At 37.4% G+C, this 72,089-nt stretch overlaps 3 protein-coding genes across 4 annotated transcripts in view; 1 reads left to right on the forward strand and 2 right to left on the reverse strand.

Moving 5' to 3' along the window:
* LOC110155960 (cilia- and flagella-associated protein 251-like) overlaps positions 1–11,569 on the forward strand; it is a 15,532-nt gene extending 3,963 nt beyond the window's left edge. For both annotated transcript variants that reach the window (XM_055157908.1, XM_055157909.1), the window contains exons 6-8: positions 146–458; positions 9,583–9,757; positions 11,428–11,569. In XM_055157908.1, the coding sequence (XP_055013883.1) occupies positions 146–458; positions 9,583–9,695 (426 nt within the window). In that variant the 3' untranslated portion in view covers positions 9,696–9,757; positions 11,428–11,569. The remainder of the gene's footprint in view (positions 1–145; positions 459–9,582; positions 9,758–11,427) is intronic.
* Positions 11,570–33,696: 22,127 nt separating this feature from the next.
* On the reverse strand, positions 33,697–42,286 carry fam161a (FAM161 centrosomal protein A). Its single transcript, XM_055158594.1, has 8 exons — positions 42,146–42,286; positions 40,079–40,341; positions 38,669–39,605; positions 37,987–38,231; positions 37,090–37,257; positions 36,169–36,268; positions 35,154–35,299; positions 33,697–34,209 (listed from the first exon to the last, which is right to left on the reverse strand). The coding sequence occupies exons 1-8, from the start codon at positions 42,284–42,286 to the stop codon at positions 33,915–33,917; spliced, it is 2,295 nt and encodes a 764-aa protein (XP_055014569.1). The 3' UTR covers positions 33,697–33,914.
* Positions 42,287–42,932: 646 nt separating this feature from the next.
* cct4 (chaperonin containing TCP1, subunit 4 (delta)) lies at positions 42,933–49,195 on the reverse strand. Its single transcript, XM_020920125.2, has 13 exons — positions 48,880–49,195; positions 48,170–48,222; positions 48,008–48,097; positions 47,223–47,331; positions 46,713–46,977; positions 46,152–46,284; positions 45,911–46,050; positions 45,433–45,529; positions 45,251–45,361; positions 44,758–44,888; positions 43,758–43,992; positions 43,185–43,298; positions 42,933–43,059 (listed from the first exon to the last, which is right to left on the reverse strand). Exons 1-13 carry the CDS (start codon positions 48,983–48,985, stop codon positions 43,045–43,047), a joined length of 1,599 nt encoding a protein of 532 aa, XP_020775784.1. The 5' UTR covers positions 48,986–49,195; the 3' UTR covers positions 42,933–43,044.
* Positions 49,196–72,089: the final 22,894 nt, after the last annotated feature.

Genomic DNA, 72,089 nt, shown 5'->3' on the forward strand with positions numbered 1-72,089 from the left:
AACAAAAAAAGGCACAAAAAAACAAACTCTTACAATTTCTAGTCTACTTTAGCCTTATTATAGGAGAAGCTTAAAATTGTTTAAGGAAAAATAAGTTTAAGTGTAAATTATTACTCTGAGCTGTTTCCATTTATTCACTTTTTAGGAGAGAATGGGACAGGAGCAGCTGGTCCGATCCGTGGAGGTCTATCAAGTGGCACAGGAGGAGGAACTGACTTTGGAGCACAATTATTCGTTAAGCCAAGGAGGAGATGGAGAGATGGGGGCCAGCCTGGAGGAGGTGCCCCCTGAAGAGAGGAGAGGAGAGGAGGGGACTGAAACAGAGGAGATGGACAGGAGAGAGACAGAGACAGAGGAGGAGAGAAGGGAGGAAGAGGAGGAAGAAGAGGAGGAAGAGGAGGGAGGAGAGGAGACTGCAGCAGAGGCAGAACTGACCAGCTCGTCTGAGAGTGAATGTGGTGAGTGTATTACGCACTGATTAATTTGAACTAGTGTTGCCACTATACATTATTACATTTCAAACTCAATTTCAATAATGACAAATAGGCGTTATACTCAGTACAGATTCTGATACTATGATGATAATAAAAAAAATAAAAAATTGTTTATTTAGACAATAGAATGTAATTTTCATTAATAAATCATAATATTAAATCATAAATCATTATATTACCATGTGGTGTTATATCTGTTATATCTGTTATATCGGTGTCTAGATTCCATAGTGGTCCATGGGCGTATAGTAGTCTATGTGCTCTTATAGTTGTTATGACACAGCTCAAGATCATTCTAAACCTATTCAGGAAAAGAAAGACATTTCTGTCTGGTTGGTGTGTGCCTTGTTTGTATCAATACTTGTGTCATTGTGAAACTTTGAGAGTCTGCACTGCTGATTGGATTTGGACTCACGGTTTGTTTATGCTGAATGATCTCACATGCTCATTAAATGTGTCCTTCTGCAACCCAGGGGTTAGATGAGTGTCTCAACTGAAGGCAGTGCTCGGATGTGAATGGTCCACTGTGACCTTATGATTGACAGGGTGAGCAGCAGCGGTTTGTATTGGACACAAGAAACAGGCTTAAATGTTTAATGGACTACAGTTTATTCAATACCATATGTGTAGGGTTACTTACACTTTGCTAATCAAGTGGTATGGCATAAAATATGCAGGATAATTTTATTGATTTATAGACTTATGTCAAGATGAATGTGCAAAACACTCAGGCTATTTCTACAGCTTTGTCACTGAAGTTAAAGTGCTGTTCATCTCTTATTTAATGTTTTACAATATGTATAAATTGATAATTTGGTGCATTTTAATTAAGAAAATAATGTGGAAAAACCAAATGCGTTCATTTTAATAATAGAAGAGATCAAGAGGCTGAGGCTGCTTTTACTTTTTCTGCTGCGGTGGAGATGGGGCTGAGGAGGGTATTTACCGAAATGGCTGGATGATGGAGAATATAAAGAATGCTTTATTTCCTTTATACGAATGACTTGATTGGTTGTGAGGCTGACAGTATGGATGGGTCATTGGTGATATTGGAGGGTTTTAGTATCTGCCCAGTATTGAAAACTTTGCCTTTATTTGGCACCAATTTTTTTTTTGCACTGTTCAAGTCTGTGTGTGCCCATGTGTTATACTCAGTTGGTCTCAGTGCATCAGATTTGTCTTTTTGAACAGACTAATGAGTAAAAATATGGCTGTATGTAAACAATTATGTAACAAATTATTTTATAGTCCAGATCAATACATTTTGTTTTGAACTTCACTATAACATAATATAAATTTACTATGGATTTTAAAATCCTTAATTACGCTAATGGCACAATGGCCACAACAGCAAGACAAATATCTTTATCGGCTCGAAAAATCTTAAGGAAATGCAGTCTGTATGATAATTTCTGACACCAAAATGTAAAGAAACTCCATACAGAATAATGAGACCCAGATTTTCTTTCTTCATACCATAAATAGACTCCAATCTGTTGTTAAATACACATATTACTCTCAGATGAAATACCTGTGTTTATTGAATTGTTGACGTATAATAATAATCATTTCTTTGTTCTTTGCGATTTTATGGATTTTTAATGCGGTGCGTCTCATTCTTTCCACTGCAGAATGAGATCAGCATGATGAAGTATAGGCCTAATATCAGAGCAGTTAAAACCCTGTTATTATCCCCAATGGTAATGTACTTTGTGTGGGTTATAGACATCATCAATATCCGGCGGCAGTGGTACCATTGTTCTAAAGATTTCCACGTCTACACAGAAAGGAAGAACAATATTTCAGCCAAAAACGATGAAATGGCAACAAGAAGAGATAAATAAAAAGGAGAGGAGATGTCAACAATTTTATAAACACTGGTATTTCTTATAGTAACATGTATAGGGCCACTCAATTAGGCAAAAAACATGATGATTATTTGGTTCATAATTGAAATAACTGTTATTTCAAATAGTTACTTCTAATTAAAGGCCCCATATGATGCTATTTTCTGATTTATGTTAGAATGTTGTTTCCTCATCAAAACATACCTGGAGTTGTGTTTTGTTTTATTCACACAGGTTTAACACACAAAGCCTGCATATTTAGGCTTCTCTCAAAATGAAGATACTCTGTTCAGTTCCATCTTGTGATGTCAGGTGGTAATGCAGGAAGTGCTCCACTGTGTTTTTAAACTCCATACACCTTCACTAGAACTGCATACTAACATGGCTTAAAGCTCACAAGAGTCAGTTTGGTGTAATGTAGCACCTTTAATCTGTAGAGAAAATGTAGAGATAATATATTAATTAGTAATAATTTGTACGCTTTTGTGACATTTTCATTTATTAGATGAGCAGCTTTCTTCCAGGTTTAGCAGGGTAGAACAGGGACACATTTCATTCTCAACAGGAGGTAATGATTATATTTTTGATTGCAATATTTTTTGTTATTGAATAGAGCAATAATTGAAATCAAAATTGTAATCTGATTCACTGTGCAGCACTAGTTTCGAGTCTACACAGAAAAGAAGTTCTCTTTCAGAATACAATAATTAAAACGTGTAGAAATTGTCTGGATCATTATTTATTCAATGAAAGCATCAAGGGCCACTGTTTCTATTGAATTTATTATAAACTACACGTGAGCAAAACAAATCAACTGATACTACCTCCATACTACTACTATATATATATATATTACAGCAACTGCTGCTGCTGGTACTAATACTATTGCTACTACTATCACTACTACTACTACTACTACTACTACTACTTGTATAACTGCTTCTAAAAAGTTATTTTAGTTGAATTTAGGGTTGATTAATTACAATTGCAATTTGAGTTAGCACAATTATCAACTCACAAAGGCTCCAATTATTTAGACAGTATAATATATGGTTCTGTCTGTTTTATAGATAAAAGCTTAAGCCTTTAGTTTAGACCTCCACAAAAATGTTCAGAAATTCATGTGGTTCTTGTATTAGTTTATCAGTTTTCACATTTCAGTCTTCTCTCAAGTGTTAATCCTCCCCAAGCTGTTTACAATGTGCGCTCAGACACAGAATCCTTAAAAAAATAAGTTACAAAGTGTAATTATTATACTTCAGTAACTGTCCTAAAATGGTGCAGCCCTGTAGTTGAATTCTGGTGGCAGTCTTAAGTTTGTTTATAAAGAGGACATGTGCCTAATTGTTCTCAAACCACCACACATCAGCTCTGTCTGCCCACACGGAAACCATCAGGCCGGTCTCTCGTCCAGACATGACCTAAGACTTGGACTTGGAATAAACCAGGACCCTGATGGGCTCATGTTAAACAGACCAGGGTTGAGGGTGTGATTCCCATGACATATGCTTTAAGTAATTTGTGGATTCATATGTGTATATAAATGTAGAATAAACTGATGAGCAGATTGGTTAGCGGCAAGTAAAGTAAATTTGTGTAATGTCAGTGCAAGTTGAGTGAGTTTGACCATTTGCTATAGACCTGGTTTAGTTCTGCTTTAGATATAATTTTAGTGTAGCTCTTGTGGGGTATTCCCGTTGTGTGTAGTTTAGTCCTGGTTCAGTGCAGGGTTAGTCCTAATTTTAGTCTTGTTTAAGATCTGGTTTAGTCCTGTGTAGGTTTAGTCATGGGTTAGACTAGCTTGATTCAATAGGTTTCCACAAAATGATTCTGGCTGATCTGACCTCGCAGCATTAGGATTCATGCACTCCCCGGTAGGTGGGTACTTTTTTTAATTTAACCAATCACTGCTATTTTGTCATGATGTATGTAATGCGCCACTAACAGGGCTAACTGGTATATTAAGCTTTTCCCAAATCCTGCAGGAAGAAGGGCAATAACGTCTTTCCTCTTGATAAAACTCACCAAACATTCTCTTTCTTCCGACTTTAAATCCTTGATCTCTGGAATTTTTACCAACACAGAATGTATGGCTTTGTCTACATCCATCTTGACTGCTTTGTTTACTGTTGTGCTGTACCACAAAAATGACCCAGTCATGACTTCACAGCTCTTCACTGACTGGCCTTTGCGTAGTTTACAACCCTCGGGGGTTCTTGCAAACTGTCTAGTGTATTCCGATTCCTGACATAGTCGCTGGAGAGAAATTAAATTGAGCAGAGTCACTTGGTGGCGCGAGCCTGGCTAGGGTTAGACCTGGTTTAGTCCTGGTTAGTCTGATTTAATTCTGTTTAGATCTGTTTAGGTTTCATCCTGGGTTACACCTGATTTAGTCAATAGTGTTAAATAAAGGCGCATTAGAGGTGTTTTTAAAATAGACCTGGTTTAGACTCGGTTTAGTTCCATGTTTCGCTTTTGCAGCTTGTATGGGATATTCCTTTTAACACTGTTCAAAGAATGGTGGTGCACCGTCCACCATATCTCGCTCTGACCCCATTACAATCTATATTTGTTTTGGCCCTTGCCAGTAAAAGAATGTTTAGATTGGAAGAAAACTTGGCATTGTAAGTATTTTCCTAGAAAGATTCTGTTGTGTCCATTGCTTATATTATGGTAAATCAGAAAAAAAACACACTAGCATATTTTGCATCTGGTTTCCCCTGAGTCATTCTGGGGCCACTTACGTATTCAGGAAATGAGCAAAAATAGTGCACCGCCAACAAATAAGGTCTCAAGGGTGTCTGGACGGTCCACAAAAGTCTATTAAATTCACATTTCAGTTTAATGTTAATCAATCTACTGTAGAAGTGGGCGGCAGTGGAAATGTATCGTAATGATTTAATGATTTTTTGTTTGTTGTTTTGTTAGTTGTCAATAAGTGGTGGATATTGGAAGAGTGTAGCATGTGTTACCTGCATTGGTGACTATCCAGCAGCGAATGATAGGAACGTGAATGGTTGCCAATGGTACTTCTAAAACTGCTGTTAATTATTTCATGTTTTATTGTATTGTATTTTCTCTTCACTGCATTTGGCACAGTGAGGCTTTTCTGTTCCAGTATTGCTTGAGACTACTGCTACTAGAACTTCTACTACTTAGGGGTGTGCAAAAATACTGAAATATCGATATGTCATGTTAGTACATTTGGTGATACCGTATTGTTATCATGGGCTGCTGTATCGATATAATTGTGTTGCTTATTTACTAGAAGGGAACTTATTTATGCAATACACTTGACATATTCACTGTTTTGATGATTAAAATTGATTAAAATATTAACTTTACACATGTTGTGTAACAAAGTGATATTATTGCTAAAATGTATTTGGTTCTTAAAAACAGCAATATATCAGAGTATCATGTGCAGTATATGATTTATCACACCCTGTTGGCATAACGTGAGCCATGTATTGTGTATCCTATCGAATCGTGAGGGACCCTGTGATTCTCAGCCCTACTACCACTACTACCTTTGCTACACTATTTACTACTTCTGTTACAGCTGCTACTATGCAACTACTACTAACATTATCACTACTACTACTAGAGGTGTAACAATATCCAAATCTCATGATACAATATTGTAACGGTATGTACCTCACAGTACGATATTTATTGCAATATCGTGGAGAAGCTCACGATATGGTGGGGAGACTCACGCAGGTAACAATATCCAAATCTCTCGATACAATATTTTCACGATATACATCCCACAGTATGATATTTATTGCGATATTTTGTGGAGGCAAACAAAACTGTGAATATGCTACTTTCTTAATCCGAAGAACTAAGACTTAAAAGTGCTTAGAACAGTTATTTCTATTATTTGTTATAATCTACACTGAAATGGAGCAAAGCGTCATGGTCTATGTAGTTCCCTCTGTCTTTTTTTTAGCTAAGCTGCACCATACCTCTTAATTTAAACAACGAGACTTGTAATTTGATATGTGGTGAGGGTCCACGATATTATTGTGAGAACTTTGATGATACAATATCATGATATTTCGGTTATTGTTATCCCTAACTACTAGGGCTCCAAAGATCACAATCAAATTGAAATAGCAATTTTAATGGATACAGTTGGCAAATCCTGCAATTTATGTAGCTTCATATTTTTGTTTTTTCATGAATTCTTCTGGACATGTTTAATAAAAAATGTGACATTTTAACAGTAATCGCAGATATAACTGCAATTGCAATGTTTGTCAGAAAAATTGCAATTCATTATTTTTCTGCCATAACTACTGCTGCTGCGACTGCTACTACAATCACTTCAGGTGGTTCTTCACACAATCACAATTTTACTCTTATATATTCCTTTAATCTCAAATAAATAGCTGCATATTATACATTAAAATAGCCCTTGCTCTTTTACTCTTTGAAGCCCCTTGTTGCCCCGGAAACTTAGCCCTCTCCTCTGATAATGATCTTTCCCATGAATCGTGTCTGAGGCGCTTGTTCAGTCCGAGGTAACAGAGAGGTCCCTGGACCCAAGTCAAACTCATGTTTGGTTTAAGTTACATCCGCTGCAAAACTCCACTGTCCCCCTGCTTTTAAACTGAGACAATGAGAGAGGGACAGGCGTTGGGCCATACACCAGAGTTAAAAAATCTGAACTTTCGGCAAAATTCACCACGTGTCAGTGAGTTTCAAGCATCTCTCAAATGCAAAAGTGTCCAACTAGAGGCATTTGGTACCATTCTGATGCCAAGAAGTGAACTAAGAGATTGTGATGTCACCTGTAAAGTTTGGCTCCAGTAAAATGAAGCTCACATGGTTAGCAGTTATAGGAGTAAATTTGGAGCAAGTTCCATATTAGGAATAGGAATTTATTCATGGACCAATTGTGAACACCAGGATCACATAGAACAGATTAATACAAGCATATTAAGATCAAAAAGATGAGGATTACTGCAGCAGTTACAGAGGGAGAGGTCAATTGGAAACAGGGTTGATGGAGCTGGAAGCACCCCCATGTTGATTTCCTAACTGGAACATGGCAGCTAGCAGGTTAGTTATGTCCATTTATATGTACAGTCTATGGTCTGAACCCAGCATAACTCCAAAAATATAATTTGGAGACTTTTGGTGCTGCAAAATCACATTTGTTATTAATTACTATATGTTTATTGTTAGAATAAATAAATAAATAGTATGCTATAAATGTATACTCAATTATATATGGTAAATCGTCACGTTTTTATATAACTCTTTTCCACCTTCAAGGCACTCAAAGCTCTTTAACAACAACAAAAGTTAAAGTTAGCCCGAATTAAGTGTTTTAGCTTCAGTTCTTGTTCCCAAAAGCAGCAGACAATATGGTGTCAGTGGACCAGTCTAAACCTGTTACATAAGGCTTAAAGCTTTGACGTCTCTGTGTATTTCGCACTGATGTAACTGCTGCTGATAGAGTCTGCATTATTTATTATCATGCTATTATTTCGGATTATGCACACCACGACCTAATCTCACCCTGGTCTATGGGGGTTTCATATGGTTACTGCTTTACACTCATACCATTATGTCATTTGAGTTCATACTTTTCATGCAACAAAATCTGATTAAAATTTGATCTTTTACACTTTTTAGTGTCTGACCTATCACAATTGAGTGTGTATGCATATTTTAGATATATACCCACCTGTGCATACGCACACACAAAAAATAATGAACATGGTACACTGTTAGAGGTTTGCCGTAAAACAGGTATATCGTAGATAATTATAGATAGTATAGATATAATTTTACTTATTATACTTCCAAAATGTGTTTTGTGTTGGCCTGAAAATATCAACAGACCTTATTCTGCATTAGAACTAGATATTTGTATATAATTCAATTGTTATAATGCTGTTACCTCCTCAAAAACAAATTTAGTTTAGTTTCATTTACACATGTTTGTGTAATCCTTTTATTATTAGTCTATCTAAATTTCCAAAGCTCAAAAAGCTCTGTTAAACCTTGTTATGTCATGAACAGGTAGTTTTCAAGTCAAGAGCTACCTTTACCTTTATCAGCAATTTCAGGACTGAAATCATCTACATGATTCTAATGAAGGTGTCTGGAGTGTTTTCTGTTCTGATCAAAGATCTCTGTCTAAACATGCAGGATTTGTGTGTTAAACAAGTGTGAACGAAACAAAACACAACTCCAGGTATGTTTCTAATGAGGAAACAGAGTTATATTTGTATATAACACATTTTATAACGGCTGTAGACACTTAGTTGTAGAAACAAAAATCATCCTCACTCTCCTCAACGTCACTCAGAGATGAGAATCTAGGACATTTGTGATGGTGATTAAAAATTTAAAACAAACGCGATATCTTTTGAATGGGAAAAAGTCATCAAAATATTGCACATAACAGGAAGCTGAAACCCATGAATTAATTTTTGTCGCCCACTCGTAAACCGAGTACATGTACCTCTCCCAAATCTCCTCAGACATTTTGTGGTCCCTCTGCGTTCTCCATCCCTCCGTTCAGAGTTAGTTGCACATTTGTTGACACCTCATCCTCGTCTCCTCCCATCTGTGCTGCTCAGTCTGAAACACGTGATTTCTGCGTTAATTAAGTTTCACGACCAAATCCACACTCACGCGGTTCAACAGTTCAAGCTGTCACCAAATCTAGTGCCTCTATATCTCTGGATAAACTTCCTAAAACTGAAATAATCTTTTTTGGTTTGGTGAGGTCTTTATTGTAAAACATCTCTCGAAATGTACAAGTTGTGGACTGCAGCCAAATTGCACCAATTTGTATCTATAAAATCAGTTAGCTTCATAAACCTGATCCAATGTGCAGTCATTTCATTAGTGGATGCACGCTGATTGTGTTGTGATAGCGCTCTGAAAGGGGAGTAACTAAGCTCAGGAAGTAAAGGGAGGGGGGTATTCAGGGTGACAAAAACAAAACTAAAACTAATTAAACATGAAAAGATGTTTTATAATTGGTACAAAAATGTATTTTATTATGTTTTAATTACACAAAATAAAAACAAAACAATAAATAAATACATTTGATCAAAAGATCTGTACTGGAGCAAAAAAAAAAAAAAAATCTTTCTTAAAAAAAACATTAAATGTAATTCAAATAATGAAATGAGGCAGGATCAGAATCTCCCACATAATGAATTATAGTTTTTTTTTCTCATCTCAATGTTTGTGTTCTATTTTTCTTGTAGAGGTGGAGACCGAGCCTGTGCGTCCGACCTGGAGAGCGTCCCTCAAAGCGCCGCTGCTTCTGGGAGTACAGACGATCGCGAGACTCCTCCTCCAAAAAGAAACCAGGATCTGAGGGTCACTGGTCTCTGTCCTGGAGCTCCAGCACTCTGCCCAGCACATTGTACCGACCGGAGGGTAAGAGCTGCCCGCAATGCCCCCTGTGCTACTTTTACAAAAACATTATGGTCTGGAATCATATCTTGTCCCACCGCTTTCCAATGATCGTGACTTATAGGCAGATTAGCCAATAAGAAAACAGGAGCCTCTAATGGATATGTGAAGGTGCCCCTGAGAAAAACACCCTTTGGGCAGTCCGCATTCTCTGTCCAGGGTGCTAATCTCTGGAACTCTTTAAGCTAGAGTGGTTTTAAACATGAACTTAAATGGGTCTTAAAGAGTTGTCAGATGTGTAATTAGTGATAAACCATCAATGAGGAACTCCATTTGCCTTTATATAGTGGCAAATTATAATGTGAAGCCTGTGTGTTTTTTGCTTTTCTGTAAATGCCCTTCTAAGGATGGATATTGCAATTTAGCCTTGGCTATAAATGTTGTAGGATGTTACACGACTAATCTAACATACTACATACTACTTGTCCCTATTAAATAAATTAAAAATAAAGAAACACATGGTCCATTCGTGTCAAAACAAACATGTGGTTTATTAGTAAAAAAAGTAAAAAATAAAAAAAACACACACACAGAGGACTGAGAAACAGATCTTCTTCATTTCAGGTGAAAGTAGTTATATTTTGTTGTGAATGATGTGAGAATACTGGAGAGGAGATGACTTCACCATTTGAGAGACAAGTGCCAATAGCAAAGTAGTGGCTATAATTGGCATGTCCCAAAATTAGACTGCTGTTTGACCCGCTTCATGGTGCAGTAGGAGGGACTGACTCTGCAGGCAATGTGTTATATATGAAAGCCCACAACATTTTATGATAGATTTGTTTGGTGCAGCAGAGGAGATAAGAAGCTGTTGTTTCTACTACTGCGGTGGAGTTGGTCCGAGAATAGTGACATAGTGCACCGTTAAGTGAAGAATTAAATAAAACACGTTGTCACTGTGTCATTGTGAGATACTTCGCTCACATTTCCCACTTTAGCCACAGTATAAATGTGTCTATTAGTTCAGAAAGGCATCTGCCATAAAACTATGATTCACTGACAACCCTGATTTCAGTATAGAAATAAGCAAAAAGAAAAATGTACTCCCGCCCACTCTCTTCTCACACGCACATGTATAAGGCTAATTGTAGGGTCTCCCCGTCCCCCGGCCCTGGATTAAATCTGAGTAATTGTGTATAATTTGGTGTGAGAGCCCTCCACTCCTCAGCACCAGTGATTATGTCCTACTCACTGACAGCAGATGTCTTTGGCCCAGATCTGGCCTGTGTCACAGGCAGCTGACCCTCAGGCGTTGCCCTACATTCAGCCATACATCAAATCTCAATCAAATCCAGACTGGATCCTATTTTGGAGAAGCTGTAGCTGAGAGACAAAGAAATGGTGCCCTATATAGGCTATGGGAAATAGACAAGATATTTTTTTGGCAGTTTGCAAGCATAGAATTTAGTTTTTTCGTATAGAATTTTTGGGTTAATACTTGGATAAGCGACCACTGGGAATACCAGGTGTCACATTGGGGCACCAGTGTCAAAATTGTCATTGTGTCCTTAGACAAGATACTTCACCAACATTACAAAGTATGATTGTGGTGTGAGTGTTGGTGAAGGGAGAGCGGTGGGGTACAATAGAAGATTAGGAATGAATAATGAGTACTGTATTATTTATCATCCCAGGTAAGAAAGGCCGCCGTAAAGCCCGTAAAACCGATGCTAGTGACCTGACTCCAAACCCTCAGAAGCTGCATAACATCGGGGAGCAGCTCCAGAAACTGAACGCTGCAATTGACGGGATGGGCCCCGTGAATGATCTGCCCGCCGTGGCCCGGGCACGCTCCAGGAAGGAGAAGAACAAACTCGCATCCAGGTAATACATTCATTATTTACTTATATTGTTTCATTGTGACGTATTGGGCTACACCGGAGACAAGCTCTAATGTGAGGTTGTGCATTTCTGTGTCTGTCAAGTAAAGACATATCCTGTCCAGTCAATTAGTCAGCTAAAGAGAGGGTGTGGCAAAAGCTCTCAATACTATTATGTATCTCTGTGTATCTGACTCAAGCTGTGCTCACAAGACTTTCACATTTGTTCTAGAAAAAGTACTAGGAACAAATGTATTTATATAAAGACCAATTCAGCTTGCAAATCTTGAGTGCAAACTGCCTATATATATATATAAAAAATATATACATATATATATATATTATATTTTTTTTTTTTTATTGGTTGAGTAAAACATGACTACAGGACTACAGCCCAAGTGGACACAGATAGGGCAAGTTTAAAATGTAAAGCTTTTAATTCAAATAGTACATTTACAGCTTGAACCAGTTTGTACAGTTACTGTGTTTTTGGCAAAACACTTTAGTTGTTGTATCTCTGGCAAAACACTTCATCTTCTTTTTCATTCCAGGCTCCTTTGTCTCTGTCCCAGAATATATTGAAAGACTTCAGTAAGAAGCAATTGTTACATTTAAGTTCTCTATGTTTACTAAACCTTTTAGTGTCTAAATGTCATACAAAGTTTAGTTACCTCCAAAGGTTCATGAGACAAACTTCTGTATTTTTCCTTTTGCAATAAACAGCTTTGAGTTTACATAATGTTAGAATGAAAAATCTACACTGCCATCCGTGGGGATTTGGGCTTCATTTTTAAAAGTGAGTGAATGCTATGGAGGATTCGCATGTTTAAAATATGCATACATACTTGTCACGCTTGTCAAGTTGTTTTTCTGCAGTAAATTTAGTGGCTGATTTGTTCCCATGGGAAAAACACAGAGCTTAATGCATGCAGGAAAACATACATTTTAGTGTAATGGTTAAAACATGGGGAGTGAGTCTAAACACATCCATAAATAAGATCCTATAGACGTTGTTGACTCTTTAGGCTTATTATGTAGGGCTGTATTTCTTTTTGGCCTGGGGAGAATTTATAATATGAATGAAATATTGTTAGAAACCGCAATGTCTATTTTTGTAAACCATACTCAACCTTTGTCTTAAGCTGGTTTATACTGTGCAGCTGTTTGTATCTTGTTCTCAGGGTATACTTTATGCTTTAGGAGTTGCACAAAAAATCTGTAGTAACAGTTAAGTAGTAATAGTTTCTGTAAATGTACCAAGTTGTCTGATACTCATGTGTTATAGACCCAGATCATTAAAATACATATTCAAATAATTCAACTTTTTTTTTTTTATCTGGTCAAATTAGTATCTAGTTTTTATATTATTTTAGTATCTACATTTCTTCTTCTTTTTTTTTTTTTGACAACTGTAGCTGGTACTGCCATTGCAATTTGTTGTGTCCATGGGCAAGACACTTAACTGTATACATATGCTTGTGTGTCTGTTATTGGTGGTGGTTAGAGATTGCAAAATTGGCATTTGTGCTTCTGGCAACAGACTTGACTATTAACGAATGAGGAGTGAATGAATAATGCAACACGCTGTACACCGTGTGTCAGGACGTATTAAAGTAATGTATATGTATTATTAATCCAGTAAGAGATTCATGTGTGGGAGCATTTTTTAAAATAAGTTTAATTTGCTCTGCACTATAATGATAAAAAGACACCCTTTTAGACAATAGAATTACATTTTGAACAACAAATAATGGTAGATTTATTAGTGTTTTCTTTTAGTCTCACTTCTAGTTCTGGTCAGTCAGTATCTTATTTCAAATCAGTATCGATTCCAGGTTTAGTATCGATTAGTAGATTTTTTGACAACTCTATGAACCCTATAAACCCTCTCCCTCTCCTGGTGCTGTACTAAAATATAGTTATAATTTCATTAAAGGTGTAACTTATAAATATCTATTCCAAATATGTCTATAGGGTTTTGTCTTTGGATGCTGAGAGAGAGATAGCTGCTCTGAATCTTATAGCGGGGGACAGGAGGGACATTTTAATTTCCCTGTGTTTTGAACTGACTGACCTTTTCAAACCCATCTCTAAGGAGCCAGAGCGAGACTGATTTTATGTGGCAGGTTTTTTATATCAGCATCAAGCATCTGCAGAGGACGACTCCGGGGAGAGCACACTGTTTAACAAAAGGAAAGATAGCATCAGAGTGGGTAGCAATGAATCACATTTACTTTAATATATTTTTGTATAAATTTAGTACAGTTTCCATATTATGTATTCTCTCTGCATTACCTCTCTGCATAGCATCCTGGAAGAGCTAGCTATTTATAATGGCTGGTATCAGTGATTTTTGTTCTGATCCAAAAACTATGGCAAGTATCATGATATCAATTCAATATGAACTCCTTTAGTATAAAGAATTTTCCCTTTGCACAATGCTTGCTCCACCCCATCTTTAATTGATGGTGCAGACAAACTAGTAATATTGTATTTTTAAAATGTATACAAATAATTATAGAAAAACAACTGTGAGAAATTTTAAGTGTCAATATTTTTGCTTGGGAATCAATACTTTCCAATACCTGAGAGAAGATTTTTGACATTATATTTTTGTTAGTCTAAAACTAAATATGACAAAATATGACAACATATTTGATAGTATAGTAGTAATAGTATTCATTATAGCAATTGGAGTATTTTTAATACAAAATACTTGCTTGAGTAAATTTTCAGATGGCAGTGTTATTTCACTAATTATTTGTCTGTATTTTTAAAGGTGAATTATGCACCTTTTTTGATGGGGATCTCTACTTACTTGTCTCCATGGAGATGTTACAGCTTTACATGGAAAGTTCCAGAGAAGGGCATTACACTTATTTGTCTTGTCTTATCGTGTCTTGTCTTGTCTTATCGTGAAATGCATGCATTCTTACTGCTATTGGGCTTGTCTCTCTATACATATGACCTGTAACTTATCTTGGACATCTCCATGGAGACAAGCAGGCGGCAGACCCATGACTAAAAAAGTTACACAGTGCACCTTTATGTTAGAAAATAAAAGAGTGAAAAATATGTAAGGCACGGAAAGGTGGTCTAAAAATTCTAAATAATGTATAATGGAAAATGGAAATAAATATTGTATGACTATTTGTGAGTACAGGTAGCTTCTTTTTTTGTTGTTTTTTAACACAAAAATTAAGACAGAAAACAGATAGATGCTGATGGAGAGAACCAGGATGGAAAAATGAAAGGCAGGAAATAGCATCACACAGCGAGGTCATGTAAAGTTCATCTGAGAGAGGGAGAAAGAGAGGGAGGCTAGAGAGAGAGGAGAGTAAGAGAGAGTGGGATAGAGAGGAGAGAGGGAGGGATGACAGAGAGCGAGAGAGACAGAGAGAGGAAAGAGTGAGAGTGAGGAAAAAGAGAGAGATAGAGAGAGGGCAGGATGGGGAGGGAGAGAGAAAGAGGGGGGAGAGGCAGACAGAGAGAGAGGAAAGGGAGAGTGAGAAAGAAAAGAGAGATAGAGGGAGGGCAGGAGAGAAAGAGAGAGAAAGAAAGGGTGAGAGAGAGACAGAGAGCAAGAGAGAGAATAAGGAGGGAGAGGGAGAAAGAAGAGGAAGATAGAGAGAGGACAGGAGAGACAGAGAAAGAGGGGGCGAGAGGCAGACAGACAGAGAGAGCAGAAAATGAAGAATGAAAAAGAAGAGAGAGATAGAGGACGGGAGGGAGAGAGCACGAGAGAGGGGGAGATAGAATGTGATTACATGCCTCTATAATGATAGGTTCCTCTGGGAGTGACTTATTACAAACAGTTATTAAACACAAACACAACAGCACAAGGGCAATAAGGAAATATGAGATCCAGTCAAAAAGGCCTCGTAAAAGCCACAGAGTCACAAAACAGCTGTAATTGAAATAATGTAATATATGTTAATTCCCATACAGTGGAGCGCGCCAGGAAAAGCAACAAAATCTCCATGGAGACAAGTAGGTGGCAGATCCCCCACAAAAAAGTTACATCTTTAAAGGCCCATCGTCGGATTTTTACTGTCTTAAAAATGTGAAAAACAGGACTAGTTCATTTTAAACGATCCAAAGTTATTCCTCACATATGCATTCTGGGCATTCTAATTAATCTCCACAATGAGTTTATAAGTGCATTCCACAACTTTCAGAGACCAGTGCAGAGGTTTGTCATCAAGGTAATCCTAACAACAAAACCGCACACTTCCTGATTCTTACACAAACATTTTATAATTAGACACAGACACAGCAGACTTATTTTTAGCTTTTAGCTGTTTGTACAATACTACTGGGGCAAGACAAATACATGGAAGAACAAAGGTACAGGCCATTTAACAACTTGTGGATCAAAAATTTGTCAAAATATACAATCAGTACAAATTTAGAAAGTCATAGCAAATTACAAAAAATGACAAATTTCTGGGCACATTTTTTTCAGTACCAGTTCCAGTCAGTGGAAAATGTAAGAACACACAAATTCTTCAATATAATTATGATTTCCTGTCTTAAAAGTGTACTGTGGAACTTTATGGTGCAGGGTGTGTTACCTGCTTGTCTCCATGGAAATGATAATGTTTGCCTTAAATGTTCCACAATATGACGTTAAACTTATCTCCCTCCATGGAAACAAACAGGTAAAGTCACCAGGCAACCAAGTTACAGGTCAGATCTGTACGCCAAACCATTATTCAAGGAATCTGGGTTTTCAAACTTGTTCTCCTTATGGACTTCTTAGGGCTTCGCAAGAGTTTTTCCACAAACTTTCTCGACCTTTCCTTCTGATGTTGATGATTGTCTACCATATCTTTTAGCCCTACATAAAAATCCTATTTAAATTTTTGGCACCAAGTTCAAATTTGTTTGCCAGTTGGTGAAGTTTTTCAAAATTTTGCATTGAAGGCTGCACAGTCTTGGACGACTGTGCGAGTACATTGAAAGACGCAAAATGACTTCTCTTTGGGAGTGAATGGCATGGCTCAACCTGAAAGTTCTGTGAAAATTTGAAGTTATTTCAACATAAATTGCCAAAATTGTTGGCCTGTGAAATGATGTGAATTTTTTGGGGGACACCCTGTATTACAATAACAAACAGCAAAAATATGGTAATAATAAAATCTAAATAAGTAGCAAAAATAGCAAGAGACTGGTGTCAAAGTAAGGCATAATTGTATATGTACAAGAAAAATAAAAATAGAGAAATATAGCAAATATATCTCTATATAGCTATATACTGTACAAGATGTCATAAGGGAGAAACAGTGCAAAGATTAAATAGTGATTGACATGACATAAGGTTATCTGTTACATAAGAGAAAATTGTTGTGGAGTATGGTATGAATGTAGTCTGGTATCTTTCACTAACTGAACAAATACATGATATACAGGCTTAATGCCATATGGTGTAACATTTAAATCAAAGTACAACTAAGAATACAAACCTTTTCCAAAAAGTTATATACTGCACCTTTAAGTATATGCCTAGAAATTCACAGATGTAAAACCCATTACATTCCTTCCATCGCTGTAAAGATATTGTATAAATGAATCAATGCGTTTTTGAATGTCATCCAATTTGCAGCCGTGAGGTTATGCAAAACATCCCTCCTCACCAGTATATTAATTTGCTACCATCCCTGGCCACGGTCCAATGTTTTTAGAGATGAAAAATGGAGAGTGGTTTCCTTTCCGATCCTTTTGACCCTAGAGTATAATTCATTTGTATTGAGCTGATTCACTGCTTTGAGAAAATGGTTCATAGCATAAATATTTCACCAGCATATACTGATTCATTTCTTCTGACCTCGAAAACACCAAAAAACGAAAGTGAAGTCGGAGTGTCAAACGGTACCGTGCTAAAGAAGAAGTGTGGGAGGACAGTCAATCAAATTTCGCCACAAATTTGTAAAGTGTAGTAGAGGAAATATTAGCGAGAGGTCAGAGTGAAAAATAAACAGGTCTTTTTCAAATAAAAGAGGTATTTTTCTCATGTTTCTCGTGTTTTGTTTTGTTTTTTTCCCCAGAGCGTGCAGACTGAAGAAGAAGGCGCAACACGAAGCCAACAAAATTAAACTGTGGGGACTCAATCAGGAATATGGTCAGTGCTTTTCATTTGCTGTTGAACATAATGGTGAAATGTTTCTTGCTTAAAATATTTGTAGAATTAAAACGTGGATTTGGTGTAATTTAAAGCAAAACCTTCAGCACGGGTTTAATACATATTGGTTTAGATCAAAGAAAGCAGGAATGCAAACAGGCTCAAACGAAGCTCTGATTTAACTCGTACATCGCACAGGAGCTTTTTGTCTGAGGGCATCTTCTCTCTGCGTCTGTGAAAATTTCCTTCAGCTATGCAAGTTTTGGCACCCTCAGAAAACATTAGGGCAGGTACTGACTAAAGAATTCTTTGGTAAAAAAAAAAAAAATCTATTATGCAGCCACATATTTGGCACACATGCATTGACAGAAAAATAATCATTATAAAATGAGTTCACTAATAAAAAGTTTGATCATCTTGCTGTAGTGATGTTGCACATTGTTGCAAAAGCTTAGCACTAAAACATAACTGAATCTAGGCAATTTATAATATGATCTATGACACCCATGGATCATTCATTTGAATTTCATTTTAACTTGCAATATTGATCTAAAATGACACAATAAAAGCAACAAATCTTCAGCGTTTGAAAATATTATCAGAGTCATGCAGCTGTTGGCACCTCCTATAGATAGCTACAGATTTGCCAAATAAATTATAATTTATATATTACAATTTATATTTATTATATTTTTTCTTACAATATTGTGATTACAATAACATTTGGTTAAAAAAAGGGATTCTGTTCAGAGTGCACATTGTAAATACATCCAGGAGCATAACATTTGAGAGAAGACTGAAATATGAGCTGTAAACCAATCCAAGAATCCCAGGAATTTGAGAACATATTCCTAGAGGTCAAATCTATGTTTACAAGATTTTTCCATTAAAAAATATTTATTTTGTTTTTTGCAGAGGACATCCTGTTATGTAAATGACAGCAGCTCAAATTGTGATTGCATTTGCGATATATTGTGCAGCAATAGGAGGAGCTGGTCTAAAGTGTACAGTGCTCTGCAGTGTCACTTCAGTTTATGTGCGTTTGACCCAGTGCAGCTTTGGCCTCTGTCCTGCTTTAGCCTCTGGTCTGCTCCACTCGTGTGCATTCCTGGCGTTCCTGGTCATTTCATTGTTGATTCAAGTTCAGGAATTTCGAATCTGATTCCAACACACACACACTGGGTTTTCAATTCTAACCTTAGACATTGTGAATTGGCCTTGTGAAAAAAAAGCCTAATATTTTTAATAAAAATTACATGTATTTGTAATTACTTATTACTCATAAATAATTAGTTTTAATTGTCTTTGTTGTATATCCTTAGTATTTATTGTAGATGTGTAATTTATAAAAACTTTTTTTTGAGATTTCATTCTGTGTAAATTACTTTGAGTTGTGTGTGTGAAATGTACATGCTCTACAAATAAAATGCACCCAATATGACCTAAACCCTAATCGTAAAGGTTCGCAATGTAACTTTTCTGGTAGAGGGTCCACTGTCCCTTTCTCTTCATGGAGATGTTATTGGCATTATTAAAGATAAAGCAAGTGAAGCCACCAGGTCAGATTTGTAAAAAAGTCAGAAAAGTCAGAGTGCACTTAACCTTTTTAACACGTATCTAAACTTTAAACCATTTTACTGATCTAATAAAAAGGATAACGTCATGATGTTAGTGTGTGTACAGATTTTAGTCGCCACAATGTGATAAAAACCCGTCTACTCCCCCTCACAGTGCTTGACCTTGTACACCAAAAACTTCCTTGTTTCCTCCTCATGACTCCATATATGGGTAATTTCCTGCAGGTTGAAAGTTAAACTGACTAAGCAAAACATTATGACTACATTGCAATTGTGCAGTCAAGATTAAGGGAAGTAGAGATATTTTTCTTAGCTTAGTTTTTCCTTCTCTTCTTTTTTCTTCCAGGATGTAAGCATGTTTATCTATTCAATATATGTAGCTAATTAGTCCGATTAACATTACAGGCTACATTTTAATTCCACAGCCCATAATTTTATATTGAAGGGGAGAGCTGATCAAAGCCAAGACAGACATAGATATATAGGTATACGTATAAATTAGAGTACTATGTATTTGAATTCAGTCTCTATGGTACTTCAAACTTGCATGCATACCTCTTCAAAATCGGGTTAACAGGACTAGAAAAGGGCCAAATCAGGTCTACATCAATACTCAAGTGGGTTCAAACAAGGACCTGATGCACCCTGAAATAACATGAATCAAACATAGATTTCTTTCAAATAAGTAAATCACCCTAGATAGCTCCAACTGAAATAAGAATATAATCAAATTCTTGAACCTGCATGCAACCCATAAAAGGGACTATATTCTTGGGTGGAGCTCCAACCAGTAACCCTGTAGCTGATGGGCAAACGCTTAACCGCTGCACCACAATTGGTTTATAAAGTTTTTCAGTAACATTTCTACTAGTATGAGCCTAATATTTATCCTGGTTTGGTCCTGGTTTGATCATTGTTTAGTCATGATGTAGATTTGGTATGGTCCTGTTTTAGTCTTGGTTTAGTTGTACTTTAGTTTGGTTAAATTTCTGGTTTAGTCATGTTTCAGTCCTAGTCTCGTCCTGGTTTAGTCGTAGTTTTGTCCTGGTTTAACTCATGGTCCAGTCCTGTCCTAGTTTAATGACAATTTTGGTGTTACGTGTGTCCAAGTGTAAACGTAGCCTTGACCTGATATAATATCCTTATAAAACACAACACACAACACTTACATAATCCTATTGATTTCAGTGTGTGCGTTTAGCCCCGTTGTTGACTGTAAGTGCATGTCTAGACTTAATACTGTTGTATCATTGCTCTATAATATCCTTGTGTAATGTGTTTGAATGCACAGAGCTCCTGCTGAGCGCGCTGCTGCGGATTAAAGAAGTGATACGAAGGAGAGTGGAGAGCAGCGAGGAGGACGAGAGCGACCAGAGGGGCATGACGCAGAGACTGGAAGACATCCTCAGACAGTCCAGCGGTAAATAACACCATAATGGAGGCGTTCAGACATAAATGTACAGTGTTAAGGGACAGAGACACTTATGTGGCCATCACTACTTTCTACTGTGGTTGAAGTCACGAAAGGGAATAAAGAGTAAGTAGTGCTTGAAATTGAGCACTATAGTCTGGTAAATCTGTGCTGCAGGGGGGGTTAGGTCACAGCATGCACGCTAGGCTACACAGAGCAGAGGATTTCGCTTCAGTCTAAACCCCTTTGTCATCGTTTTTTAGGTCATAGTTCTATGTGAAATGTTTGTATCAATGGTAAATGGTCACATTTTTATATAGAGCTTTTCCAACTTCAAGGCACTCAAAGCGCTTTACATCAAGGAACCACTTCACACATTAACACACACTTTCACACATCAATGTACACAGACATTGAGGGCAAGATGGGTGCCCAAAGACACAACAGCAGCATTCATCTGTGGGAGCTGGAATCGCACTCCCAACCTGCAGGTCAGATGACAAATAGTCTACCAACTGAGCTACTGTCACTCCTATGTTTCTATTAAGTTTAGACTGAAGAAAATAAAATACTACTACTAAATTACTACTATTTGCCTTAAATGTTGCACAATACAGGATTAAATGTATCAATCAGGTGACGACGCCAACTGACCAAGCTACAAGTTCAAGGTTCTTCTAGCCACAAAACACCAGCAGTTGAAATACAAGATTAAATGTAATGCCATATTGCTCCATATTGCTCCATGGAGCCATGCCAGTAGTGAGCCCTTCATCAGAAAAGATGGATTTCGTTTGATGTTTTTAAATATTATTCATTGCAAAGCCAATCATAATAGACCATGCTGTTTCATTCACTTTCATCACTGCACCCTTTACAGGCCCGCTAGTCGCCGGTCGGACCAAAGACTTTGTTCAGAGGATCCTGGCTGCCAGCGCAGGAGGCCAGGTCCAACAGAAAGATCCTGCCCAGGGAGAGGACTCTTCAGCTGGATAAACCTTGGCCTTCTCCCCCCTCCTCTGAACCAGACCGGTAAAAACTCCTGGTTCATTCAAGAGGCATCCATCTTTTCACAGCAAAACGGGAGGAAAAATCTCTGGCTTATTTTCTCTCGGCCCCAAACACGACGAGGCCAGAGCTGCTGCTAACGCTAACATCTTTGTATTTTGTCGTTATGCGTGTTTTATGTGTGCGCCTGGGTGTAACATAGTTGTACTCTACTCCTTTAACGTCTGTGCTGTACCCCATTGTGCCTAATATGAGAATAGACATTGCACTGTTTTGTAAAGATTGGTCGTAGTTGCTGGCCAGGGGAGAGAAAGTAGGTACAGGGATGTCAGGATTTAACATTGTTGCTAAAAAATACTGTTATAAATGTCAAAGTTAGACTGTAATTGCATACTTATAGAGAACCAAGCATAATAGGTTCTTATATATTCTTATGTATACCATTTATATTTAAGCCCAGTTGTGTATGTAACATTGGAGTACCTGACTGAGATCTATGCACAAAAAGTGATTCAAAAGTGGAAACTTCTAACATGCTTTGGTTAAAATGACAAAAATATTATGAAGTTATCACACTTTTTTCCACTTTAAGATTACTGTAGTGTTTATCTAATCATTAACATTACATTATATGCATATTTATAGAACTTGGTCAAATAGCTTGTCAACTGACAAAATAAATAAATCAAATGTAGTCATATTGATATACTTGACAGTGCATGACGGTAACTCAGAAAATGTTTGACAAAAATGTGACATCTTGACATCCCTGCGTAGGTTGTTGTAGTGAGAAAAGAGCAGAGGGCAGCGGTGAGTGCATTTGAGGATAAAAAGGAACAAAAACTCAAATAAGGAAGTAAGAAGGAGAGTGGTCCAATGGGAAACAAAGGCTCCAGTGTTCCCTATCCGGCGCCTATAGACTCGCTGAATACCATACGGGTCACATAGACATCTGAAATGACATGAAGTGACATGAAACATAGCTCCAGCTGTTACTGTGCAGAGGGCTTGTGAAATTATTAGAATTTACGATATTCATTTTGATATTGAAACTAAAACTCATTTGAACAATTATCAAAAAATTTTGTATTATGACTACGAGAATAGTTGTTCTTCAAAGATTATTACTAGATTTTGTTATATGGCCAATTTAATGAGACTTTTTGAAAATATTTACATTATTGGGTGATGATGGAAACATTGATTCAAACTGAAATTTTAAATGAATGAATCAAACTATTGAGAGCTACTCAATGAAAATTAAAAATGTATATTTGATCTTTATTTTATTATTTGTCTTTATACATGCAATCAAGTCAGTCAAGACAAAATTCTGGATACAAGTCATTTTCAGATTTTCAGACATTTTTACAGTGTATATTATTCCCATGGGGTTTCTACTTTTCATCATCACATATAAACAAAAGTCCAAATGCACCTTAATTCAGAATGACCAAAGAAAATCAACACTGCTGAACCACGCAAAGACCAAAAAGTCAATGCTTCTATGCTGCCAAACATTTAGATTTTATTTAGTTTAAAAAAATCTAAGAATTGTGAGTTCAATTTGTTATATTCTTTGTGTTTACGTTATCATTTATAATTATAGCACTTACAAGCGGGTCCAAACTGAAGTTGTAATGATCAGATTGAAAATTGTGTTTTTTTGTTTATTTCTATCATCAAATTTCTAAAGCTTTAACCACGTTGTAGACATGAACTTAAATCAGCCTAAATAGAAATTATAACTGCATAGGATTTTTCTTTCCAATACTTTATAATTTTACAAATCCACTTGACTTTGCACATATCTTTTAATATTACTATACTGCTCTTTATTTATTTATTGATGCACCTTATATTTGAAATACTAAATGCAACTTTATTTCTGTAGCCTATTCATTTAAACGTTAGCTTAAACCAAGCACAGACTGTTTTAATACGGAGTTGTGGGCTAGATTATTTAGATGTAGCCTATCAATTTTTCAAAAAAAACCTTCATGTTGCAATTGGTTCCTCTGCACGATGTTATTAAATGTTATTTAATTCAAATGTAATTCCAGTATAGCATAGACAATCCAGTCAAAACTAGATTTGAGCAGGTAAAATTGGGCCTTTCGTGAACAGTTAGCAATATAATAATAAAATAATATAATAATAGTAATATCCAAATCTACTGTATGTAAGAACTAGTATGAAACAACTATTATTATTTATTTTGTATTAAAAACCACTATGTATTCATTGTAGTATAGAATCTGGTATTGAGTACCAAGTTTTTCTCAGTATCAAAATTTACTTAAAATTTTTTGTATCATGGCAACACTTGTACTGCATATACTAGTAAAACGACTCCACAGACATTTTTGATACCAATTATATTGATATCACACAATAAAAACATAAAAAAGAAGTAACACCATAAATCACCAACGCATAACGTGTGAATTCACTTATTTATAAATAGCTTTTTTCCACTTTTTTACTCCGTCTACATTTCAGTTTGGACCCACTAATACTATTTAACCTGTCAAATGCACATGCTTTTTTGGCTTTATTTTTATTTACAAATATCCTTAATGCTTTAGCTGCTCTCTGCTCTGCCCCTGGTCTTAATATGTAGCGCACCTTCCTAACTTTTTGCAGATATAGAGAAAAACATATTTGTAGAGCTAGACAAAGCAAATAAGTTCATATTTTGTCATGGCCACAGCTCACATAATGGGCATCACGTTTTTGGAAAATTTGCCTTTTTTGTCAGTGGTGTTTTAGCTGGAGTCGTAGACCAAAATGTCCATGGTCTCTAAATATATTCGGACAAGAGAAATAGTTCCCTTTGATTTTGCACTGTGGTAAAGAGCAACCAAGCACCTTCAAAACAAAATGGCACCTTTGAAACTAAAGATGTGGTTGTCTCTTCTCTGATAGCTCTGGTGCTAATGTATGTGGAAAAATAACAATGCAAATGAATTACAAGGAAAACACTGCAAAACATAATGTCTCTATGGTAAGAATGACTTGAATTTCAAATGCTAATCTTGATAGGGAGTAATTTTATTAAGTAAAATATATCTATTCTATGCAGTTCAGTTCTGTAGTATGGCCCAGACCAGACTCTATACTTAAAGGAAAAATATGTAAGATCTGGATTTCTAAATTTCAAATTGTGTCCCCCAGATATAGACATCTCCTAATCAAATTTAGCCTTTAATAGTGGATTTTCTTCATGGAGATGTTATTGCTCTGTCTGGAACGTTTCACAGTTCAGTATTAAACCTTTCTATCTTCATGGACACCAAACCAGACCAAGTTACAAGTCAGATCTGTGGAGAGGCGACCCTGCTCAAAGAATGAATGTCTGTTTTTTTAGGGTTTTTTGAGCTATAAAACCACCTGTGATGTAATAAATGTAAGGTAAACCTGTTTAATGTCACACTGTGGAACATTCCAGACAGAACAATAACATATCCATAGAAACAAGACGGTGATGGACCCCAACCAAAAAGTTACATAATGCACCTTTAATGATAGCATTGTAGTGCTGAATTATTCTTAATTATTACAACACTGAACAAGATGTTCCATTTATTCACATATAATTTGGTGTTTTGGGCTTCACATGCGTTTCTCATTTGCGTTGCCAGTTTCAGTGTTGAAATCCAGCTGGTTTAAACCTAAAAGGACTTTCTCTGATTTGAATCCTCACTACTCCAGCACCCACATCATTAATCCGTGTTAGTGCAGACTCTGAAGTTCTGTGAGTGAATTCTGGAGGTTTGAGCTTTCACATGAGGGATAAACTGTCCATTTACTGAGACTTAGAAAAACTATATAAAACTACTATCAAACTATATGCAGGCTAAAATACTGGCAACCCAAGTTCAGTTGTGACTGTAAAACCTGCAGGCATACATATAGTAGTTCCTTTAAGCCCAGATCAGTATTCAGACTCGGTCCAGGGAGAGAAAAACTTGAAACCAGACCTAAAAAGATAAGAACTAGAAAAAATACTTGTGGTATCAAGATTATTATTCTGAATTCCAGTCATTTTTACAGTGTAGGCAGTGACTTCTGACTGGGTTTTGTTCTAAATGTCTATATCCGATGGTAATGGGCAGTTTGTGGTGAAATGACACGTTTTTGAAGTGCCTGCATCTCAGCGCTGGAGGGACTGTGTAATTATGGGACATCTTAAAGGGATAGTCCACACAGGATGAGGTAATTTTGTGTACAGATATAAACTTTGGTTGGTGAAACAGACAGGAGCAATGGCTATATGGTGCTCAATGGTCACAACCTTGAGGTTCTGGAAGACAAATTTTCATTTTCCTACAGACTTCAACAAGACATGAGAGAGGCTAACCAACTGTGATCTAACTATGTCCATATTGCAATCATATTTCATTAAGAAAATGTATAATTTCTATATATAACTTTACAGAAATAGTTTGAAACAGTATGCATTCAGGCGAGACAAGAATTATAGCATAGATATACAGCTAATTGCTGTAGTTTCAATCTGGCCACAGGGGATGCACGATTACAACAGTGGAGTTTAGTTTACTCATAAATCAGATCTAGGACTTGTTTTAGTTGTTTTTCATACATATAAGTCTTTTAATGGGCTCATATTATGCTATTTTCTGATCCATGTTATAAAGTTTCCTCATCAAAACATACCTGGAGCTGTGTTTTGTTTCATTCACACATGTTTAATACACAAGCCATGCATATTTAAGATGAGTTCTTCTCTCAAATTGAAAACACTTCAACTTGTGATGTCATGTGGCAATACAGGAAGTTCTCCACTGTGTTTTTAGACTCCATACACCTTCACTAGAATCATGTGGATATTTTTAGCTCTGGAATTTCCAATGTCTACTGAACTAAAGGTAAGAGGCAGTGGTTAACTTGAAATCTACCGCTTTATGAGGTGGAACAAAACATTTTGAGCTTTAGAGATGTGGACAGACTAATAATAAAGGATTACACAAACATGTGACTGAAACAAAACACAACTCTGAGTATGTTTTTGAGAAGGCAACAAGATTATAACATGGTTTAAATGTCTATGGTCCTCAGTACATTTCATCAGTTTTTTGTTCTCCATTGTAAATCAAACCTAAACTTTGTCTCTAAATTACTTTTGTAATTTTTATCTTATCTTTAAGTTAACTTCTTATTTCCTTTTAGTCAGACAACTTATCAGAGAGATGGGTGACCATCCTGAAGATAGCTTGCAGCTATCAGCCCAAACGTGTCAAGGTAAATACATCTCACTAATAAAATTGCCTGGCTCAAAGAAATAAGAACATTGCCTTTAACTGTTTAGCACAGACAAATATGTATATGTCCACTGCCCCGATTGCCCTCCTTTGAGTGATTCTGTCCAGGAAATAAGACTCCATTTGTCACATACTAAAAGTCAACCCAAATATTTTCCTTCAGGCTTAAACTTGATGTGGAAACAGTAGCCAGGGGAGCTCAGTGGGACTTTAAGCGCTTGTCGGCAGCTGATTTCTCATTTTTCAGTTCCTCAATGATCCGTTCTAGGCTCTGCTCCAAGACATTGCTAGAAACACTTTTTTTAAGCTATTTCTCTGGAAAGCCCATTTCACTAGCCCAAATGTATAAGACCACAACATGTATCTATGTGAGTTATAATGAGTTGGAGGTCCTATGTCATACAATCTAAAAGGTTTTTAAAATATATTTGACACCTTGGTTTCAGTATTTTTAAGGATATGGCAAAAATAATGATTCGCAGTTGTTTTCCTTAATAATAGATCAAATTGTAATACTATTTGTATTTATATAATAATATATGTATTTTTTTTCTTATTATAAAACATCTGGTGGTGGCCTTCAGATGTTATTACTTTGTCTGGAATGTTCCTCAGTATGGCATTAACCTTATCTACACACAGAAAAGCCAGTGACGCTCAGAGACCACATTATAGGTCAGATCTGCGAAGAGGCATCCCTGCCCATAGAAATGATGCTGTTTTTTGAACAATTCAGTTGAATGCCATACCTTGGGACATTACAGGCAATGTAATAACATCTCTAGAGAAGTCGCATAGAGCATTTTCATATCTCCTTTTTAGCTAAGAGAGCCAGTTCAGTCTTCACTGAGGTTAAGTTGTAATGTTTATAATGGAGACATTATGGGACAAAGCACAACTTGAGTTTTTACAATGTTCCTCTATGGGGCACTTATCTACAGTGTGTTTATGAGGCAAAAGTGCACAGTGCAGTCTCCAGTCTCTCAAATCAAAAGGTAATTATGGCCTGACATTTTTGCATAGACTTAGGTTTATATGGTACAGGCACATACAGAGAAATAGTGAAATAGCAGAGAAATTAAGTTGTTTTAAAGATGAATTCAAATGATAAAATACATGTGATTTTTTTTAAGGACATAATATTTACGTAACATTCTGTCATCCACATCCACTGACTAGTCATTCAACTACATCTTTACAGTACAGCATTAAATTTAACTCCATGGGAACAAACAGATGACACCACAGTGCCTCGTTACAGGTCAGATCTGTGGAGGTGTGATGCACACACACAAACACAACCTGTTAGAAAAGTTATGTGTATCTGTAGGAAAACAAAGATTACACCTTTTATCAAAATTTTCTTAAATATGCAAACAGTTTATCAATCATGTAGACAAGAATTAGCCCCTTTCCATATGTATGTCATGATTTAATGATCATTAAAAACAAAACGGTTTGTTTCAGTCTCAAAAAATAACATTTTCTTATATTGCCTCAGTCCCCTTTTAAAATGGACCACACTATATGTTTCCAGATGTGATTAACTTTGACGCTGTAAAATGTGAAAATTTTACAATGGAACATGTCACAGATGTGGTTAGTGAGGAGAGCTCTCTGGCTTTCCTCAAAGTGAAATGCTTAAAAAAAGTTACTTACTTACTGGTAGTCCGCGCTCTAAAACCCCAGTTACATGGAAAGAAAAAAAAAACATCTCTCTTGGCAATTTAACGTTTATTGTGGAGCTTCTGGGGAAATGCCAGTTTCAAATACAGAAGTTCACCATGAAATTCTGTTCCTCCACAGCTTTTTATAGTTCTCAAAATACCATCTGGTCCTTAAAGCAGCCAACACACTAAAGACCCCTATTATGTAAAGTTGACTTCTTGAATTACTTGTACTGTATTTGATTTTAGTTCGATGAGTGAAGTGAACCGTTTGTCCTGCCATGACGGAGAAACTGTTTGAAATGGTCAGGCAGTTGTTCCCCAATGGTTCTCATCACCGTCACCTCTGATTGGAAACAATTGTCTGTCCCTGGCAATCGCTTCCTTGGGGTTCTCCTCCAGCAAAACCCCTTTAAATATACGGGCAAAATTATTCCGCCTCAAAAATGTCATACAAATACATTGGGATCTGACATGTAGGCCGAGTTGTATGTCAGATCTGTGGAGAGGCAAGCTGAGTGAGGCGTTAAAATTAAAATTTTTTAGAGCAAATGCAAGAACTGTGGAACATTCCAGGCAAAGTAATAAGATCTCCATGAACACAAGCAGGTAGTTCATGGATACCCCACCAGATCCACTCCATCGTGCATTTTTAACTATGAGCAAATTGTTGTCATGTATCCCATAAAGAAGTCATTGTTCGGTGTCTTTCCCTTTAATAGAGAGGGGTGGGCTTTTTCGGAACTGCAGTAATGTCTTTCTTTCTCTCTTTTTTTTGTCCCACATTCCTGAATTGGTTTCCCAGAAAGAGTGTTTATCCGCCTCCGTGGGGTGACTACACTGACCGAAACACAAGATACACCTCATGTTCGTAATGACCGAAATTCCCAGTTGAGAAAAACAGGCTGGATACTTTGGAAAGATAAATTTAGTCGCCCTGAATGAGAGCAGTGACTTTGCCAAAATCTGTACTCAGATGTGAGAGAAAGTGATAATAAATCTGATATTAATGTTTTAACTGAGAAAATCTGTCATCACTAAACACATAAAAGTAATTTGCATGACAGCTATTCTTTATTTAAAGGGGCGTTATGTAACTTTTCTAGGCTAGGCATGTTATTGCTTTGTCTGAAATGTTCCACACTGGCTTTAAATCTCTTAAATTTAAACTAAATTAGCATTAGGTGCTTTTACTGCTCAAAAATACCTTGAAAAACTTGCATTATTATTGTGAGTTCGCTTGCCTCTCCCCAGATCTGACCTGAAACCTAGGGGAATTACCTGCTTATTTCTATGGATATAAATTAAATGTCATATTACAGGTGGCACGTGGCACACCCTCTACTAGTAAAGTTACACTGTGCACCTTTAAAGAAATGACTAATATTTTGTGTGTAAAATGGGTGTTTTATCACCATTGGGGTATCAAAATCAGTGCATTGTGACCACATTATTATCTTCCAGTTGTCTTTTTCCTCTCTCTCCCACTCCTTCTCTTTCTCATTCCCCCGTCTCTCCTCTCCCTCTTTCTTTCTCTCCCTCCCTCTCTCTTCTCTCCCTCTTTCTCTCTCTCCCCCTCTTACTCCCAGAGCGACTTTGTGATGAACCGTTTCTGTGTTTGGGCCTGATCTCATGTTCAAACACAACTTTATTTGTTTTTTTCCGGCGACGGCGAACAGCCTCCGAGCTCTTTGTTTACGCTGGGTCTCCGCTCAGGGCTTTGAAGCTGGAGGAGACGTATGCTTTCCTCTGTTCAGACAAATGAACCAGAACGCCACCAAACAGCCAAACAAGTATACGTATACAGGATTTAACAATTTAGTTCAAGTGGATAATGCCTATACTACAAATGTGGGTAGAGTAACCAAAAACTGTACTTAAGCAAGAGTACTTTTGCCTTAAACTAATGTTACACAAGTATAGTACAATGTAGTGTTTAACAAAATTACTCAAATAAGATTAAAACAAGTATTTGAGTAAACTACTTGAGTAACTGTAAGAGTAAAAACTGGGATGTAACTGATAGTATGAAGTTGTAATTATATTTAAAAAAATCATTCATAAATATTGTACAAAATCTGTCTCTCTCCTCCTCCCTATCCTCTCTTCCTCTCTCTCCTCTCTTCCTTCCTCTCTCTTTGAAATGTGGAATGGTCCTGGCTTCCTCCTTCTCTTCTCGCTTCCTCCCTCTTTCCCTCTCTCTCCTACACTCCTCTCTCTCTTTCTCTCACTCTCTCTCTCCCTCCCTCTTCCTCTCTTTGAAGTGTAGAATAATCCCGGTTTGAAAAGCGACACTTGTGGGACCGCTCTGACCTGGTCCCATTCAGGAATAGAGTTTCAAAAGGACCGGCTCCTAAAATGGCTCCACTATCAACTGTATATCAAACTACCGCATAGTGTTATTTTAGCGGATTAATATTTCTCGTACGAGCTCACACACATTTTATTTCAGTAGAAGCATCTGAGCTTGGAAGATGGAGAAGTTTAATGCCATACTGTGGACCACTGCAGGCAAAACAGTAACATTTTCATAGAGACAAGCAGGGCCATACACTCATCCATAAAAGTTACATGTGCTTTTTTTAAATATTAGGTAATTGAGAAAGACATTAAACTTGCATTTATTCAATTATGGGTCGTTCGTTGCTAACAAATATGCATTCTTACTGTGAGTGAGCTCGCCTCTGCACAGATTTGACCTGTTACTTGCCACTTGCTTGTCACCATCGAGATCAATAAGTTTAGGTTTAGTTTAGTTAGTTTCATGGGGGGGATCAATATACCACCTAGACACAGCCAAATAAGCATGATCAAGAACTCAAACTTAAGATCTACTGGTTTATAAGTCGAGTTGGCGAACTACTCTGCCGCTGTACTGTCTTTACACACTGGCGCCTTCGTTGTTGCTTCTGTCTGCTTCTCCAGTTATCACGGACTATCCCTTTAAAACTTTGTAAATGCGGTGATTGATTTCACTGCCACGTCCCTGAGTTTTCAAGTCGTTCCTTTACTGACCCCTAGAGGCTGGCTTTAGTATGACTGCCCCTATCTTGCAATAATAAAGCTTTAGTGCCCAGACCAGCTTGAACCAAGTAAATTATTCTATTAGTTAGAATCAACTAATTGTTCCTTTAGCGACCCCCTGTGGATGGATTTGGTATCTTTTTTGTCCCTTTCAAAAAATACTGAATATAAGACCCAAAAATATACAGTCAAAATTTCAAAGGAGAGTACAATAAACAGATTTTGCCCTCAGTTAGTAGTATTGTTACTTTAAAATTGCATTATACAAGTATAAATAAAAAAGAGAGATTCATAAAATTAAAAGTATTTGATGTAAATACAAGTTGAGGACTGAGTAACTGTTTAAAGATCAAATTTAGTGTTAGTTTAAACAGTTTTCTGGTGTTTCCGATGATTTAAAAAAAAAAAAAAAAGTACAGTATTTTAGTATAGTAAGATACACAAAATTTGCAAAACAAAACTGTTTTTTTTTTTTTTTTTACTCAAGTTGTACTACTGACTGTACTGTTACTTGAAAATTATATTACTCAATATGGAATGGTAGCTACTAGAAAACACTAGGAACGTTTTAAAAGATCATTGCTACATACCACTGCATTCTCCCTCTAAAATGTATGACTTTTCTATTATTAAAACACAATTATTTACAAATGAATGCAATATTTTATTTTATTTTGTGTGAGAATCAAGAAATCACCAACTGCGTCTGAAACCAAAACCCATGTCAGTTGTTTCTGTCTTAAATAAAAGACAAAAGCAGGAGCAGTGATTTTTAAGTGTGATGTTTAAAAAAAAAAACTGTTTTGGGAAAGTGTCTAAAAATACAGTCTCGCTGTGCTTTTATTTGTCGAAACAAAATGGAAAAATACAAAACATTCCTCTGCCATTTGTCAAATATTGTACAGTCTACTCCTGTTTGTCTCAATAACCAACATACTACACCATTGTAATAGATTTTTTTTGGACCTGCATTAACACTTGTATGTACTCTGTCAGTAATTACGAAAATAGGACAAAAAAATAACAATAATTTCAAGAAGTGCCGTACAAATAGAAGCCTAATATTATTTTGGTTTTGTGTGAGTGTACTGTACACCTGTATAATGTATATTTTAATATTTATATGCAGCTGTTGTATTAAAGTATATTTTTAAAATAAAGTCTGGTCTTCGTGTGTTTTTCGGTTTAATGGTTGAATGGAAACTATAATAAAGTTGTTCATTTTAATTAGATGGATGTGTTGTAAATATCCTCATACATTTACATGATTATACGAATAAAAGATGTTTTTTGCATCCTATCAAACGCAGACGTGATTGTGGTTAAAAAGCATCGCTTGCATGTTTTACTATCTGCTACCATCTAGTGGCAATAGGATCATGACTGAGACTTTACCTGTAGCATGCACCAATAGAGTTTATGTAAAAATGTATATAGAATCAGGAACACAGACAAAAATTGCCTTTATTTATATTAGTGGACATTAGAATTCACCGTTGATAAAAATACTTTCAGTGTCTCATAAAATTACAATCTGTAATCATACAGTCGAATTTCATGAAAAAATATATCATGTGCATGTTAGTGTCCCTAGCTGCTCTGATTCAACTTTGTCCAACCCATTACAGACAAATGTAGTAATTTGAACTAATACAGCTACCGTAAATTTGTTTTTGATGTATACTAACACTACATTGCAGACAGAATGTCTGTTTTACTGAGGCTTGACCACACTTGTTTCCACTCAATAAAGTATGTAGTCTAAATAAATTGCACTTTATGAACTAAACTACTTAAATAAATAAATTAATTTTTTCATGATATTTCATGATATTCAGATTTCCTGAGATGCATTATTCATTTAATATATTACATATGTACTATATACAAAGAATATTACTACTAGTAGTAGTAGTTGTAATAGCATTAATAGTAGATAATAATTAATAGGAGACGTAATTTGACTTCTCTCTTTAGTACCTATATTACTATCATGTTGAGGAGAAAATTCAATTTGTCGACTGGACAAAAGTTAGTTTGGTTGAAGAGGTTTCGCAGCTCATCCAAGATGCTTCTTCAGTTCTGGGGATATTACTATCTTATATTACTATCATGTTATTAATTTGCTTCCTCTTTGCCTCCTGTCAGATGCTGTATTAGTAGTAGTAATAGTAGTAGTAGTAGTATAATAGCATTATTATTATCCTGTTAACAATTTGCCTCCTCTTTGCTCTCGTCTTGTCCGCTGTTGTCTGAATACTGCTCGTAGTCATCGGAGTAGTTCTCATCCGATTCTGCAGGACAATCCTCCTCTGACTGGTCTTCTCTCTTCCCCTTTCTTTCCTCATCTTTCTCCTCCTCTCTCTCTCTATCGCTCTGCTCTCCCTCTGTCTCTTTTTGAGACATTTCAGGCTCGTTTGGGTCTGACTCCACGCCCTCGTCGTTCAAGTAGACCTTTCTGAAGTGCACAGGTTTGTACCCCATGTCCGGATCATCTCTGTCACTGGAACAAAAAGATTACTCAGAATGTATCAATCCTCAGAGGAAAAAATAAGGTGCTTTTATACTAAAACAGTAAAATGAAAATACTTTGTGGATTTCAGCTTCTTCTTACAGGCAACATTTTGAGGACTTTGCAGCTTTCAAAAAATATAATATTTTGTTTAAACTGTTAATTGCAACGGCAACAGTTTTCATTCTGAAACCCATGAAGTAAGTGCCAATGAGAAATTGAACTAAGAAATCTAAAAGGATTTACCACATCTATAATCAGTACTCAACACCGGTCAATACTAATCTATTAAGGTTCCAGTTTTGATCAAATCTCAATTTGAATGGTTGCCATTAGAAATAAGATAAAGTTGCAGCTATTTGGGTAGCATAATACTCATTGTAAACTCTGTTCTTTCTGGATGCAGTCTTATCATAATAAACCCTTATATATAACCTGACACTCAAGTCAATGGTTTGGTAAGTTTTATGTAATTATATAACAGATGTGTATAAAGGCCCCATATTAAACAAAATGAATTCTTGTGAGATTTAAGCCGTGTTAGGATGTTGTTACCGCCTCAAAGACTGTGTTTTGTTTAATTCACTCATATTTGAGAAACACTGCATTATTAATATGTCTACATCTCCAGTGCTCGGAATGCTCTGTTTCTACCTTACGATAGTTTTCAAGTTAACAGCTCCTTTTACCTTTTGTTCAGTAAAGATTGGCATTTCAAGGGCTGAAATAATCCAAATGATTTGAATTAAGATTTATGGGGTTTAAAAACGCAGTGGAGCACTTCCTGCGTTACCATATAACATCACAACTTGTTTTCAGTTTGGGAGAAGTTTAAACACACAGGGCTTGTATGTTAAACATATGTAAATGAAACAAAACGCAACTCAGGGTATGTCTTCGATAAGAAAACAACATTATAACATATAGCGTAATACCTGACTTTGCTGTCAGTGGAGGACGAGGGTTTGCGAGCAGAAGTGGAGGTGGACTTAGCCGCATTTTTAGTGATGAAATCCTGGGTCACATCACAGCCCTGAAGAGCCTCTGTGAAGCGCTTCTCTGCAGCCTGTTTAGCATTCCTCTGAAACCACAACAGTGAGAGCATGAGTCCACTGAACATTAAAGCTGGATTACTCAACTTTTCTATTGTAAATTAGTACATGCTTCCCCCATAAAGTATATTGAAAAAGAGCAACTTTTAGGAAATTAGACCGCTGTGTACTATCTAGACTGTATAAAGAAGTTGATTAACAGTGTGATGTCACCCATAGCGTTCAGCTGCAGTCAGATGAAGCTCATTGAGGCTTGCAGTTATGAGGGTGAATCTGAAGCTGAGTTTCGTATTTGGAACTTGTTGCGAGTGGGAGCAACCTCAGCAAAAGAGGGCAGCTCATTGGTCTGTTAGTAATGTTAATTTCTTGACAAAATATAAAAATAAACACCAGGATCACCAGGAGCGGGTTAATACTGACATTTAAAGACCAAAATGATGACTCTGACAGCAGCAGTTACAGTGAGAGGAGTGACATTTGAGATGATCTGTATTGCTTAACAAGTCAATTAAACATAAAATTAGTGTCACAACCAAGCTAGTATAAGTTCTTCTCATTCACACTCAATTAATCGTGTCCATGAACGCTAGTATTGATCAAGAGCTCTTGAAAATGCTTTGTAGTGTTTCGTAATGTGCGCATTGTTTCACCATGGAAACTGCTGAACATTTCACCATAGACATGCATGTAATGTGTGTGATGACAGTGCAAAGTATCAGTGCCACTTTGGGATAAGGGCTGATTGACTGTTCATTGCAGGTGAATACTGCTGATGTGCAAAAGGGTTTGTGAAAGCTAGGAACAAGTCAGAAATACCCACTTACTCATTTCATTGTTTGAAAATCGGGTGCTCCAGATTTAATAAAGAAAGTGAGAGAGTGACCCAGTAGTTTGTTACCTGTGCCACCTGCTCCAGTAGAAGTGGTCTCCCCTTGACTCTTTGTCTCATCTCCTTTATCTCCTGTTGGTACTCCTTTTTACGTTGAAGCTCCATTTTCCTGCAGATTTGACATAACAACACATAGATTAGCTGTTATTGTGTTACTTATTTTATTCTGAAACTTATTGCTTATAATATCAATTATTTTGTTAGCCAGTTGTATTTTAGAGTGTGCAGAGATCTAGATGCATTATTGTATATGGGACATCACAGAATCATGACTGTCAAGTGTGTAGCTAAGAGCCAGAGAGCACATCTCTCAGGGGGAAATGGCTGGAGATAGGGACATCAAGATTAATAGGTAATTGTTGCTTAAAGTAAATGGTCACATTTTTATATGGCACTTTTCCTTCAAGGCACTCTAAGCGTTGGATTTTAGCACCATTTATATTTTTTGCTCTTTTTAGTTTTTGCTCTTTTTCCAGTTTTAAATCTTTTTTTCCACATATTATTTTTTTTAATCTTATTTTTATGTTTGATTTGAACACTCCATTTTTATTGTTTATTCACTTTAGGTTTAGGTTCATAATTGCTGGGGAGGTTGCCATTGTTGCAATTGTGTAATAGTCCTATTGTGTGTGAAGTGTATGTATGAAAAGTGATACACAAATAAAGTTTTGATTGATTGTTTGATATTGTGATGTGTGAGCTACTGTGTCCAAGTAATTTTCCTTGTGGATCAATCAAGTTTGTCTAAATCTATAAACTTTATGTTCAGAATTGTGACATCCCTATTTGGTGACTGCTGAGTACAGTACAATATTTAAGTAACTACCACTATCCCTAACATAACATTGTGACCCTTTTGGCTCCTACAAACTAAAGTTCAAGTCATTTTCAGTTGAGCACACATCGTTCAGCATGCTTCCATATTTGTACCTGAATTCCTTAAGTTTGCTGGGCTGCGTTTGGGACAGGGACAGATGTGGGTCATTGGCTTGGGCGCGTTTCACCACCATTGTCTGCAGCCTCTTCTCTCTCTGCCTCTGCTTCTCTCTCCACTGCTCCTCCTCTGCATCCACCCTCCTCCTCTGCTCCAATGCCTTTCTGTTCAACCACAAACTCATGACTTCATCTGGGCTCGGGGCGTACGGAGGAGGAGAGGAGGGGAGGGACGGGGGAGGAGTGGTATGGTACAGGGGGGTACAGGCGAGGGAGGGGGTACAGGAGAGCTGAGTTCAACATGTCACTGTGGGGAAGGACAAACCAGGGTTAGAAGGAAAACACTAAATACTACAACAGGACCAAGCAAAATTTTACAACAATACAATAAAACCTAAAGGATGAGACAAGTGAAGAGGGGGGTGTAGACAACTAAAACTAAAACAAATGTCCATGCTCAGTGGATTTCATTTATCATATATGGTGGGGATGTGCAGGATCAGTCAGGGCCAGGGGCAGACATTTTTTGAAAGAGGGGTTAAAGATTAATGTGAGGCGTTTACTCTTCACCCCCATCTGTGTTAGTCTCATTGTTATAAACAACTTTAAGTGGAACAGCACACTGTAAGAATTATGGACCTTAATGCTGAATTTCTTGTTTTATTGTCAATTTGGTTGTTTGTCATTTTTAATAGAGACTGGATGTCCTGCGAATAGATTTTTATCATTTAAAATGTTTTAAATATAATTACATTTTAATTATACTAATTGTATTGTTTTTAGTCTAATATTATTCTGGTTCTTATGTTTCCTTTTCTTCTTAAAAAGGTGACTGCATCTAAATGTGTTTTCATGCCCTCCTAAATATTCTTTGATCTGGACACACACATGTACCTGACAGCTTCTTGTCTTTTCCTGGCTGCGCTGGTGCTCTTGCTGGGCAGGAGCTCGGTGCTGCCGGACAGAGAGGAGCAGAGGCTGGAGGGGGGTGTGTGACGTGGCGGCTCTGGGCTGTAGGGCCAGCGCAGAGCTCTGGGGCTCTTCTGCTCATTTTCAATCTCAGCCAGAATCCTCTCCCGATGAGACGAGATCTGGGAGGTCTTTAGTTCAAATGGCTCACAGGATGTGGTGGGTTTCACCTGCACAGATATTGATATAGATGACAGTGCTGAAATGATTAATCAACTAATTGTTCAAGGCTAGTCAGCTATAAAAAATTAAAAATCAGAATCATTATACGGATTATATAGAACCTAAAACGCATATGAAAAGGCAAGTCAGTGGCATCACTAAATTAAAATGTCTATTAAACCTTGTCAGCTTTTCATCAATAATATACTTTATACATAAATATTCTCTATGAAGAAGCACCATATTTGAACATTTTTTTTGTTTGATAATGTACTTAAAATATCTTAATTTACAATATAAATAATTGCTGACTAAATTATGAATAATTAGGACTGTTACCATTAACAATTTAAAACAAAATGTTGTCTTTTTGAAAGGGGAGAAAATTACATAACCACCCACAGACAGAGACAGACAGACAGATAGATAGATCTGAGTAGCACACCTCTTTACGCTTCTCCAGGTGTTTCTTAAACCGTCTGTAGCTGGCGTCAAAATCTGGGACCTCTTTGTTGATCTTTGGTTGATAAGTGCAATCCTTTTCCTCGTCTTTGGTCGTTTTGCGTTGATCAAGTCGACGTGCTAGCATAGAAGGCGGCATAGAAGCACTGGAAAGCATCTCTTGAGCTCTCATATGTATTTTGATAGACCGATAAAGTTGTTCTTCCTTCATTTGGTCCCCAGTGGCCGCTGCGTACACAGACTTGGGCACTGGTTTTGCTTTGAAGGGCTTGAACTTATCTTGATTGGACTGTGCTGCTTTTTGCTGTTGCCTCTGCTCTTTTTTCAACCTCTCTCTTTCTAAAAAACTAAAAGGCTTCTGGAGACTTTTCAGGTAATTTTCTTCTCTGATAGTTTTCCTTCGCTCCTCGCTTTTTTCTTGCAGCTCTTCAAACAGAGGTAGATGAACGTGAGCAGGGACTGGACTAGCTCTGAACTTTCTTTGGCATTCGGTGAGCTCCTCCAGTTGTCTTCGCAGCTCTGCATTTTCGTGTTCGATTTCAGAGCGGGTTTTTATTCCTCTTTTTCTCCTCTCTTCTTCTCGTAGCATCATATGGAATGGCTTAGGTACGGTCACGCGATGCTTCCATGTCTCCTTACTGGATCTTTTCTTGTGTCTATGTTTTTTGGGATTGTTTGGGTCGAGGGATAGACTGCGCAGGGAGGAGGACAGCCGGCGCGTTGGAGGGGAGAATTTAAAGTCCACCCACATGTTTTTGATGTGGTCATTTGGGGAAAATTGGAGACCTTTGTCTGTGTTGCTGGTGTCTATGTCCTCATCTTCGTCTGATGAGTCTGAGAGTCCATACCGAAGCTCGACTGCAGAGTGGGACTTCCTCAAACGATGGGAAACTAATGGACTACTATTGGGCCAATGAATCCTGCACATACAAGAGACAGAGGCTGTGTTTACATGCAACCCACAACCTGATTATAATCTGATTTCTGGTTTATTTAAATGACATACAAACCTCAAAATCTCATTTGCGCAAACTGAGAGATCATGATCGAATGGAAATCAGATTACTCACATCAGATTTTCCTGTCATTTTAACAATCTTTTCACTCCAGAAATAGGATAATCAGATTTTAAGTCCACATGTAACCACAGTCAGTGGTTAAAACCAGATGTATTTAACATTAAATCATAGTATTTTCTTTTATACTACCATGTGTCCTTATATACATGTGTAATCCCTTAGTCATCCAGGTAGGTTCCATAGTGGACCATGGGCGAATACAAATGTTTATAATCAATAATAAATTATTGATTAGAACATGTATTGTAGTATTTTCCAATACTGGGAAAGGTAGTGTCACCTACAGAGGATCCCAGTCTGCAAGGCTGCCTCACCTGTGCCCAGCCTCTGTAGACTCTCCGTCCAGTAGCTCAGTGGACTTGAGTTGAAGTTTCCTCCGGTACATGCTCTCCAGCTCGGCCATGGTGCGCAGGTGGGCCTTCTTCAGCTCCTCCAGTTTGGTGTAGTACTCCTCGTTTGAGAAGAAGATTTTACTGAGGTCTATGCGGTCGCCCGAAGCTCTTAAATTTACCACAGGACCTCTGCTCCTCAGGTAATCTTCATCATAGAACTCAGAGCCACAGTCCTCAAACTCCAACTGGCAACACAAAACAATTGTATATTTTATTCAAAAATACACTCTACAAAAGAAAAACAAAACAAAAAACTAAACTAATTATCAATCAGTGTTGCTCAAATAAAAATAAAACTGCAGAAGGAAATACTAGTTAATTACTTGAATTCAGTACATTAATTTTCTTAGAGTAGTTTTTACTATATAATTCTGTTTCCCTTCTCTCTTAATGTGAGTGTTGTAGACTGGCAGAGCAGGTTCTCTCAGGTCTAAGCTCATTACATGTGTTTGTGTGAGGGAGACAGATGGAGAGCACAAAGTCAGTCTATAACACAGACTGACCCCTGCCCAAACAGGTGTCAGACAGCTAAACACCCTGCAGTGCTACTGAGCAAGATTTGGAGAAAGATTGAATGGGATAAAAAAAAAAACTGAGACCAAAATATGGTTAATAAAGTTTTCTAAAGGTTTAAATTTGGCAATTCCTCAAGAAAAATTCAAAGTTATTTTTAACCCAAGATAATTCAGGTCACAATTTAATCAAATGAACTAAAAAACATTAGTAATAGTGAGATTAGCTGGTTATTCATTTCAGTTCAATTAATACTTCAAAAAGTAAACCATTAAATGTCATGTATGTATAAACCCATGTATAATTCAGAAATTATGATTTTTAAAATGCTGTTCACATATCTTAGGACTGGTAATTAGACAACATGAATTGTAAATTAATTAAGGATTTCTGATTTCTAGACTATAAAAAAGTATTTAAATGACATGTTAACCACAAATGCTGATGCGATCAGGTGATTTTGCTCTGAATGCTATTTATGGTTTTGTTTTACTTAGCGCTTGTTTTACTTAGAGAGTTATGAATGCATGAGACAATACAAATGTACACTGCTTCAAATGCATTGTGTCACCTCCTCTGACACATTGAATTAGCCTGTGGGATTATAAACTGAGAGTGACGTCTGTAATCTGGTCCGCAAAGAAGTCCACGAATAGTCAGACAGCAAATAAAACAGGTTAAATCCCAGCTGGCAAGCACACTGACCTGGAACTGTCACTGGTCCAAATAGGGACACAAGATCGAAGGACAATGGATATAAAGGCAGTGAAAACTATAGAAGCTACTACAACCAAGTGCATTCAGATATAAAAGTTTCCCCTAAATGAATACTATGCTGGCCCACAGAACTAAATTTCACCCCCCATAAACGTCTAAAGTGTATTTGGTAAAAATGAAATGGTTCGCTTTTTAAATGTTTTGTAGGTAGCCTATGCTATGTATTTTTAGTTGACTAAGTTGATTACAAGATGGTAGACAAATACCAAAAAATAATAATAATAATCCTACATTTCCTAACTATATGTGTTTGTTACTGTTTAAAATGTAATTGTGTATAATTAACACCCGTGGAGTAAGATTACATTAGCCTAAACATTTAATTAATCTAGATGCTAGTTACACATACTTGTAAGATAATTAGTCCATCAATTCACAATTAAAGTAGCTAGCTACAATATGCAATATACAATCATTTAGTTTGAAGTGAAGTTTGAAATTACAATTTCCATCGTCATAAATAAATAAATGCTACATCAAAACATGAATTGTTCTTGCTAGAACTGGTCACATCATGGCACACACTCCCTCACTGTACGCTGTGTGGGAGAAGATAAAACCAGGACTAAGCCTACTCTACATGTGTAACATTACCTACAAACATAATAGACTTACAGTAATTTAGATTAAGGGATTGTTGTTTTAGGTCTTTAAAAATGTGCGCTTTGAAATAATGGAGGCTGTTGTATTAAAATGTACCTCCTGGTCATACTCCGTGTTGTCGGTGCAGGGCAGGACTCGCTCCCGCTCGTATGAAGCCAAAGGGGCCTTGGTGTGCGGATCTACAGGGGTCTTCAGGCACGACGTGACTAAAACGTTGGTCCGATGCGCATTGGCCATTATTATATGGCAGTTTCCGTGTTTTTAAATGGTATTTTGTGAGAATGTTGAAAGTTTCTTTACTCCGGGAGCACTGCTCCTGGATAAGCGTCCGTTTGTAACAGGAGCAGGTGCGTTACCTAGCAACGGGAGAGCTTGGGAGGACGTGACGTAAAGAGACAGGAAGTGTGGGACATGCAATTAAAATATATATTTCATTTAATTTAAAAAGAAAAATATATTACATTTTACACCAGAATACCATTGCATCATAAACACAAATGGTAGCAGATTTAATATAAGTTGAAATTCTAAATAAATTTAAGCTTTTCACAAACTGTTGAAACAAAATTGTAAAAATGTGTACAATAAATTAATGTATCATGTCTATTATACTTGCATCAGTAGAAGTATGTCACATAAGACATTAGCAAGTTTCAGTCCTAGACTATCACTGGAACACCCAATTTATCTAAGAAGGCCCAACTTGTGTAAATCTTCCATTATGTTTGATTAGATTTAGCATACAGAAAGTAATTCATCCATACTATGACAAGCATTCCAATTACTAAATGGGCTTTTATACTGAGGATGATGTTGGATGCATAAACAATAAATCAAAACAATTTATCAAATGGGTTCTTCATATTAACACACAGGCAACAGCTGGAGTGTCAACAAAAACAGCCTTTTATTAAATTACTGAATGTAACAACTACAGAGAAATCTGAACAGACAGGTCGCTGCAGGACTTAGGCTTTAGGACAGCAAGAGCAAGTTTATCGGGTGTTCACCTGTAACACAAATAAAATACATTTATTAGTTTGATTAAGGTTTGACAATTTAAAGTCATTGTAGTTATTGATTTAAAAAAATTAAAAATTAAAAATAAAAACAAGTTGAGGAAAATGAGTCTTACCACATCATCAATCTTGAGGATACTGCGGACCGTCTCAGTGGCCAAAGTCAGAGCACTGACAGAAACAAGCAAAGGCTGCACCACCAACTCCTCCAAGATATTAGAGATTCCTCCCTGCAAAAACAAAATACACATAAAAGAAAAGATTAGTTTCAATTTAAATTCCAATTTATGAAGAGACAAACTTTATTGATTTGCAAGGAAAATTATTTTGACACAGTAGTTCACAGGTTACATATATAATGAAGTGCAAATGATAATACTCTTCAAAATGACAAGAATTACAAGTGTGATATGATCTAGCCAGTTATCAATCACTCACGCTACAATAATTAGCACTTGCCAGTACAGCGCAACGCACAGAAATAATTGCAATTAGTCATTTATGTTCTAAAATAAATATTAAGTCCAATCAATTGAGAGAAGACTTAACTATAAACTCCAAAACTAATAAGAATCCTAAGCACTTCAGAAACATGTCTAAACTTCATGATTTCATATATAGCCTACTCTCCAATTGTAACCACTTGAACAATGCCTAATTTCCAATCAATCATTCAAGACATTGCTCACCTTGCGGACGTTGATTCCCGCCATCTTGTCTCCCTGGGCGTGCCTGTTGCGCAACTCTGTCACCGTGCTGATGGGGTTGAGTCCGGCGTTTTCAGCCAGAGTGGACGGGATGACCTCCAGAGCATCAGCATAGGCCCGGACACAGTAGGCCTCCATGCCCCCTAGTGTACGGGAGTATTCAGCCAGTCGCACAGCCAATTCAATCTCAGGGGCACCACCTCCAGCAATAAGAGCCCTGAAAAGAGAGAAATAATTATGAATCATCATTATGATTAACAAAGGTAAAATCAGATCTCGTCATCATTCAGTTATTGGGTAAAAAACATTGTGCAACAAGTGAATAGTCCCGGGAGGTCTAGTGCTCTCAATTTGCAGTGAAGCATGTTGGGAGTAAAAGACAACATTTTATTTTGTAATCTTTTTTTTTTTTTTTTTTTGAACAACAATTAAAGTGTATGAAAGCCCTGCAGCCAGGTTACCAAGGCAACCAGGTGTAAAAGACATGGAGGGCTTTTCAGTTTCTGTTTCTCTGCTCGTTACGCACCAGCAGGAGGGCAGCCGCTGGAGCGCCTTTGTCAGAGAGGAACTAGGACATCTATCACATTTCACATCATTCACAATCTAACAACAAACTAACAACAAGCACAAGAACTAGCACAGATTGAAACAAAATCAATTTAGTAACCAAAACCATAAAAAGTTATTGTAAATTATTTGTTTTCGTTAATGTATTTTATTGAAAATTACATCCAACCAAGGTTATATTAAAAATCGATTACGGTTTTCCCTCCATGTAAATAAGCGTGGCAGCACTGGGTTTTGTAATCATCTGTACTTAGTGGAGTAATTAAAAAGACTGATTATTCATTATAAATCAATCCAGAAATGTTAAGTGCTTTAAGGATCTAAAGAAGGTGATGTACAATAAGAATCCATATTCTAATTATAATGATTATTCAAATGTTTATGACTATTATACTACCATTATTTTTAGACCCACCTCTTCTTGACCAGGCAGCGGATGACACACAGAGCATCGTGAATGGAGCGCTCTGCCTCCTCGATCACCAGTTTGTTGGACCCTCGAACCACGATGCTGACAGTTTTCCCTGGGTTTGTACAGCCTGTGATCTAAAGAAGACAATATTTTAATTAATGTAATGCAATGTGTCAGTCTAGCAAGTTGATTTATTTTTCCCCATTTGCCCCAAAATGACTTTGTGATTCTGTTGAGTCCTATGTGTATCACAGATTAAGAAAATTGGGAAATGAAGTATAGAGCAGTGGATGTATGCCCGTGGAGGTCAGGGGTTGATTGGCAATAATATTCTTAGTCCCATTATATCATACATAAGAACTATTGTATATCACAAAAGAACAACAATGACCTTAAGCTTCATAAGCAAGCAAATGGGCACTTAGGATACTTTGGGATCTAATCATTTAGACACTTGATTACATCTGTTTTTATAAGTGTAAGAGTATAAAATTACCTTTACAAGTTTCCCAGATCCATCAAGATGAACTTCTTCCACCAGTTCTGCTGTTCCGAGCATCTCTGCAGCGAAGTGGTCGATGTGAGCAATGGGTTTGGTACCAATTGTCTGGAAGAAAAGTGATAAAATAAGATCAGATCTATCATCAGATTTATCATTGTATTAAGATATAGTGTTACCTTGCAGATGAACTCAATTTCTTCCCTCTCAATTTCCTTCACCACCATTATCTTCATTTTGTTGAGGAAGTGCAGTGCAAGGTCACTCAGCGCATCTCTGCACAACAAAGGAAAAAGGAATGCATTGATCTGAGGGAAATTAGATACAATTGAGGGTACGCACAAATTTCTACTAAGACTATGGTGAAATAAACCATTCTGATTCAAGGGTTTTACAAGTAATTTTTTTTTAATAAAATGACACTTACTGTCTTGTATATCTGAATTTAAAATGGTCAAGTTTGATCAGAAGCTTTACTTCAATAATAATGCAAAAGGACAAAAACAAATTTGTCATCGCCCGATTTATTATTCATATAATATTATTTATTTTGATAGGAAGGAGAAAACTTAAATGTGTGCACCTCATAATTCATCAGTATTAACTGGAAAAACTGCAGAGAAATGCATTTTAAAAAACATAAGAAAACAGACCAACCTAAGGATAGACTTCTGGATGAGAAGCACATTGCAGCCGGCTTTTTTGATTTGTTTCACAAGGTTCAAGATGTAGGCTCTCTCCTCCCTCAGCACTCTGTCCATCTGAGCATAGTCTGACACTACGATCTGGTTATCCATCTGCAACAAAGAAAGTACAATTAAAGGATTTAAATGCACAAGTGATGAGTGGATCATTCAGCAATCGTTAAAGATGTTAGATCAAAACAATAATCACATACATCTGTTTTTGGAGGTGAGAGGCAGAACTGAATGAGTCCAATCTTTGCTTTCTCCACTCGGGTCACCCCAGTATTGGCCACTCTCTGAGTCAGCACGAGACCATCCACCAGCTCACAGTCGTCAATGGTCCCACTACAAATGAGAACGAATAATTTTTAGTGGTCAAAGCTCTAAAATATGCCTTCAAATTGCCTATTATATGCCTATTAATAAATCATTAAGGAATTTCCTTTCTGCTTAAAGACAAATGACAAGACTGTATTGGTCAGGGACACCTACGTCAATGTTTTTCAGTATATACATAATACATCATAACTTTTTGTTGCTTCTTCTTAAGTCTGGTTTTCAACATTAAAACAATGTGATGGTTTGGGATACAGTTTAAGCAACAGAATCATGTACCTGTAAGCACAGACCAAACGCTAATAAATATCTCTAAGGGAACCCTATAATGGTTGTTAAAACAAACACAAATTCATAGTATTCTAAAACTTTTTTATTTTTTTATCCAGTGCGCTTTTACTGTAATGTGTGACCTTCCTAATCCCGGTTTTACTCACCCAAGTTTCTTGACAATCTTGATGTCTTGGAGGTCAACACCAGTTGCTGTTTTGGGGTCAATCACCCTCATTACTGCATCCACACTCATGGGAGCGAGGAGACTGGAGTACTGCGATACCACCTTTGAACACAGGGAGGTGGTGGCGCTGTTCAGTAACGTTTCGCGGTCGGACAGTTCCACGGGACGACTCATGGCTGTGAGCACCTCCACTCCTTTGTCCACTGCTTTCTGGAACGACTCTGAGATTGTAGTTGGGTGTATACCTGCGTAGATGAGGAAAATGGCACAGATGTTTGAAGAAGATATAAAGACAAAGGCAATTTAACTTTTTCCATATTTATATAACCAAGTTATAAGGGCAATCTAGGGTTTGGTTTTGAGTAAAAGTGGAAAATAGTCAGCTCAAATGACTGACTAGATTTTGGGACAGCACACGTTATGTTTGAGACTCTAAATTGCAATTAACATTAAGCAATACAACTGGAACCCACACATTGGCTTCACAAACCTTTTTGCAGCAGTCTGGAGCAGGCATCCAGCAGAGCTCCAGCGATCACCACCACAGACGTTGTACCGTCACCAGCCTCAATGTCTTGGGCCTTAGACAGCTCTACCAACTGAGAAACAAACAAAACAAATCAGGAACAGCAAACAACCACAGAGCAAGAGCAGACATTTACACAGCAGCAGTTCAGAAAACAAGCCACTAGGGGGTATTATACTACATAAATGTTAAAAAGCAGCTTACTCATTGCCCTGCATTGGCTGAACAAGGCTTACAATACAGTACATGTTTGAAGTAGTAAAAATCCAAAACTATCAAATAAGCTTGATAATAGCCATTTCAATACCACAATGATAAGGAAAAGAAGAGAAAAAACATACTTGATAGATAACTGATTTCCAATATAATAGTTACTAGTAACAAGTAGTAAGATATTAACAGTGGTAGGATACCACCACAGAATACCACAGGATTTACACTGCAGTGTTATAGATGTTCATTAATATGCATTGTCCGGGTATATTAGATTTTTTATGTAGAATTATCTATGCAGCTCAATTACTCTCATCCAGGTAGGACCCCATAGCAAAAAAAAAAAAAAAAAAGTTGAATTCCGTCAACTATCAGCCGAAGTGTTTTTAAAAGTGAATACATTTCATCCACAAACCTTTTTTAGTTCCAATAGTGCTCTAGTTTTGTCCAGTTAACAGATTTCAACCTTCTTTTGTTATATACTTATATTATATAAAATAAAAGGTATAATAAATGTGGACTGCACAGCTCCTTACCATTTTGGCAGCAGGGTGAAGGACTTGCATCTGTTTGAGGATAGTTGCTCCATCATTGGTGATAGTAACGTCTCCTTTCTCATCCTGGATCTGAAATGAGCAAAAACAAAATTAGATGCATGTGATGAACAGAATACAGGTGAGTTTGACTGTGCTACTGACCATTTTGTCCATTCCTTTGGGTCCCAGACTTGTTCTAATGGCATCAGCCACAGCTGTCAACAGAGGGGAAAAAAAGCTTAATACGACATGAAATCAATGGTTACAAGGTCCACGGTTTATGTTTAAAAAAATATCTGTAATAAATGCCCAAGTACACACCACTGAATTTATTTTATAGATACAGGTTTCATATTATACACAGAATAACATGGCTGCAACAAACAAACAAAATGGAGTTGTATTTGAAACATTTCATATGATAAGTTATAATATAATCATCCATGTTTTGCCAGATGTAAGGAGCAGTATAATGACTAGAGGCAATAAATGAGTCTGACAAATGCAACTGGCCCATTTAGAATTTAGATTAACAATTAGACAGTCAAATTAGCAGGCATTAAGGCGTTGTCTTCCATATTGGAAAGACCACTCCCCTAGATTCTAAATGACGCTGATCATTAGCTATGAGTCTTTACAATGACAAATCAATAGGATAACAGCTCTCTCAATAAGTTACAAGTTATTTTGAACATTAATAAGGACATTTATTCACTTTGACGGCTAAATTGGGACTTCGAGTGATTGCTGTAACATAGCGGTGCACAGATTAGCACTAGCATTAGTACTAGCACTAGTACTAGCATTAGCACGGAGGGTTCTTTTACTGCCCTGATGGCAGCTACTTTACTTTATTTGGATTATTAACGAACCTTTAGCTGCAGAAATGTTGCTGAAGCGGATTTGCGCTGGCTTGTCGCGATCCACATACGCCCCTCCTTTGTTTTTGCCCCCGGTATAGGCTTTAGGTGCAGCCATCACTTCGGGTATCACGACTTTCCTTTCAGTTTTTGGTGTAAAATGTGATGTAGGGTTTGTGGATCACGGATCAGGGGTCGTGGGGTGAATGCGGTCCGGTCTGGAGACGGATGGACACAGATTTTGGTTCTCTTCAGCCCGGTGCCAGTAAGAACCTTCCAGAGCCGCCGCAGAAGAAGGCTGTCAAAATTAGCGTCGCGCCCTGATGACGTAGCAGGCTGGGCTCTAAACACGTGCAGATCTCCATTGAACTTTCTGCCTTTTCTTAATAAAATTAAACACACATTTATACCATAGTACTGGATATTTTGTATGTTGCTTGAAAGGATACATGTGTGGCCATACCGGCTTGTCAAAGGCTGATCCCGTCAGATCTCAGAAGCTATGGGCCTTGTTAGTACTTGGATTGGAGACCACTGGGAATATCAGGTGCCACAATGGGGCGTCAGTGGCAAAAACTGTCGTTGTATCCTTAGGCAAGACACTTCACCCACATTGCCTAGTATGGAAGTCGTATGTGCATGAGTGATGGTAGTGATTGGAGGGCCAGATGGCGCAGATTGGTAGCCTCGCTTGTGTCAGTCTGCCTCAGGGCAGCTGTGGCTACAGTAGTAGTTTACCATCAATGAATGTGGAGTGAATGAATAATGAAGTGTAAAGCGCTTTGGGTAGGAAAGGCGCTATATAAATGCAATGATTAATTAAATGCTTTTAACAGACTTCTAATTCTTTCTAATCCTCAATTAAGATATTTATAAATTCATCCACCTGAGCTCCTCTTGACTGATTTTATACTGTTTCTTTTAGATTGCATCAATTTGATCTTATCTGCCTGTATAATCATAATCACATTCACTCAGTCAACTCTGCCTAACATAAATTACATTATAGAGAATAATGGAAAAAACGTTGTTTGCGAATATATTAAATTTGACAGACACATAATTTGTGGGGAATTATAAACAACAAACATAGACCAGATCAAAGTTTCTTGCATGATTTGTGTACAATGTATATCTTTGAGCTTTTGGAAATTATCTGGTGTTAGAAAGGCCCTAAGCCAAATATCAAATATTGTCCACAAGGATTTCCCAGTGGGTGTCTAGTCCACTCGAACAGTTGGTGAGGAGCTGACCATTAACAAGACAAATAGCTCCCTCTTCTGGTAAAAGATAAGTACAACAAGATGCTGGAGATTTATAAAGAATGCCTGCATCTCCTATGTATCCCCTTTCTCACAACAAACTAACCTCATGTCTTCATCTGGAAAAAAATACATATATAGGTTATTTTGTTAAAAATTTATAGTAGTCCAAATCCACATGAAACTGCTCTCTGCACTCATCCTTGGTCATGAAAAAATTTAATTTTTTGAACCCATCATAGATTTTTTGAGATTACAGTGAAACAGACAGTAGAAGATGTCCTAAATTAAAATGGATTGTCTTTGAAATATAATTGTTTAAGTACAAAGCTATTGGACATGTTTTCTTTTAATTTAAAATACAATGAGCAACAACTGAACAATATGTAATGTAATAGATACTAATAGTAGTAATAGCAGTGGTAGTAATATCATAGTAGTAGCAGTATAGTAATAGTAGTAGTGTAGTAGTAGTAGTATAGGAACAGTAGTGGTAGCAGTGGTATACAATAGCCTCACTTTTTCAAATCATGCACACTGATTTCTATAGTAGTATCGGCATTTCATATTATTGAAATGTCAAACTTTTACATCTAATATTAGTAATTTTAAGGTTTTGATAAAGATAATTGTGTAAAAAGGGGTCAACTGTGTGGCAAAGACAAAAATGAAAAAGATGGAAAAGGCCATTTTAATACAACAATACCATACGACACTTACTAAAAAATCAATTGACTAAGATGAGGATCAGATTTCTCTTGGACATCCAAAAGCACACCAAAAATCTAACCTAATTATTTAGTTACATGATTATATTTATCTGATTTATACAGGTAATTTAATGTCCACCACTGCAATGAATTTCAATTTATTCCCAAAAAGACGCTTATCTGAAAACTGTTAATGCTAATTTAAATCAGCCTTCCTCCATCTTAGCTTTTTAACAGGATTACCCAGGAGTCATTGCAGTAACATACAAAGCTTGCATTCTCCTCATGTACACACAGGGCCCCTCCTCCTTCTGTGATAAAACTAGACTCCTCATCACAGACTGCAGGGGCCTCCTTTTGCTGTTTGCAGCCAAATACATTAACTCAATTTAGACTTTAGGTTTAAGGCCCCTCCCATAGAGCCCCATGTGCCACTATTATGCCCCAATGAGATGCGTTAACTGTAGCCATATCTGTTATTTTAGCGATAGCATCTCTTTAGTTTATTTCTAAAGGATGGCAAAAAGTCATATAATACTTCATTCAAGAAAACTGAGTGCACAAAAAAGAGGACTACCACCAAACCTGTACTAAATCAGGTCCAACCAGGTTAAATCAGCCTATAAAATGAAGATATAAGATGGACTAGAAGACTGAACCACAGACCAGTCTTTTCATAATACCAACCATTGAATTCCAGTCATTATAAACCATAGGCATGTCATGATAACACATTTTGAAGCACAATATATTGCTACAGAGAAATATTGCAATAAACGATAATACTGATAACTACTTTATGCAACTGACATAAAGCAGTATAATCCCAGTAAATACATTTTTAAATACACAGTATCATTAAAAGTTATGAGCTGCAACAAATAAATAGCAGAATGAACCAAAATCATGGCTAAAATCAAAGAAATTGTACACACGTCAAATATTGAGGCCCAAAAATTATTGTTTCGTGTTCTTTGCTTTATATTGAATGATAAATCGACATTGTAATTATAGTAATAGGCTTATATAACATTATTATGAGCATATTCTGAGGGCCAACATATATATATATTTTGTCATCCTATTACATACAGGCTGTTTCAATACATTGCTATACATACAGTTTGGCAAACAGATATTTTAATTTGTCATAAGCAATAATAAATTTTATTCAATTCAGCTTCCTGTCAATATCGGCCTTCCACCACTCAAAAATAGGATATTTTGTTTTTAAATAGTTAATTGCTATGACAACAGTTCTAATATGTCATCATTCTGAAATCCACAGACAGCAATTCATCTTATGGTTGAAAGTTAGTGTAGCCTTCCACCCTTTGTGATGCAGAGGGGAACATTATCCAAATATCCTCATAGACAGTGTGACTTCACTGTGTCTGTCCGTGGATCAGCTGACGTCCTGCCCCTCTCCTGCCCCTCCTGCCCCTCTCCCTCGGGGCAATGGGGGGACCAGCACACTCTATAGTTATGGCCCGCTCCCATCTGTCACCGCGCGCATTCACACAGCCACCAGAAGGCCGCAACATGTGCACATTTAAAAGGAGAACCCAACTTTCCCAGGACACTCAAGCATGACCCGGCAGCCGCTGTACCCCCCGGACCCCCCCACCCCCACGCACCCAAGTCCTGTTCCCGCTAGGCACCATCTCCGAGCCGACCACTCCCCTCCACCAGACCAGAGAAGTCCTGTCTGCATGCGAATCACTGAATTAGACCCCCACTTTTGGAGATCTTGATGGATTTCCACCTTAGATGAGGCAGCAGCTGATGCCAGAGGGATGGAGGGAGGGGGGAGTGTGTGAGAACGTGCAGATCAGCTGACTGGTAAAAAGAGAAAAAAGAGAGGGATGGAGAAATGCAATGCAAAAAGATACAGAGATAATGATACATAGATTAGTGCATGGTTTTAAATATTGACATAGATGTGTTTGAGTGATGTCAAATACAAGCCTAGAGTAAATTGAATGGCGTTCTTTTGCAGATGGTATTATTGCAGGAACGAATGTATTCATCACTATTAAAATATGCAACCCAATTGTATTATTAAACAAAAATAAATGTAACTCTTTGAGGACTTTGCAACATTCAGAAGATATCATATTTTGAATTATTGCAATGACAACTGCCCAATTTTTCATCATTCTGAAATCCATATATATACTCATTGTCAGATGTACCGTTAGCCTTTAGCTGTAGATACAAAATCATTGCATCAGTTGGTGGGTTGGTATATCTTCGACTGCATTGTTGTTGTCAAATAAATAAATCAAAAACTGCACTCAACCTACCTGCAATGCTCCTTCTCGGTTCTTCTTTACCAGTCAGGACTCACAAGAGGCTAAATAATGTGGGCTACTGCTGAAGACAATATATTTTAGTTTAGCAAAAACATTGAAAACGTTAAATTCAGGTAAATATATTGACAATATTTGGGTTAGGGTTATCTGATGTTGGTTGTAAAATTAAACCTTTGGGTCTTTGCCTTGTCCCTCTTTGAGAATAACTGCAAGATTAAGTGACATACTACTGACCACTGTATTACCCCTCTTCTACTTTAGCACAATGGGCAGATAAATATATTAACATGAGTATCACTAAGTATCATTGGGTTGTTTAATTTGATCAAATTCAACAATATCCAATAGAGAAAATTGGTCCAATCAGAGTATTCATAAATTCTGCCATTGCAAAAAGGGGTATTTATCACTTTGTGGGTTCTGAATTTTGTATATGCATTCACTTCATGGGAATCTTGAGGTTCCATGAGGTCACTTTAAGTCAGTAGCTCAGCTGGTAGAGTGTTTGTCCACTGATATGAAGGTTGGCAATTCAAATCAGATCCATTGACCCACAAGTTGGTGGTGCAATTCCAGCTCACACACAATGATGTTGTCATGTCTTTGGGCAAGACACTTCAGTGTCTGCCTACATTGGTGTGTGAATGCGTGTGTGAATGGATGAGTGGTTCCTTGATATAAAGCACTTGCGAGAGTCTTATATTATAATTATATAAAAATGAACATTTACCATTTAACAAGGTTAGGATCAGTCTCTAGGAAATGAAAGCATATTAATCTAATGTCCTCACAAAACTGAACTTTGTATGCATGTGTGTCAGGTTGTATGTTTATTATTATATTTTTGTCATGTGGTAATAAATACTTGAAAATATTTTAACACAATACTACAGTAAACAGCATAGTTCTTTTCAGTTCCTTTCTTCTCCAGCCTTCGTTTGTGTACCCTTTGTAATTGTATCTTGCTACATTTTGAATAGAGTGCATCTGCGTCGTGATAAAACACATTCTTTGCCTTATTTGTGACGCCTTGACCCACTGTGCGACAAAGCAGCATGGATAGAGTTACCCTTAAGGAGTGGTCCCTTTAAACCACATCTGACATCCGCCCCATAGTAAGTGCATGAATCCAAAGCACATCACCTGAGCCTGCATGCCGTGAGAAGCGCCTGTTGCAGATTAACCAAATATAGACACATTTGGGACCCCCTCCTTTCCCTTTTTAAATATGTGCACACCCCCTGCAAACACAAATCTCACACGGCTGGCCTTTTGTGCAGAGTCTAATAATGATTGTAATGATGCCGTGTCCATCTTTGATAAGAAACAGCAACCCCCCTTCATTTAAAACTGGCCAGGCTGGTTCCCATGGAGGATAACTGGTGGGAATACAGTTAATATTACCACCACTTTTGAGGATCATGGGAATATATAAGCTTTAGTTTTTCCCACTCGCTTTCAAGAATCCAATATTGTTAAAAGTGCAGTACATAGCTTTTTTTTGTTGGAGGTTCTTCATTAACTTGTCATTATGGCAATCCCCAAGCAGCTGAAACAACCAGGCCAAAGTCAGATCTGTGGAGAGGCAAGTTTGCTCACAATAAGTATGCATTTAAACAAAAAAAGACTAAAGCGTCGGTACTTGAAAAATAATACAAGACAGATAAGCGTAATGCCCTACTGTGTGACATTCAAGGTAAAGCAATAACATCTCCATGGAGAAAAATCCCATAGTGCATGGAGCTAGCAATCTTACTAGTTTAAAAAAAGAAAAACAACAACAAAACCAGCAACAACAAAAAACAGTATCTTAACCAGTATACAGAGGACACATACAAGTTTTACACATTCCCAGTATTAGGAGGGCCTCATGTGAAATCTCAGAAGTCCCCAGGATTCACTCACTGAGTTGCAGAGGCTGCACTGCTGATTAATGGTAGGTAGTGATGATTCAGATCAGAAAGAATCAAGTTTATTTCTAACTTGTTTTTAGTTTAGTTATGAACTGCATGTAAGAAACAATTTACGGTTATTTCGAGCTGGTTTTAGCTGTAGAATCTGGCAACCGAAAAATTCTCCCAATTATTATTATTATTTTATTTCGCTATTACAATTATAGACTGACCTCAAAAATCAATTATTGAAATTAATCATTTTGAAATCTCTATTCAACTTAAGTTTTTTTTCAACTGGTTTTAGTTAGGCAAGTGAACAATTCTTCCAATTATTATTTTATTTTACTTCACTCGTACAATAATAGACTGATCTCAATAATAAATTACACATTAACCAAATAATTCTGACATCTGTATTCACGCAGGGAACAACTTAAATGAATTTCCAACTGATTTTAGTTGTAAGATCTGGCAACCGAAAAATTCTCCCAATTAATATTATTATTTTATTTCGCTCTTACAGTTATAGACTGACCTCAATAATCAATTATCTATCAACCAAATAACCTTGACATCTGTATTTGTTCAGGAAACAACTTAAAATACCTCTCATCTCTACAACACACAAACTTGAAATGAACATTGCATTTCTTCTGTTATCACCGCTCGTGCCATAGGCTGCGAGTGGGACAGAAGGCGAGGCAGACGACATTGGCACACGCCTGTTGAACTGTGAGACTTAAACAGAAGTGTGCTCCTCTGCCGCCCCTCCCTCCTTCTACTCGCCCCCCCTTGGCCCCCTCCTGTCCCATTGTGTAGCCCATGGTCCCACAGACACAATGCCCCTCCTTCCTCTAAAAACCCACCACGACACACGGCAAACAGAGCCCGGAGTATAGTCTGCATGTCCTAAAGTCTCCTCAGTAACTATAGGATTCAACTGTGGCCCACTGAACTGCCCCACTGCTAATGCACACATCTCATTGAACTCACTTTAGTTCTCAAGTTACCACTACTGCTACTTATGATATTACTGCTGCAGATTTTTCTATATATTACTTGTATCAGCAGTGTGCATATTTGTTATTATTTACTTTTATCTAACAATAATTTTATTTTGTTTAGATGACACATGACTTTATGAAAAATGGTGAGACATTTGTAATATAGAATGCAATTAATATCTTAAATAACATTTGTTTTAAAGCATCCATAAATATAATGATTTGTTGTTGTTTTTTTACCACTGACTTGCTGCTTTACAAAACAACAAAACATAACCTATGTATTGTAGTAAAACAGCAGATCAGTGGGGGCAATATTTTTCGTTCCTTTTGTTCTTTATTATTAGTTTAAATTTCAACTCTAAACATTCATAACTATGTGCACTGGAAAGGTCCTGTTTATAAAATGTGGTATACAAATAAAACTGGATTGGATTGGTTAACTGAAAGAAGAACTGTTTAAAAATCACGTACAAATACACAAATGGAGTCACTGAAGTTTGATAATATCACTAACTGACTGCATTGTTGTATGTTGATCATGTTGATCTGCTGCTAATTAGCTAGTTAAAAATGCTTCAGTCTCCACAGTCACCACTAGAGGGTGACATACATGTGATCCCAGCCTTATCAATGCAGTGATAGTGCAGTTTCATTTCACGAAACGAAAACATCATCATCATCACAAATCATGTTCAGTGTTTTTGTAACTTAGAATAATTCACTATGACAGTTGTTATCAGTAAAAGCTATATTTGAGTTAAACATGTCTTCACCTGGGGACAGATATCAGAATCTTGCATACTGTCCCTTGAAACATGAACCACTATTATGGACATCTCATAAAGTGCCTGTTGCAACAGCTGCATTTTTAGCTCTCATAAGATAACTAATGTCCTTCTCTTATCTGAAGGGAGGGTCCTGACCAAATGACCCCTCTCTCTCTGCTCCTTGGGCTCTTCCCTCTTTGTGGATGTGAGGTTACACAGAGGTTAGGCTGTAGGTCCCCATGTCACGCACCGTCACCCCGCTCTGAGTTTGTCATAATTAATGTGTGTCCAAAAAACATGTTGCCACTGCGGTGAGCCCTTTTTAATGTGCTGCTGTGGCCTGGGCCCAGGGCGGCAGGGGGCGTCGTCATGGCGATGGGGCAGAGGGGATTGTGGGAGGTGTAGTAGGAGGCCAGAGGCAGTGTTTCCCATAATGCCAGGAGATTACGACAGTCCAGTTAATTTGGTTAAGTTGATCTCAGGTTGCTCAGTTGCTACTACTACTACTACAACTACTGACACTATTAGCGGTACTTTCATATTACTTTTACACAACAGCTACTACTAACCTTTTATAACTTTTATAACTATCACTAAAGAAGTAAAGAAGGGGGTAAAGAAGTCAAATTAAACATTGATGGGGAAAATTGAAGGGTTGTTTAAGAAAAAATATGATGGGGTGAAAAAAAAAAAGCTGCACTGTGTAACTTTTCTGGTGGGGGGCAAAGCAACATGTGACATTAAATGTATTTATCGAGCATTTTGTTCATTACAAATATTTTATTGCTCCAAAACACCTTAAAAAACATGCATTCTTGCTCAGGAAGAGTTGGGTTGCTTCTCCACAGATTTGATTGGTAATTGGTTCCTCCATGGCAATTTATACATGCCATACTGTGGATCATTTGAGATCAAGCAATAACACCTTTATGGAGAAGAAGAAGGCAGCAACCCCTCCACCAGAAATATTACATAGTGCACTTTTAATAATACATTTTATTTATTAGTGCAACCGAAGGTCCCAAAAAAAACTAACAAAAACAAAACATAATTATAATTATAAGAACACTGAACAGAATAAGGGGTTTTGGGGTGGGACAGTGGGTAGAGAGGGTAATTAGTGTGGGCAGTTAGAAGTACAGAGATATGAATAAACAGCAGTGAAGTTGCATTCTGACTCCCCCAGTCTAAGTCGGAGGGTGGAGGTGTGTGAGAGGAGGGGGAGGGGGCAGGGGCATGACGCTGCAGCAGTGGCAGCTGGCGGCCCAGCTTGCAGGGGCCATGTCTTTACAATGGAGAGCCTTCCCCCTGAGGCCAGTGATTTAGGACAGGGCTCTCGGACAGACCCCCGAGTGAGACAGCAGCCCGGGATAGTGGCTTCAGAGGAACGCACACACACCCCCCCCATCACCCCCATCACCCCTTTCTTGCCCCTCTTTCACCCCCTCCCTCCCCCTCTTCTGTCTTCAAGCTTTCTTTCATTCACCTCTGCCTCCAAAAGAAGCTAGTGGCTAATCTACAAATCGATACGAAGAGATGGGAGCTGCTCGGTACACGTTGATGGAAAGTGACAGAGAGGAACTCACACAAGCAACAATGAAATGAACCTGTTGCAAAGAGCAGTCAATAAAACCATCTGGGCTGTTAACAACCACATGTGAGCAAATATATTCCCCCAGTGTTGCAAAATCCTAAGAATTTCTATAAACATTGTCCATCTCAATCCGTCAAGTATCTTAGAAAAACAAACAAAACTCAATACTTCAACTTTTTATAAATTAGATAAGTAGATAGATTAGAAATGTAAAGATAATATTTTTACTACTAATATTATTTTAAATGAAATAGCATGGGCTACATCTTGAATTACTTTGCACTTATTTACAACAGTAACTACAGTATAGATCAGTTAAATAGACCACTAAGGCAGTGCTAAACAATAAACTGGACACTGACAAGAATGGGAGTAAAGCCTTTGAATACAGTTTAGAAGTAATAGTAAAGTGGAGTAAATTAGTATACTACAGTAGAAGTAGTAGTAGCAAATAAACCTCACATCATTTTCAATAAGGACTTTTCATTTGACATATTATTGGATAAAACAGATATGAAAAATCTGGAGCGCCGTATTTAATTTGGACCGTTATTAAAATATTACAAACACAAAACATACATCTAGGCCAAAGGTAGATCCGATTTGCTAAGGTTGTCATCTCAATATCTTCTTTCTATCTTTTATTGACAAAAGCTGGATCAGCCTATAGGCCAGTGGAGCCTCCCCACTGCTGACCACCGCACCCCTCTCCTCCCCCTTCCCCCCATGTCCGCAGAGGGGCTAAGCTCTCTCCTGGGACATCCTGCCTCTGGATGGACATTCCGAAGGTGCAGCCCCCTATAGCTGGACGCGGACAATGGGCCACAACAGGTGCTAGTGGATCCCCTGTGCTCAGTGTCCTCCCTATATGTCCTCCCTGTGTCCTTGTGTGCAGAGGCAGCAGCTGAGGTATGGGGCTGCAGTCATTATCAGTTAGCATCAGTCAGGGATGGGCTTTAGACAATACAATACAATACAATAGCAACAGGACTGGGCAAGATATATGATCGGCAAACATTATGAATTACAGACTTAGTGGTTTAGTCCTGGTTTAATGATCGTGTAGTTAATTTATGGTAATACAAATAATAATACAAAAAAGTAATCAAGATATTTTCCACAAACTGATTCAGTTTTATTTTGGCAGACTTTAGTCTAACTTCTTCCACCAAAGTCTGAACTATGCTTGAAACCACTTGCTTTTATTGACAGATGATTGGCAGCGGATATCTTAAAAATACCAGAGTATGTAACTGATGATTAGAAATGTCCAAAACTATATCTTACTAAAAATTTGATTAATTGCACAAATAATTGCCTTAAGCTAATTTTATTATCAAGAGTACCAGACAATATTATTTCAAATACAATACTAATACAAATTATTGACTGGAATTTGATAAAAAAAAAAAAAAAAGATTATGCAAGATGGTGAAATCTTAGCTTGATTTAAAAACTGAACTGTACTAATTGCTTTATAAATAGTACGTTCTGAATCCAACCTCTGTAATTATTTTGTAGGTATGCAATGCAAAAGATAAGCTGAGATCAGTCAAATTATCTTTCTAAAAAGACACTGTCAATCTCCTCTGCCATCTCCCATCCATAACAACCATCCTTCACTGCAGCAGCAGAATCATCAGCCTACTCAGTCTTCCCAAATCTTCTTCTCTACAATAGTTCATCTAGTCACACAACAGTGTTCAAAGCATTGTTGAATACCAGACTTCACTTGTTGCCTCTATTTGTTAATTTATTTGTTATTTCTCTTTCCTTTTTTTGTCACAATGTAGATTTGCACATCACTTTTCTCTCTGTCACAGCCAAGACACGATCAACCCATACACTGTACATATAAATGGACACAGCTAGTGAGCAAGCAGGAAGTGAGCATGGGTGTGTTTCCGTCTCCAACTTTGGGCCCAGTTGACTTTACATTGAAAAATTGTCTCCCTTCTCTCTGTAACTGCTGCAGTGAGCTTCATCATTTTGGTCTTAAAATGTTTGTATGAACCCGCACTACTTGATCCTGGTGTTTTTATTTCTCTATTTTGTCCATAAATAAATCCCTAATCCGAATATGGATTTCGGCTCTGAATTCGCTCCTACAACTGCTAGCTTCTTGAGCTAGAACACTCCAGCCGAACACTATGGGTCACATTACGCCCCATTAGTCCACTTCTTTATACAGTCTACTACGAAACTCACAGACAAGACATTTTGTACAAAACAGACAATATGTACAAAGTGATAAAAGTGAAGGCTAGTATTGTCTGTGAAGAAAACGCAACACTAACTAAAATATACCATGATCCAAATGTGTCTTGAAAGGTTAAAGCCCAGATGTCCAGGATACAGACCCACTGTCTTTATACACTGGCCCAGAGTCCAGCACTGAATGATTGGTCATTTCAGCCCTGGCTCAGCTCTGGGCTCCATTCACAGTCAATGTGGTCAGTGTGCTCCACAAAATGCCATCTGCTGCTTTAGGCACTTCCTCTGCCTTTGTCTCTGCCTCTCTGAGTCCAGCTTTCACTTCTGGACACACAGAATGTTTCCAAAGCATTTAGTCCTGCTTTAATCCTAGTGTAGTCCGAGTTTAGTTTTGTTTAGTCTCTGTTTAGTTCTGGCTTTGTCCAGTTTTATCTTAGTTTAGTCCATGGTTTAGTTTTGTTTAGTCCTGGTTTAGTTCTAGTTTTGTCAGATTTTGTCCTAGTTTAGTTTTGTTTCGTCCTGCTTTGGTTCTGGTTTAGTACTGGTTTGGTGCTGGTTTGGTCCTGGTTTAATCCTGTTTTAGTCCTGGTCTGGTTTTGATTGAACCCTGTTTTGTCCTATTTAGCCCTTCTTTAGTCCTGACTCCTATTTTAGACCTGGTTTAAACCAGGTAAGTCCAGAAATATAGAAAACACTCTAAACAACTGTGACTATTCTTACATTAAATTCTGATTTGTTTAGTCCTGGTTTAGACCTAGTATAGGATACTACAACTTTTCTGGCAATATGTTCTCTATTGTTGAATTCTGGTTTGGGGTGATTTGGTTTAGTCTAGTATGGTTTTATATCTGTATGCCAATTATTCTGATTCAAATTTCCTGATTTACATCACATTTAGTCCTATAAATCACACTTTACACTTCACTTACTGTACCTTTGGTGGGTCCTCATTTAAGACCAGTTTAGTCCTGATTGTAGACCTTGTTTAGTCCTGGTCTAGTCCAGGATTAGTTTTGCATTAAGTCTCAATTTGGATGGGATCTATGTGTTAAGACCTAAGGTAATGTGTTTAAGGTTCAGTTCTATTATAGTTTTATAATAGTTTTTAATAGTTTTGTAGTTTTGGGATTTGTGTTTGGCATATTTTTTGTAAGTTTTGACTTTAGTAATTTAGTGTTCTTTTGATTTTAGTGTTCAACTTTGGTCCCATACAAGATCAATGTAGTTACAAAGTAGTTTTTTTCTCACTATTGTTTTCCAGATCAAATCCTAGTCTGGACTTCTTCTTTAGCCCTGGTTTAATTTGAGGCATTAAGTTTTCATATAGTAATTGTCTTTTTACTTTCCCGTGCTGTTCCTTTAAATATTCATTCCAACGGACACGCTTGAATCCCTAAGTATTACAGAATTTCATTTCATTAACGCTTCAACAATACAAAACAAAGATTCTCTCCAACACGACATCCGTGCTATTACCGGGAACAAAACAGAGGACTTTTAAGTGTAACCTGGCCCTATAATGGCTCTGTCTCTCAATGGGACATCCTGGGCTGCACCTGCCACCTGTAAACTCAGACATTAATCCTTGCTTAGGTTAGGATGAGTCAGGCTTAGTTAGTTTACGATTACTTCACGTGTGGTCATTGGTTTATTCAAGATTCATTCAAGTTCTCTCAATCAAATTCTAGCAAGTGTGTCTCATGAAATGGCATTGATATGAATTAAACTAAAATCTAAATCTCAGTTATCAGTTACATTTTCTTTGCTTTTTTTCTTGAGTAACTTATAATTCAAAAAATAAAAACTAAAAAAAAAAAAAAATAATATATAATAATATATATATATATATATATATATATATATATATATATATATATATATATATATATATATATATATATATATATATATACTTTTAATTGTAATGTGGTTGTACTTGAGTTATATTATGTTATAGTAAAAGATGCTCTTTATAAAAGTCTTGAATACTAACTACTACATACCGAATACTAAAATGTTAGGTTGTTGTTATTTCTTGTCTGAAAAATACATTTAGTTAATCTGGTTAGTTGTACTATAATTAGTAAATAGTAGACTAAAGTAAAATGACCACAAGAGAAATTACCTGGACATAGTAGCTCAAAGGACAGTATTAAAGTGTTCTTAAAGCACACACACACAAAAAAAAGGCAAAATATGGGCCTAGTCTGGTCTAGTTCCGGTCTAGTCCTGGTCTTGTTCTGGTCTATTCTTGGTCTAGTCCTGGTCTATTCTTGGTCTACTCCTGGTCTAGTCCTGGTCTATTCTTGGTCTACTCCTGGTCTAGTCCTGGTCTATTCTTGGTCTACTCCTGGTCTAGTCGTGGTCTATTCTTGGTTTAGTCCTGGTCTATTCTTGGTTTAGTCCTGGTCTATTCCTGGGCTATATTCTTGGTCTAGTCCTGGTTTATTCGTGGTCTAGTCCTGGTTTATTCTTGGTCTAGTCCTGGTCTATTCTTGGTCTACTCCTGGTCTAGTCCTGGTCTATTCTTGGTCTACTCCTGGTCTAGTCCTGGTCTATTCTTGGTCTACTCCTGGTCTAGTCCTGGTCTATTCTTGGTTTAGTCCTGGTCTATTCTTGGTCTAGTCCTGGTCTATTCCTGGGCGATATTCTTGGTCTAGTCCTGGTCTAGTCCTGGTTTATTCGTGGTCTAGTCCTGGTCCATTCTTGGTCTAGTCCTGGTCTATTCTTGGTCTAGTCCTGGTCTATTCTTGGTCTAGTCAGGGTCTATTGCTGATCTAGTCCTGGTAACCGTACAGTTTTAATCACTTCATTTAAGTCCCTGTATCTTGGTTACATTGATACATCTCATTAGGAGCATCCATTGACACGGGAATGATCCAGAACAAAGCGACATCCATGCCTTTAATGGGAACAAAAGTTAGGACTTTTAAATGTAACCTGGCCCCAAAACCGCTCCGCTCTGACAAACCTCTCTTTCAACACAACGTCCCACCTAACACCTGCTGCCACTGTGGATGCGAACCAACAAAAACCTGAGCACTGGTCTCCTTCTGCAAAACAAAACTTCTTATCTGTATTTAGTAAACTGAGTATTCTAACCTGTCACGAGCACTTTACATATGCCAGATATAAGAATTGTTTCAGTCCAGCTTACTCCTGCTGCTTGGTTTAGTCCTGGTTTAGGCCTTTAGTCTAAAAGATTCCTCGGTATGGCCACCAATTCATGTCAGTCCTCTTGTTGTGTCCTTGAGCAACACATGTTATGAGTGCTATAACAAGCCCTTTACTGTACATATTTTACCAAACATTATATACTGATTTTAACAATTTCTTGACATGTATTTTGTGTATTTTTATTTCGATGATATGTTAACTGTTTGGATTGCTTTTTAGTTGTGAAAGTCTTGAAAGTTTCCTGTAAATTAAATTATATTATGCTATTATTACTCACATGTCCTGCCATTTTATATGCAGGGTAAAACAATCAGCCAAATCACATTTCCACCATTCATCTCTAAATCATGTGGAGATTGAACAAAAACTTTTATCAAACAAAGTCTTTTCCGCTGTGCCCCAAATGAATCAGGATCATATAAAACTACCACCATCAATCATGATATAAAACTGTATGTATTTTTATGGATCGAGATATGTTTTGGACTTATTTTTGGTAAATATTTCTCTAAAATAGAATCAATCCACATCTAACAAAAACTGTCTGAAAGCTCAATATCTTGTCTGAACATAGAAAAATAACAAATAAGTTGAAATCTCTTACAATTAGTGCAATCGAACTGAACTAGGTCAATGCAACCTAGAACTTATCATTGCACCCTGTCCCAAGGCCACTATTGCAATCCAAGTCATAGCCACCTCTGCTCCAAAACCCCTCCCCCATTTTTGTCTCTTTTTTTTTTTATTCTGTGTCCCCTTGAATTATGTGATGTCCCAAATGAGCAGTCATCATAGAGCCAGATTGTTTGGTGTAGCCACTTGATATAACTAGTGACAATGGCCAGAACAGAGCACAGGTCCTGGGGGGATAGCTCGTATTTGGTTACTGCTTCCAGGCCCATTGTATTGGCTTAGGGGTCCCGGGCTTTAGCTGGGTTGAAAAGAGGGGTGGGGTCTTATTTTGGGGAAGGGGGTAAAAGAAGGACTTTTTTTTAGGGAGGGCAGTGCGCATATGCAGGACGCAGGTGCCTACATCTGTTCTGGGCAGATGCTGTGATAGTGGAGATGGTAGAGAGAGAGAGACAGAGAGAGAGAGAGAGGGAGGGGGATGGATAGAGAGGAAGAGAGAGAGTGAAAAGGAGAAACACAGAGAGAGAAAGACAGTGAAAGAGAGAGCCAGAGAGTGGGAGAGTGGAGAGAGAGGTTATGGAGAGAGAGATGGGAGAGGTGGGGAGGGGCCAAAGCTTCATCATTCACACAGGCATCAAAACAAGAACAGCAGTAAGCGAAATGGTGCGTGGAGTAGCACTGTGCCAAAAAGTCACATATGGGGCTATTAGTTTAATTTAGGTTTAGACCTGGTTTAGTCCTGGTTGAGAGCTGGTTTAGTTCTGGTAGATCTGGTTTAGTTCTGGTTTAGGCCTGGTTTAGACCTGGTTTATCAGCCTTGGGTCAGATCTAGGCCATAGTCTTATAAAAATTGTGCATATTAATTTAATTGTTGTTTTTCTTTTAAAGGGAACATGTAATGTAAAATAGACTTTTATGAACTTTTATCTATGTTATAACAGTATTCCCTCATCATGAGCTTACTCAAAGTTGTAATTTGATTCTCAGATATGTTTTCACGTACCCCCATCTCCACTGCCTTTTCTGTACTTTTCTGTGGTTCCTATGTCATGTAGCTTTAAAAAAAAACAAAATAAACAAGCAAACAAAAAATAACATGTAACTGAAAATCCACAGCTTGCTATGGTGAATTCCACCAGAGGTGAAGCTTTTCAGTTCTGCAATTTTGAACAGGAAGTCAATGGACCTGTTTATATTGCGCATATTAAAATGTTAAACCTAACAAAATGTAAAATAATAAATTATAGTTTAGTATTACATAACTAAAAATAATAACAGCTTACATCTTCTTTAGTCCTTAGTTTTGTCCTGGTTTGGTCATCTTTTATATGTTAAAAAAGTGGAAACACATTGGTCTGGCTCCCACATATGTTTGACCAGAGTTTGTGCAGTGCAGTTTGGGGCTGGCCTGTAATCCAGTGTCCAGATTCTTCAACTTCTTTATTGAAGTAGTGATTATCAAACTTTGCATTAAACCTGTAATTTCAAGAAAGACAACCACGGTAATTTATTAATTTGTGCTGCAGTAATAAAAAGACAAGTCAAAAACAAACTTAAGGAACTGTTTTGAGCAACTGTGTTGTCATTAACCTGCATTGTAATTGTCAAAGATACCTGCCTGGATAGTACCTAATCAGTATTAAAACTAGAAACTGTCATTTTACCTTCAGAACGGTTTTATAAATGATCTTGGAAATCATGGAAACATTATGTTTGTATGTTGAACATTGTGTTTGTCATTATCTCTGCAGTATTAAAATCAATGGAGCAATTTCCTTGATATTGAAAACAAGTCTTAATTTCCTCTCTGTAACTCTATTGCATTGTATAAAAAGCTTGCAGGCTAGAATTTGACTTGATTTAAATCACTTGGCCAATACCAACTCACTCAAATTGTCAGTGCTTGTAAGCATTCTCTAATCTAAAACCACAGTTACTTCTTTTCTCCTTCATCATTGTTATGTTTCATTTCCAATTTCTTTGTCTTAATTAATTGACTTATCCAAACGCTCCTTCACTCTCTGCTGTTGAAAGCGTGGCGTCAGACTGCGTGACTGCGTAAATTCATTCATTCACCCATTCATTACACTACAGTTGAATACATAGGTCCCATCGGCGTACAGGGGGACACAGCCTCTCCTCGGTACCTGCTCACGCCACTTCAACAGGCCCTTTGTGTCCGGATCCGATTACCGCGGCCAGCTGCTGCGAGTGGGGGTCTTCAGGCTGCACGAGGCTTCCCGGAGCTTCCCACGGTGCCTCGCGCTACCGCCTGCCCTCCCGCCAGTCAGCCAAACCCACCCGCCCTTCCCCGCGCTCGTCATTTACATGATGCCTAATACTGGGTTTCAGATGACATCACAACATCCCAGAAGCTTGTGCTGTTTAATTAAAATGGGGGCAGGTGAAATGTTAATAAATATGCAGATTGTGAATGTTGGTTAATAGGCTGCTTGTATTTTATTGGCCAATCCATCATTATTTGGTTTTCCAACTCTCTCTTGGTTTTGTGAGTGGCACTAAAAATGATCAGGTTCAACATTTATGAATATTTTTTGGATTTAAAACATCAGAAATATTTTATTGTCCCATTCTGAGAAAAGCAAAACAACATGTTCGTGAAGCCAGCAGAAGCAGAGCAGAGAAGTGCTGTGAGTACGGTTTCAACAGCGTGCCGTAATTACGCGTGGGGCGGGGGGCGCGCGGCATAAGTGTGTGAGAGGCACGAGAGGGGAGGGGGGAGCTGACACACGGGAGGGGGTGAGTAAGGGGGGGAAAGGGAGGAAAGGGGACAGGAGCCGTACGTGGCGAGTCGCGTGCCAATGTTTATGAAAACACATCTGCCGCGCGCGCATCGCCCCGTGACGCGCCGCGACAGATGTGGAGCTCTATGAAACCGATCGATGCCAACAACTGGTCCAACTCCAAGCCAGAAAGTACAGCGTCAGGGGAAAACGTCAACACGCACAGATCAAAACTTTTTCTTGGCTCAGAAAAGTTTTATTGGTGGCACAAACTTACAGCGTCTATAGCTGCCTTTCAGTCTGGATGCTTGCAATCAACATATCCGTTCATGATATGTCCTGAAAAGGCCAACCACATTTTACATTTTTTTAAGAACCTTTTGTAACTTTTCAGGTCTGTCCTCTGCTTGGGATGTTGCCCTGTAATGGCAATCAGCAAATAAGATTTACTGCATAATCAATTACTGGTGCTTTTATTGAAAAAAATAAAAATAAAAATCTTAAAAACATGCATTCTCACTGTGAGCAGGATTGCTTCTCCACAGATCTGACCTGTAACTTGGCCTAGTGGTGGCAGATTAAATGCTTTTTTAAATTTTTTATTTACTTTATTTATCAGTCATTATTTGATCATCAATATGCACAAAACTCAATTTAGCACCATCTTTGTCAAGCCGAGATATTTAGCAAAAATTTTCCATACTCAATCCACTGATTTCTGATGAGTGGCAAACACAGCTTATCATTTATCAAGTCTACACCCTCTTTTCTGAAGCTTTCCTTAAGTCAATATTTCAGCCTTGATGAAGAGCTATCATTGTAAAAAAGAACAATCAATTGATCATACACATTCACAGTGGCTTAAGCATCAGCCCCTCCCCCTTTTGCCCAATCGTCCTAATATGATCGATATCGTGTGAGGCGTTCCGTGTTTATGTTCCCACGAGTGACCATGCCATGTGCCGTCTACTCTTGGGACTGCGAGGAGAAGGAGAACATGGAAAAAAAAAAAAAGTGGCTTCCCCCCTCACCATATGGCTACGAAGGGCCATACCGTTACAGCCAGGGACCTTTTTTTTTTTACATGCTTCTAGTATTAGACTGAACCAGAGATAGGGAGAGAGAGGGGGAGAAGGGAGGAGAAAGATGGAGGAGGAGGAAAGGGGGGACTTGTGTGTTCGTAGCCCCAGAGAAGGAGAGGGGTGGGGGTAGTTTTGGTGGCAGATGGCTTGTAAGGGTCCGGCAGCGTGGGGAAGACCCTGGCTGGCTCACCAAACTATATTCCCTCCCCCGGTGCATACACAGTCAATGGGAATGAAAGCAGAAGAATGGATGAATAGTCACAGGCCGAGTCACCCTCAGAGGTTACAGCAGTGGAAAATACAGTAAAGAAATGCAGGGGTCTATGGGGTAAGGTTCAAGGTGCAAAGGGTTAACTAGGCAGCACACAGGATGGACCGGCCCACCAACGTTTACATACACTGATTTAGTGACATGTTTTTCTTTGATCAGGACAGTTAATGGATCCAATGAGAGGAGAAACGCCCCTCATTTAAAAACAAGTCCAGATTGCAGAAACTTCTCAGAACTGGAATTGTCAAGGAACTTATATGATGTAACAAAAAGTTCCTGTTGCCTGTTACTGTCTTGAAAATGTATTTAGTTATGGAATACATAATACCCTCTGTAGCTAACAGTTTTTTAGTAGTTTGAGTTACATTACATTATAGTGTTAAATGGCTATGGATTTATTAATCATCACAGTTGGAGAAGAAAAAATGAACATGCATGCTCCAGAGCTGTGTGTTCTAGTTTTCTTGAAATTTGATCAAGCATCACTATGTATTCCTTTGATTTTAGGATAGGACTGTATTTGGAATGGTAGTGTCAATAGAACTGTCTGATGGCTGCCAACTCTCTTTGCTATTCTGCTATCCAAAGTTGTTTTCATGGTCACTTGTGGAAAAATGTCCAACTATTCAATAGAACTTCTGTTTCTATGAAACAAACCCAAGTTTTTTGTTTTTTGTTTTTTGTTTAACTTTTTCACTAACCTTAACCTAGTATGTTCCTAAACTTAACAGATCCAACCCTCACCCCTGCAGCCAGGTGTCTGGACTCAGAAATACCTGTCTATAAACAGGGCAGTTTTTTTTTTTTGCTACAACATAGTTGTAAAAAGCAGATTTGAATTTACTTGTATTTGTTTTTATTTTTGACAAGTGGATATTTTACCACCCTACATGTATCACTAGCTTAATTTTTCATATCCGCACTAAGTGTAAGAATGTGTGTGGAGATAGGGGGTAGGTGAAAAAAAAAATCTCCACCCAAGCCTAGAATACAAAAAAATACATTAATACAACTACAACCCTGAACACCATTATAACAAGGTTAAAAGCTGATTTTGCATAATATTTCTCTTCTTAAATATTTAACTCTTATATTGAGGCATGCATCAACTATATGTAAGCAGTACTCAGTCTGTAAAGTTCGTCTAGTTGAATCCTGACCAAGACCCTGGGCTCAGATCTTGAGATGAGTCCCAGGGCGGGTCAAATGTCAGTTTTCCTTGTGGGTAAATCTCTGCAGAAGTTAGTTTGGTCTTGCAGGGTCAGAAACTTTCCAACTCCTAAGTACTCCTCAGCACTAACTGATTATCTATCGACTGCAACTTTTAACATTTTAATCTTTTAACAGGAGACCTTTTTTAACCTGTTTAGTCTGTCTATCAAACAGCATTATGCAACCACAGTGCACTGAGTTTGCCGTTATTAACTTAGGGCACTGTAAAACTTGTATGCAGCAAAATAGAAAGCACTTTAGTTTACATATTAGTGATGAACTAGCAGTAATATGCATACTAAGTAGTTAGTAATTAGATTTGTTTTAATTGTGCGATTATAAAGTACACTATTAACCCTTAACTTTTTTCATTTACCATTTAATCACTGTTTTAGCATCAACATGATCTTAACTTTTACCTTAATCTGCATGTAGCAGTTATGTAGCCCCAAAACTAAAGTGTCTCTTTGTAATTTTGAATGCCAAAAGTGAAATTTAACCAGTATGTAGTTGCATGATTGTAAAACCAGAGCTCCCCCAGTCCAGGTCCATGTACATTTCTATAAGGCTGCACTTTGTTCTGTGGAGCAATGAAAACATTATTGATTTTGAGTTGATGTTAATTGTTTTGGTCGTGGTTCAGATGCAGCGCTGGATGGTCCCAGTCACCTCCTGTTTATGTCACATTAGTTTCACTCAGTTCAGTGGCTCCTCTCATTAAATTCACTGGGTTATTTGCTCAGGTTGAAATTTTGAATGTTTTATTCAATCAAAAGACAATTTTGTTTAGCACTGTATAAACCATTTATACTTAACATAATGTTTTTTCCTTCTCTAAAACCTCTCTGGAGTTGTGTTTTATTTGATTTGTGCATGTTTAATCAACCTTTCATTCTTCTCAAGAACTTGTTGTAGTATTAGCAGTAGTAGTAATAGTTGTAAAAGTTATAGTACTAAAAGTTATAGTACTAATAATAGTAGTAATAGTATTAGTATTAGTAGTAGTAGTATTAGAAGTAGAACTGAACTAGCCATGTTCTAGATCTTGTTTAGTCCTGATATAGTCCCAAATTTAATAGTTTTTTAGTCCAAATTTTGATGTGGTGCAGCCAGTTTGAACGATATACATTATTTTAATTGTAATATTAGGCTTAATATAATTCAAACTATTCATATACTAATGAGCATAAATTCTGTACAATTAGCCCCTATTCTTCTAATGACTTTCTGAATATTGGACATGCCACTGGCCAGTAAGTTTTTGTTGTCTGAGGGTTCATTTAGTGTCACAATAATTCTTCTTTCTGTGCCACAAATCACAGCACTGAAAAAAGCACAAATTTCCTTGTTTGAGGATAATTGCAATGGTCATGGTTCAGCTGCCATTTTGGGGTGGTAGAGAAAGAAAAGAGTGACAGCTTTATAAATGAGTGGATTTTGTTTAGGGTTGGTTGCATTGACTGAGGCTAATCAGTAACTACAAGACATCATGACCAGGCTAAAGACTGCAGTGGGAGGGGGGGATGGACCCTGATAATTCTAGCTCATTTTCTAGTAAGATAAAGGAACTATATATGCACTGATCCGATACTTGTATTGGACATCAGTGCCAATACTGAAAAATGTTATGGATCAGATATCGGCTTCCAGTTATCGGATCCGTTGATATCCTGTTTGGATGTATCAGTTGATGTAATAAGACTATTTACAGGTCGTAGTTGACCCAGAAAGTCTCATAATGAATTTGAATTTTTATTTAAACAAAACTGTTCTGTGGTTACTTGAGAGATAAATAACAGACAAATAACACATTTGGATCTGTTTGTCTTATTTGTTTGTTTGTTCTTTTAAAAGAATAAATGCTGGTTTTAGTCTCCTGCATTGATTTTTATATTGTATTTTGTGTTGGATTGTTGTGTTTTTTTCCCAACAATCAACAATTCAACACAGGGCAGCAGGACAAAAACATAGTCACACTACCATACATCAGAGGAATAACCGAACCCATCCAGAGAGCCATGAAAAAACACAACATAAGCACTGTAGTAAAACCATACACAAAACTCCGTCAACAGCTCGTACACCCCAAGGACAAAATCCCACAAGAACAAAAATGCAATGCCATCTACGAAATTCAATGCAAATCATGCAATAAATCATACATAGGGGAAACAGGCCGGGCATTTCACATCCCAAAAAAGGAACACCAAAAGGAATGCGAGAAGGAAACGTCAGGGAGACTCACCAGAACGCAAAAAGACAAAGCAGAACAGGAAAACCTAAAATCCCCCATATCAGACCACTGTAAAAGGAACAACCACATTATGGATTGGGACGGGGCT

This window comes from Boleophthalmus pectinirostris, unplaced genomic scaffold (genome assembly GCF_026225935.1).
Source record: "Boleophthalmus pectinirostris isolate CB_2022bp ecotype Guang Dong unplaced genomic scaffold, ASM2622593v1 HiC_scaffold_22, whole genome shotgun sequence".
NCBI classification, from domain to species: domain Eukaryota; kingdom Metazoa; phylum Chordata; class Actinopteri; order Gobiiformes; family Gobiidae; genus Boleophthalmus; species Boleophthalmus pectinirostris.

Coding starts and splice junctions, on each gene's coding strand:
- cct4 (XM_020920125.2), bottom strand. CDS start 48,985: ATGGCTGCACCTAAAGCCTATACCGGGGGCAAAAACAAAGGAGGGGCG. Junction 47,332..48,007: donor TTCACCCTGCTGCCAAAATG/GTAAGGAGCTGT, acceptor TTTGTTTCTCAG/TTGGTAGAGCTGTCTAAGGC. Junction 46,051..46,151: donor TCTCACCTCCAAAAACAGAT/GTATGTGATTAT, acceptor TCTTTGTTGCAG/ATGGATAACCAGATCGTAGT.
- fam161a (XM_055158594.1), bottom strand. CDS start 42,286: ATGGCCAATGCGCATCGGACCAACGTTTTAGTCACGTCGTGCCTGAAG. Junction 39,606..40,078: donor TCTACAGAGGCTGGGCACAG/GTGAGGCAGCCT, acceptor TTGTATGTGCAG/GATTCATTGGCCCAATAGTA. Junction 35,300..36,168: donor TACTGGAGCAGGTGGCACAG/GTAACAAACTAC, acceptor TTGTGGTTTCAG/AGGAATGCTAAACAGGCTGC.